This window comes from Pituophis catenifer, unplaced genomic scaffold (assembly GCF_029215685.1).
Source record: "Pituophis catenifer annectens isolate HBS135680 unplaced genomic scaffold, rPitCat1.0.hap2 SCAF_1, whole genome shotgun sequence".
In the NCBI taxonomy this organism is placed as follows: Eukaryota; Metazoa; Chordata; class Lepidosauria; order Squamata; family Colubridae; genus Pituophis; species Pituophis catenifer.
Genome location: NW_027256881.1, coordinates 209,005,746 through 209,077,834, shown reverse-complemented (window position 1 = coordinate 209,077,834; position 72,089 = coordinate 209,005,746).

Here is a 72,089-nt window from a genome sequence, read left to right as displayed (position 1 = left end):
TTCCCATTTTTATCCCTATACTAACCCTGTGAGTTGAATAATGGCACAGTCGGTGGTCCAAAGTCACCTAAGTATCTTTGGTAGTTGAGGGTAAGTTAGAAGCTTGATTTCTCCAGCCATAGTTCAATATCTTAACCATTAGAATCTCAGTGTTTTGGGGGCAATTAGTCTGAGAAGTCTAGGTAAGAAAAAAAATTCCTGGCAAAGTGTAAATTGATTACATATAAAAATGTGCTATGAAAATTATTCTATTTATGCATTTATTTAATTCAATGTATATAGTCATCAATCTCACATATGTAAAATGATCAATAAACGATATAAAAAATAAAACAGTTAAACCCCAGCTGTAAATAAGACCATAGGGGATGGCCTACACAAAACTATCCTTTCCAAATTAACATTATTTGCTAATGAACTGTCATATAGAAGGTCCCAAGATATGCGGAGAAGATCATATTGGGGAAAATCACTCTAAACCTAAAACAGCATACAACTTCTTTGAGAACAATACCTGATAATTTCCTCTTGTATTACATTATATTAACTACAATAGATTATTTATTATTATTTTGCTTGCAATAGTTATTGAAAAATGTGATTTATATCTTACTTTCCTCTAGGAGCAGAGGGCAATGTACTCCTCCCCCCCCCCTTTTTTCATTTTGTCCACCAATGAGGGGAAAAAAAGAGCTGGCTCATTGTTGATTAAGGACTTAAATCCAGATCTTCCCAGCTGTAATAAGCTCTACGACATAAGAGGTATCTACAGTGACTTCTTTATTAGTTTCTGGGGTTTAGTAGTAATCATTAGTTATTGGTTACAAGGCCTTTCTAAAACTATGGAGTTTTAAGAAGCTGGTCCCTGAGCATAGCAAACTCCTCATTTTCTCTTTCTAAAATGTCCAGACTGAAGCTTGAAATATAATTTTTGACTGATTACATTGCAGTTTTTCATCTTGGAAGCACACTGAAAAGCAGCTGGGCTGAGCGAGATCAGTAATGGCTACTAATCAGTCGTGCCTGAAGTTAAGCATTTTATTTGCAAGCATTCAAATTAATAAATACAGTGATTGCCGCAACAAAATGAAACAAGGTACCAAATACAAGTTTGCAAACTGCATGACACCACTTCCCTCCCTCCCTCTTTTTTTTTTTTTTGATGCAGATGCTTATGATGCAGGTGTTTATGAAGAAGTCCAGAGATATATTTTTTCACATATAGTTCCATGAAAATGTATCTTAAATTTCAAAGGAGAGTGATCAGGGTGACTGTCTTCCTCTTTAACCCTGGATTATAAAAGTGAATTCTCTCCAAATATTTGTCAAGCTCATGGGAAGCAAAGGAATCCATGTGTAGCACAAGTTAATTCAGGATGTTGCCAGTATAGGAAAGGTTGACATATGCACAACACTTTGAAAGTACATAAATGCACTCCTCAATTGTTTCTATTGGGCATAACTATGGACTGCACAGTATCAGAGACTAAATTGACTTTGAACTTAATATCAGCAGCTAGGCTGTTGGTAGCTCAATATTGGAAGAAGGACACTTTGCCTACTATTGAAGAGTGGACATTGAAAATAACAAACCTAGCAGAAATGGCGAAAATCTCAGCGTATTTGAAGGACCACACGCAAGAAAGATACGTATCGGAATGGAGAAGATGGATTGATTATATTCAAAATAAGTATCAGACAAGAAAATATCAAATAGCTTATGAATGAATGTTAGTATTAGAAGTATTAGGTTATCTATAGTGGAGTTAAGGTTTCAGGGGGGCAGTTAGTACTTTGAGGATAAGTAGATTAATCTAGTTTATGATTGATTAAATGAAATACCTTGTATTTTGCTCTGGGAAGTCTGAGGGGGAGGATGGGATGAGGGGGGGAAAGGGTGGAGGGAACATTGGGGGGAAGAAAATTTTTGTATTTTTTTGTAAAACTTTTCAATTAAAAAAAAAAGAAAGTACATAAATGCAATGGATGGAATTGGTCCTCCTCTCCTCTCCTCTCCTCTCCTCTCCTCTCCTCTCCTCTCCTCTCCTCTCCTCTCCTCTCCTCTCCTCTCCTCTCCCTCCCCCAGCTCTACTCCTCCTTAAGGATCCTTTCCTTATGTGTTATACACTCCTGTGGATAAACTGCCAACACACTGAATATTGGACCAATATTTGAACATGGCTGAAGTTGACATCTGCTCCAATGAGTTGTCTACTTAGCTACAATATTTTAGGAAGAGAGAACAAAGAGGATGCCAATGGCTGCTCATTCTGTATGAGGTTCCCCTCCTTTCCCACTGTCACAGTTGGGCAAGAAAAAGCAAAGCAAGCACAATGTGTTGTTTGTTTCCTTTTTTTTTGGTCACTTCTCTCCCTGTTTTGGAAAAAGAGGTGAACACATCGTGTGTAGGGAAAAGCAGATGGACAAAGGGCTGTGAGGATCAATAAGCATCCCCTTCAGGAATGTAGATCTCAGCATTTTCTTTACAATTGTGGCTTCTAACACCAATAAGGTAAGCATGTTCAGTTGACAAGATTTTGTGCATGTTTACATGCAAATATACTTTGAAATGGAATCAAAGATCTTTGGCTGTTCAGGTTGATTAACTGATTGATTGATTTTAATTCCTGGCAATTGCCTGGACATGTCCCTGCTGTTTTCATGGCAAGATTTCAAAAGTGGTTTGTGCTTGCTTTCGTCCTACAGCTGAGAGAGCATGACTGGCCCAAGGTCACCCAGATGGCTCTGTGCCAAAGACAGAACTAGAACTCTTGGTCTGGTTCAAATTACCTTGACTTTTATTTGCTTCACTCACTGCTCAAGGCACCCTATAAGGAATAAAAGCAGATGATTAGAATTTTATTTTTAATCCCTTTATACAAGACCAAGGATAACTAATTTTCACCACATGCTCATAAAATCACAGACCACTTTGGGAAGGTTATCCTTAATATAAAAGGTAAAGGTAAAGGTTCCCCTCACACATATGTGCTAGTTGTTCCCAACTCTAGGGGACGGTGCTCATCTCCGTTTCAAAGCTGAAGAGCCAGTGCTGTCCGAAGATGTCTATGTGGTCATGTGGCTGGCATGACTAAATGCCAAAGGCGCACGGAACGCTGTTACCTTCCCACCAAAGTGGTCCCTATTTTTCTACTTGCATTTTTTATGTGCTTTAGAACTGCTAGGTTGGCAGAAGCTGGGACAAGTAATGGGAGCTCACCCCATTATGCGGCACTAGGGATTCAAGCCGCTGAACTGCCGACTTTCGATCGACAAGCTCAACATCTTATCCACTGAGCCACTGCATCCCTAATATATTTATATTTATCCTTAATATAAATCACAATAAAGAAGACTTGAGTCTAATATCTGCTTATCATATATCATATCATATATCATGTCATAATTTTTTTTTTTTTTTAGAATTTCAGAAAACGATGTGATGAAGAAGTTACAGAGAAGAGAAGGTTTAACTCTCCCAAAGCCACAACAGTCATTCTGATTCAGGCAGAGAAATTTCATTGAAAGACATATGGGATCTGTAGTAGCTCTTTTCATGTTCTTTCTCATTCTTCCAACTCTTCTTTTACACTCTTTCATCCACTTGAAGGCTTACTAGGAAATAACATATTATCTGCCTGAAATTTATTAAAGGATTGTGAAATTAAGCCTAGTGTTGCAGGCTCTAGATCCTCAAGGTTTGCCACCCTTTTCTAGAATAGGTAAAAATCCAATGAATCAAGGCATGTTGTATAATGCTAGCTCAGAAATTCTGGGAGTTGAAGTCTGCAGATCATAAAGTGGCCATAGTTGCCCACTCCTGGCCTACTGGGTGCTGTGAATTTGTGTCTGTGTGCCACAAAAGCTTATGTGTTAGTTTGCTGTGTTGCACTGTGATAATTAACTAAACCACATTTTAATTATGTATAAATATATGCAATCAAAGAGAAGATAGGTCACATGAAGACATGGTTTTCTATAGTTTCAGCCAGACTGATTCTTATTGCCCAACCAAAAACATGGGAAATTCACATTATGGCCAGACCACCATGTTTTTATGTGTAGCTTTGTCACAGAGTATTTTAAAGCTATCCCTATGCCATAAATATTGTTCTATTGTCGAAGAACACTGGTAAAGAATGAATGACATGAGTCAAGTTAGCCAAGATTTGTTTCATGATTAGAAAAAAAAGATTTCAGCTCAATGCCCTACGTACAAGAGATAATTCTGATTCTTACAGAGGCATCTTGTTTTCTGTCACACTGGAAACAGCTACCAAAAGAGTCACTGCAATTTTGCAGTGAGTTGTGTGATCTAGAGTAGGGATGTGCATTTTCCCCATGTTGGAGAAGGCCTCTTGGACTAACTATGAAAGCAGACTAGAGTAGGGATGGAGTCTAATGAAATTAGTCTTACATAGACTATGTAATCTATGAAAGCAGTCTAGAATAGGGATGTAATGTACCAGCATATATGGGACTATTTTTCCATCTCAAGAGAAAAGTATCTCGGACAACTTATGGAAGCAACCTTCATTTTTAAGCATGTTCATAAAAACCATTCAGTCCATCCCCCTGGACTACTGTTTCTACCCATCAGTTATTACAATCTAATTATTGTATAAGCAATTAGTATGTATATCATTGGGTGCCCTCTAGATATAAATAAGATACTACAATAAATCAACAGAGATACTACACAAAATCAACAAGGCAGGTTTGAAATTTGTGGCTAATCCATCAAGAATAGGATACTCTTATACCTTTTGTATACACTGGACAAGGTATAGTGCTGAATTTACATTTATGTAATTTATTGGCAGCAGATATGCTCTTGGGCCAGATTGAAAATTTCAGTATTAACTTTAATTTTTTTTTAAAAAAAATTGGGTCCACTGTTGCTTATAGATCTGTCTAGCTTTTTGATGAGACATTTTATGTAAATACCATTTGATACCTTGTATACCCTTAGTAAAGGGACGCGGTGGCTCAATGGCTAAGATGCTGAGCTTGTTGATCGAAAGGTCAGTAGTTCAGCAGTTCAAACCCCTAGTGCCGCATAATGGGGTGAACTCCCATTATTTGTCTCAGCTTCTGCCAGCCTAGCAGTTCGAAAGTATGTAAAAAATGCAAGTAGAAAAAATAGGGACCATCTTTGGTGGGAAGGTAACAGCACTCCATGTACCTTTGGCGTTTGGTCATGGCCACATGACCACAGAGACTTCTTTGGACAGCACTGGCTCTTCGGCTTTGAAACGGAGAGGAGAGGAGAGGAGGAGATGTGAGGAGAACAACTAGCACATACGTGCGAGGGGAACCTTTACCTTTACCTTTTTTATACCCTTAGTAGACTTAGAACTCAATGTAACTTAATAAATTTAAATCACTTTGATTTCAGCTGGTCTGCTTTACATAGATCAAAATCTGGTCCCAACTCATCATTTTGAACTAATCTTATCTCTGCTTTGCTGCTGCCACTGTTCTTCTTGCAGAATTAATTCTCCTCATCTTGTCTTCTGAATGGCACATAATTTCTCCATTCTGTGGGGCCATTAAACACCTCTTCTACTAACAAGTACTGCACAGTTGGCTGTGTAATCATTCCTGACGAGAAATTAATGGAGGTGCTTCTGTAGAAAAAAAATCTCATGAAGGCATCTTACATACCATCCAGGAAGCCAACTGTATTAGACTTTATAATGAATGTCAGAGGAACATGCTCCTAGATTAAATATCTGGAGAAGAAGTATGTACTATTACTATATTGGGAGTTTTAAGATGGAGGAAACACCCATAATCAGTTTGTTAGATTGATGACCTATGGGAATACATAATGCATTTTTGTGTCACTTAAGTTTGATCTCCATTGCACACTGACTTGATCACCTATGTGAGGGAAAATATGTTATCTGTATCAGCTGTACACAGGATATGACAATTTTATGATTTAAAATTCTGGCTATTGAAAGCACTTTTCTAGATAAAGTAACAATTTTGCACTCGTCCAGTTTTGAACATAGAGTATTGCAATGTAACTAAAATCACCATCCCTTTAAAAATGTTTCTTTAACATTAATCAAGTTAGTAAATAGTAATTAAACTTGAATACATTTGGACATAAGGGTGAATATGAAGAGGTTAGCCTGTTTTACTTTCTACATGATGCATATAAGATGTTGCAACAAGAGTTATGTGGGAAGAGAGATCCTTATTTTGTATTTATTTGATTTGTTTCCCACTTGTCCTTCAGGAATTTAAGACAGTATACACAACAATCTTATCTTCCATTTGCCTCTGTACCATCAATCCTGTGAGGTAGATTGGGTTGAGACTGAGAGAGACTAAGACTGTCAGCCCAAAGTCACCCAGGGAATTCCTGTGGCTAAGAGTTGAACTAGAACTTGGCCCTACATCTTAATTACTATATCACTCTCGGTTTTTTTAGGAGAGCAAGGGGGAAAAATTAATGTTTTCTGATGGCATTTCCTATCTGCAAATTATTGTTGCACTTTAATATATAAGGTGGCCTTGATGTGGCATGTTTCCATGGGTATTTGAGGAAGCATCAGAAGAAAGATTCAGCTTCCCTAATTGACAATTATAGGAGTTGCAGTTCATTATACCTGAAAGGAACTAGTATTGAGACTATTTGTAAACTGTTTGTAAGCAAGTAAATGTTACATTACTGTTTTCCTTTTGGGAACAGTTATTATCCCTTGTTCTGTTGTAAATCTTTTCCTTGAGGGTCATTATGGAAGATGCTAACATTTGTGAGCTTCCTATTTGTGCCCACTAACAATTGAATCAGTGTTGGAAAAATCATGCAACTGTAGTTAAATTGCAATTTTCCTGATTAAATTATCATCTGAATTGACTCTTATTCTGCTTCTAATGGGGCATGGGTTGATGCAATGGTGAAATCCAATTTTTTTTACTACCGGTTCTGTGGGCATGGCTTGGTGGACGTGGTGTGGCTTGGTGGGCGTGGCAGGGGAAGGATATTGCAAAATCTCCATTCCCAACCCACTCTGGGGCCAGCCAGAGGTGGTATTTGCCGGTTCTCTGAACTACTCAAAATGTTCGCTACCAGTTCTCCAGAACCTGTCAGAATCTGCTGGATTTCATCCCTGGGTTGATGAAAAAAGAAGAAGAAGAAGAAGAAGAAGAAGAAGAAGAAGAAGAAGAAGAAGAAGAAGAAGAAGAAGTAAGATACCATTTTTTCCAGTTTTGTTGCAAGAATGGATAAAGATAAATAAGACATCTTATAATGATTAATAAAAAGTACAAGGGCCATCAAAACAGACAAACAACATAAACAACCACAAAGGGGCTGACTACCAGGTCTGATAAAACAAATATATAGTGGAAATGAAAATTTCATCATTCTGTCAAAAAAAAAAAAAAAAAGAACCTCAAGCATATGTGTGCTGGACTATACACATTTTATCAGTAAATCTCTGCATTTATTTTATCCTCACTTTTATTATTTGGATTACAAAATGCTCACAGTTGCAATATTATATACAATTTTGCATAAAGAATTCAAAGAAGAACAAAACTTTCCTATTCCTGATCTAGTCTGTTTATCCGACATAGCTCATTTCATCCAATGCTCCTGCAATCAATTCATCAGCTAGGCACATTGAGAAAACAAAGAACTCTTCAGACTTCTATTAGAACGGAGGTTCTGAAATGGATTCTCTCAGTGGTGGGATTTTTACTACTGGTTCTGTGGGCGTGGCTTGGTGGGCATGGTGCAGCTTGGTGGACATGGCTTGGTGGGCAGAGCAGGGGAAGGTTACTGCAAAATCCCCATTTCCCCCCAATTAGCTGGGACCCAGGAGGCAGAGAATAGATGGGGGCGGGGCCAGTCAGAGGTGTTATTTACTGGTTCTCTGAACTACTCAAAATTTCCGCTATTGGTTCTCCAGAACTGGTCAGAACCTGCTGAATACCACCTCTGGATTCTCTTTGTTAAGCCATGGTGGTGCAGTGGTTAGAATGCAGCATTGTAGGCTACTTCTGCTCACTGCCAAGAGTTTGATCCTGACCAGCTCAAGGCTGACTCAGCCTTCTATCCTTCTGAGGTTGGTAAAATGAGGATCCAGACTGTTGGGGGTAATATGCTAACTCTGAAAACCATTCAGAGAGGGCTGTAAAGCACTGTGAAGTGGTATATAAGTCTAAATGCTATTGCTATTAAGTGCAGCATATTCCTTACCTGTAGCTTCAAAGACCTCATCCAGGACATACACGCCATATAATCAGTCTCCCAAGAAATTCACAAGGTGTTAACGCATTGGATTTTTATCAGAAGACTAAAAGTACTAAATAAATGCCTGGAGAATAATAATAGCTATACAGTAGTATCTTGCTCTAATGGACAAATTGGGAGCCAGGGATCCATTATTAACAAATATCTGTTAAATTGGAAAGTACATCACCCAGGGTGATTTGCATCATTTGCATAATAACACCATCATGTGAATGACAGAGACTACCTCATTGGTGTCCATTTATATCATTTACATCATTTACTTTAATTTGCATAATTTATGTCATGACACTAAACCGTAGGGAATTAATTGATTCCATGCAAAGTCCATTTCAAGGTTTTACAGGATTTAATTATTTTAAATGCCATTGGAAGCAACTAATTTGATCTTCAACCTGGCCATTCCCACCACATTTTGAATTGGGATACAAATCCAAAACCGAGAGCAGCCCTTGCCCCCTCCTCCAAAAACTGGGCTCAAATGATATTTCCTATGAGAGAAGCTTCCAAATAATTTTAAATCCTCACTATTCTGATCAGGTAGCTACAGATGGTCTGTCAAACAGCTCTTGTACTTTTCCAGAACCTTTTGTTCTTCTATTGAATAATTTAAGAGTTGTTCATTGGAAGACATTTGGTCCTCATAGATTCGGGGCGTATTTCCTTGCCTCTCAATTTCATCTGCGGTGCTCTTTCGAGACCCCATCAACCATTATACACAGAAGTGAGCAAGAGGCAAACAACTTAGGGATGGAAGCACAACTGATTGAACATTCTGGTACTGATACAATCCTTGGCATTTTTGTGTGTGATTATGCAGCTCCAGTGGTTTGAAGCAATCAAGCAGAGAGCCATCAGGACATTGACAGATTAGCATCATCAGTCCCATGCTGGGATTGTCAATTTTCTGTAAATTAATCGGGAGGAAAAAAAATCTTGCTGATTACTATTTAAATTGCACAAAGATATATTGGTCTTTTGGTCATACCTGACATTTTGATGTGGTATGGAATCACAAACATTCTCAAAGTGTTAAATAAAGGATAACTGCTCGAGGAAGGAAGGATTAAAGTAATGATTTCCTTGTGCCTTAAAATGTCGAGAAACTGAATGTCCTTGAGGCTTACTCTTATATGTGACCTCCATGTGTGACCCCAGCTAGATATTCTGAACATTATCTCACATCCAATCAAGAGTCTATCTTAGATTGTTAAGTGTGTGTGTGTATCTGTGTGTCTATGTGAGGAAGAGAGAGAGGGGAGTGTGGGAGGGAGGAGGAGGAGGAGGAAGAGGAGGAAGGAAGCTTCAGAGAAATGCATGAATTCCACACAGAAATAGTTTCCATGTCTCATTACCTAAAAATATAAACTCCCACATTTGTCAGTTTTATGATAGTAGTACAGTACTAGGGGGAAAAAAAGGATGATAAAAAAGGATTACAGGTAGTCCTCGACTTACAACAGTTCGTTTATTGACCGTCCAAAGTTACAATGGCACGGAAAAAAGTGACATATGGCCATTTTCATACTTACGACCGTTGCAGCATCCCTATGGTCATGTGATCAAAATTCAAACTCTTGGCAACTGACTCCTTATTTTTATGACATTTGCAGGGTCCCTTGGTCATGTGATCCCCTTTTGTGACCTTCTGACAAGCAAAGTCAATGGGGAAACCAGATTCACTTAACAACCGTGTCACTAACTTAACAACTGCAGCGATTCGCTTGACAACTGTGGCAAGGAAGGTTGTAAAATGGGGCAAAACTCACTAAACAAATGTCTCACTTAACAACATAAATTTTTGGCTCAATTGTGGTCATAGGACTACAAGGACTACAAGGACTACCTGTGTAGCATGGTCTTTGGGAGTAAGATCCATCTCACAGATTAATTTCTGAAATAGAAATAGTACATTTCACAGTAACCTTACCAAAGGGGGCACGGGGGGGGGGGGTATGCTATTTGTTTAAAGGGCCTTTCTAGTTTGTCCCTCCCCCTGCCTGCCTGCAGACACGTCTGAAAACAAGTCCATTGTTGATCTTGGCTTACGTCATGCTGTAAATGCCCAGTGCTCATAACAGGCCTGATCTATCTCCACATTCCACCAGCTTTCTCAGTTTTGACCGGAAGGCCAATTTATTAACAGTTGTGGAATGTCTGATTCCATACAGCAATAGGAACTTTGAAAGAAATATATTTTCTACCCCTTCAACATTCCCTTAGGTATGTGCTATGCATCTTCAAGCAGAAGTCTGCATTATAAAACCCGGAGTTTATTTATTTATTTATATTTCATGCTTCTAAACCGTCCGTCTCCCGCAAAGAGTTATACGCAGTCCGAAAAAGATTTGCATTCTGATCCGCCTCTGAGTTCAAGAAATGGAAAATAAATCTCTCTGCTATCTGAACCAAATCCTCGTGCATCCAGAATGCTGCAATAAGACAGAATAAGCACATGGAAATACACACATGCACACCAGTGGTGAAATCCACATTTTTTTACTACCGGTTCTGTGGGCGTGGCTTGGTGGGCATGGTGTGGCTTGGTGGGAGTGGCTTGGTGGGCATGGCAGGGGAAGGATACTACAAAAACTCCATTCCCACCCCACTCCAGGGGAAAAATATTGCAAAATCTCCATTCCTATCCCACTCTGGGGCCAGCCAGAGGCGGTATTTGCCGGTTCTCCGAACTGCTCAAAATTTCTGCTACCAGTTCTCCAGAACCTGTCAGAACCTGCTGGATTTCACCCCTGATGCACCCGCACACGCACAAATATATATACACACACACACACACTGCCTCAAGGCATGTGCCATGGTTTGTGTTAATCACTTCTCAAGATTGCTATACAATTGCATGGTACTTAGGTGAGAAACCAATCAAACTTAGGCTGTACAATTTGAAATGCAGAGACAACAGTTTTCCCTGGGAAAATGCCTAGCGGTACTTTTCCTGTAGTACTTCCCCTGCGTCTGCCAAGAAGCAGATGGTCCTGAATGAGCTGTTAGTAACATTAGACCAGGGTCATTTTTATATACCGCATGCTAACATTAGTGGATTTATGTGTTGGGAATATGTTTTCAATCTTGGTTCCTCTCATTTTTAACTCTGTGAGAAAAGTGCGGAAAACCGTGCCATTGTTATGATGGAATGAAGGACACCAGGAATATTATAGTTAATCCTCAGCTGTCCACTTTTGTGGCTGTATTAATCCAGCAAATTTCATCATCTTTGATCTATGATTGTGCCAGCTCAATAAAGGAAATATCTAGTTGCTGAGCAGGGGACATACAGTATGAGAAAGATTTGATAGAGCGTGTCTGAAGTTCTGAACTGCACGACTAACTTAACTATTTAGAATTAATTTGAGTTTTAGGGGGCTCCCAGACTTGGATGATAAAGGGCAGATCTTTAAATCTAAAGCACCTATTTTCAAGCCAGTAGAGATGCTTAAAAAAACAAAAACAAATGTAAATGTAGAAGCACAAAACAAAACAAAAAATATTAGCTATTCTGGGCCACCTGAAAATCTCCTATGGTCAAGAATGATGTAATAGGTTGGCTTGCTCAAGTAGCAGCTTGCATATATTTTTTTTTTTTTATTTTTTTTATTTATTTTTTTTTTTTAATTTGATTTATATGCCGCCCTTCTCCGGAGACTCAGGGCGGCTTACAATGTGCTCAGCAATAGCCTTCATCCTTTTGTATATTTATACAAAGTCAGCTTATTGCCCCCACAAACTGGGTCCTCATTTCACCTACCTTAGAAAGGATGGAAGGCTGAGTCAACCTTGAGCCTTGGAGAGATTCGAACCAGCAGAAATTGCAGGCAGCTGTGTTAATAACAGGGTTCATTAACCACTGTACCATCAAGGCTCTTGATGGTATATATATCCATCAGTATCTGTAGGCAGAGACCTGCATGCATCTGTCAAGCGTATCTATAATAGAACAATCCTATGCTGAAACAACCCCATCTGTTAAATATTTTTGAAACATCAATGCCAAGTTCCCATGCATTACTGCAGTGGTTTGCATTGGTCATACTTCATTTTATTCTTAATGTCACATTACTGAATTATAAAAATGGTTTGGAACCCGGATGAGCCTGCTATTTATCACCCACCTTGTATTCTCCAGATGCAGTGACGTTGCAGATCTGCTAAATGCCCTGTTTGCAGGTTGTAACATGTAAGAAATTACACACCTTACATTTCAAGCCCATCCTAATGAAACCATTCATCGAAAGAATGCTTTGCCTGTAAGAGTTGCAAGTATCACCATACACTCTGCCTTTACATTATTCAAGAGGTGTCGCTGCAGTTATTAGATCAACTCAAGGATCACAAAATAGTGTTTTGGCTTCAGAGTTTCCAACAGCTGTAGCTGACAAAATGATGAAAACTGGGTCCTATCAAATTCGGAACTATTAGGTTGCTTCAAAGATTCCCCCAGATCTTGTGAACAGAAATGAAAATAATTATTCACCCCTCTATTTGGAATACCATTACAAATTGAATCAGGTTTGATTTTTCTCAACTGGAATCAGAGGTGGGTTTCACATAATTATACCACCAGTTTGCCGCACACTGAAAATATGAGCGTGTGCAGCTTTCTGCGCATGTGCTTTGCTCGCGCCATGGCTTGCACGCATGTGTGCGGCTTAGAAAACATAGCTAAATAGGACAGCATAGCGCCAGGGGAGGGGTGCGGGCCCACCTGCAGGGCCCATTCAGCTGGTTCGCCCAAACTGGTCCAAACCGGCTGAATTCCACCACTGCCTGGAATCCTAAAATCAGATTTGATCCCTCCTAGAGAAAGCTTACTTTTGGAAGAAAAGTTTCCCTTTTTCTCTTATCTTGCTCCTCCTAGGACCTAGGACCGTGATGGCGAACCTATGGCACGTGTGCCACAGGTGGCACACGGAGCCATATCGGTTGGCATGTGAGCTCAGCTCTGGCGCACATGCACACGCCTGCCAGCTGATTTTCGGGCCTTCTGGGCCCACTGGAAGTCGGGAAACAGATTGTTTCTGGCCTCCGGAGGGCCTCCGGAGGGGTGGGGAAGGCCCATTTTTTGCTCTTCCCAGGCTCCAGAGCCTTTCTAGGAGCCTGAGGAGGGCGGAAACAGCCTTCCCCACCCACCTGAGGCCCTCTGGAGGCCAGAAATGGCCCATTTGCTGACTTCCGGTGGGACTGGAAGTCCGCAAATGGGCCGTTTCTAGCCTCCGGAGGGCCTCCGGGGAGGGGTGGGGAAGGTTGTTTTTGCCCTCCCCAGACTTCTAGAAAGGCTCTGGAGCCTGGGGAGAGTGAAAAATGGGCCTACCAGGCCCACCGTGCCATTGCATGCCAAAAGTGGGGGGAGTGGGGGGGGGGTGTTGTGCGCGCATGTGCGGGGTGGGGCACATAGAATTATGGGTGTGAGCACGCACGCGCATGACCTTCCTGCACTCCTTCCGCTTTTGGCACACGATGGCAAAAAGGCTAGCCATCACTCACCTAGGAGGATTTCCAATCCCTAGTAGTAACTTTGTGGGATGTATAAAGAAAAAGTGACAGGAACTTTTTATTGGGCGCATTTCTTAAGACTCGTTTCTTGTAGGCTACAAACTATTATGCTTAAGGCACGATATTTGCCAAACCCCTCAATCCTCTGCAAGAATGTATTGCTCCATATAAGTGGCTCACCCACTTTTTTTCTGTCTTATTGCTTTCTGCCTGACACTTTGCTGTTAAAGATGAATCTCAACTACTTATTGGCCTCCAAGCCTCACTTTAAGACTGACATGGTAGTTGGGCTATCATAATGTCAACGACAAGCCCCTCCTAACACCTGGAATTGAAAAAACAAGTTAAATAAGAGAAGTCATTCTGGATTTGTCATGTCAGATGATCCAACTGTGCATTTTGGAATTTTTCATGATTGAATTTATTTTAAAGATGTTCCCAGCTGTTCGAATAAAATGGACATTAGAACTTCAGTGCAATGTTAGTCAATCTTGCCAAAATTAAATGCAACTTAAAAAATACTGAACTGAGGTGTGATTCCTTGGTGGCTAACATGCATAGTTGATAGATTAAATTTCTATCCCCCTAATTTTTAAGGCTGTATCCCAGATGGTGTCTATGTAGTTTCTATGTAGGAAGCAGAGATGTGATACATTAAATATATTATGCATACACAGACCTTAAGGTGATCATTTGCCACTAGGTAAAATGTAAGTCAGAAGGGATATGATCATGCTCCTAGGGAAGAAAGAGTAGACAAAATATAAATGATAGTACAATGCCCTATCAAGTTGTTTAATCCAGCTGGCAATTTCTCCTTTCTAGAAAGGCCCAGGAGTTGTTGGGCATCTTCATAACTGTGGACTTGGCCTAACTTTTTGAAGGCCTGACATATAGATCAGGTTTCAGTCTTGGGCAGTCACGATCTGAAACTTGGAGCACAGAACTTCTTTCCTTGTCATGGACATATCACTCTCTGATTGCCATGGAGCTCGGCAGTGCAACCCCCTTCTACAATGGGGAAAAACATATTAGATTGGTCTGCCTTATATGCCTGATGGATCTTGTCAATCTTCATATAGGTCTCCCCTAGTCACAGATTCATCGCAGTCCCATGGTTTACCGAAGAAATGAAGTGACAGGAAATGCCTAGATTCATTCTAGAGGAAGGCTAGTAGTGGTATTCACTTACCTTCACTACTGGTTCAGAAATGTGAGCGTGCGCGTGCGCTTGCTTCGCTCTCATGCACCACCTCTGCACATGTGTAGAGCCTTCTGCACATACGCATAGCATCTGTGATGACGTCCGGATGGGTGGGCGGAGTCTCCCACCGCCACCACTACCGGTTCACCCGAACCGGGTAGAACTGGTAGAATCCCACCACTGAGGAAGGCCCATGTCAAATCTGAGCAGACACTTTACAAGCTCAACTTTAAGCCTACAAAGTGGTGATTTGAGTAGCAAAAAAAAAAGAAATATTTTGCTGCCCTTATTGCATCTCCCAAATGCTGCTCAATGGCCCTTTTTGAAATCACTCAGGGAAGGTTGTCCTCTAAGTCCATCTGACAGGCCACGGTTAAAAACATTCACAGAATTTGACAGATGAAGCTTCTGAGATCTGAGTTGAAGTAGACTCTAGACTCTACAAAGACCCAGTGGAGATGGTTGGAATCTTTTCTGATGAAGTGATTTGGGATCATTTTGAGTCTATGCGTGTCTGGCTTCAGGTTTTAGTTACATACACTCCAACACAGTTGCTATGGAGATAAACAATTTTACTTCAAGGCTGAAGAGATAACAAAAGAATACAAACCAGAATAGAGTCTCTAACAGCTGCTTGCCTGAATAATAATAATAATAATAATAATAATAATAATAATAATAATAACAACAACAACAACAACAACAACAACAACAACTGGAGCTCACTGAAAGAATAGTCCAAATGCAATCCAGGGTGCTGAGAGCCAGGTCAGGGTTATCATCCAGTCCATAGATCAGAGGTTCAGACATGAACAAAATTCATAAAAAGCACCACACAAGAACTAGAGATCAGATGTAATTTCCAGCAAAGAAAACATGGGTCAGAGCTACTTCTTAAAACAAGCTCAGCCAGCCATTAGTATTTAAGAGGTTTATTCTCTTGCTTGCCGAGAAGCCTCAGACACTGACATTACTACACTCTTTCAGTTCAATTCAGAATAGAGCTGGAAGGGACATTGGAGGTCTTCTAGTCCAACCCTCTGCTCAAGCAGGAGACCCTATACCATTTCAGACAAGTGGCTGTCCAATCTCTTCTTAAAAACCTTCAGTGATGAAGCACCCACAACTTCTGAAGGCAAGCTAGGTAATTGTTCTCACAGATGTTCCTCCTTAATTCCAGGTTGCATCTCTCCTTGATTAGTTTCCATCCGTTGTTTCTTTTCCTGCCCTCTGATGCTTTGGAAAATAAGTTGACCCCCCCCCTTCTTTGTGGCTGCCCCTCAATTACTGGAATACTGCTATCATATCCCCCCTAGTCCTTCTTTTCTCTAGACTAGCCAAACCCAAATCCTGCAACCATTCTTCATATGTTTTAGTTTCAGGGCCTTTATTTGTCTTAGTTGCTCTTTTCTGTACTTTTTTCTGAAAAAAGTTTTTCTTCACTCTATTACTGGATGCAGGGACTGGGTAATGTCCTCAACCTCATCTGACTGCTTCCAGTTCAGGTGGTGCCAGTGTTTGATCAACCTCATGTGATTGATGGCTTGGTGTGTCCTGAAGCTGACATTCCCAGAGGTTCATCTACAGCAGGGGTGTCAAACTCGCGTTGTCACCGCAGTGTCACATGATGTATCTTGACTCCCCCCCTTCGCTAAACTGGGTGTGGGCATGGCAAGCACATGACACATCCGTCCCGTGGGCCATGAGTTTGACACCCCTGATCTACAGCAACATCTTTAGACTGAATCTGAATCCTGAGCTTGGGTCATGACACTGATCCTGAGGAAGTAGAGAGGCCCCATTGCACCAGTTCTCAGTTGGATTAGTTAAGACTCAATAAATACTGAAAACTAAAAAAAGAGTGTGGCGGTGAAAGAGTTACAGGCCTGACAGCTAGGTATCCCCCCTTTCCCTTAGTGCCCTAAACACATGCTTATTTTGCTTAATGGTTAATCCAAGACTGACCTCACAGGAAGCAGATTATTTGACCCCAGCCTGTCAGTTCTGCTCATTTCTAGTTATAATTCATAATTTATCAACTAGCCTGTTACGAGGATTGATGGATCAGGCCCAATGAAGAGACTTGAGTCATCGGGTTAAATATCTCTCTTTTATTTACAGGTTATGCACATCATCACTAGTTACATCAGGATCTGAACTACATGGAGGAGTGTGCCCACCTTTTATACCTGTGGGCGGGGATTCAGGTAAGGAGGGGTCTATGGGAGGAGCTGACCAGGTGGATGTCTGGGTTAACCCCTGCACTACTGAGCTATAGCTGATCCTTGGCACGGGTAGGGCATTTATACCTGACAAATCCCCCTCTAAATGCCTGACCTGTATTTGTAAGCCTGACTGACTGTGTGGTACCTTGAGGCGAATGTTGAGCTTGGAAACTAAGTGTGAGTGTTGTTTGCCTTGTAGAGGTTTTGTGAGTATGTCTGCAGTCTGTTCTTCTGTATCGCAGTGTATGGCCTTTATGAAACCGATTCTGGAGAGCTGTCTCACGTGTTTATACTTTATGTCTATGTGCCTTGACCTTTGCCCTACAGCGTCGGACATGGATATTTCTATGGCGGCCTTGTTATCCTCGTAGATATTTATTGGGTAAGCTGGTTCTCTCCACACGCTGGCGAGTAGGTCGTCGAACCAGATGAGATTGTTGGCGGCTTTGGAGAGGCATATGTACTCAGCTTCAGTGGTCGAGGTTGCCACCAAGATTTGTTTACCTGTGTACCAATGCACCGGACTGTTATTTAAGTAGAATATGTACCCAGACGTGCTTTTCCGGCCTTTGGCATCTCCGGCCCAGTCAGCATCAGCGTAGCAGGAGAGGATGGGTTCGTTGGATTTTTCAGGCTCTAGGGTTAAGCATGCATTGGCACTTTGTTTCAGGTATCTTAGCACCCTTTTCACCGCGTCCCAGTGGTATGTGGTGGGTTTGCTCATGTGCCTGGACAATAAATTAACAGATAGAGCAATGTCTGGTCTTGTCCAGTTAGCGATATACAGGAGGGAGCCTATGACTGACCTGTACAGCGTGTTGTCTCCAAATTCGGGTGATTCATCATGCATGTTTTTTAGGAAGTCCGTCTGCATGGGTGAATCACACCCCTTGGCGTCTGCCATGTTGCACTTATGGAGTAACTCTTCTATTTTCTCTTTCTGTGACAGTTGGAAACCTTTTGGTGTTTGGTTGACTTGTACCCCCAGGTACCGGTTTATCCTTCCAAGGTATTTTAGGGTGAAATGCTCGCTCAGTCTGCTGGCGAAGGTGTTGCGGTTCCCTTCGTGCTTGCTGATGTATAGAATGTCATCCACATAAACTAGGATGTATTCTGGCGAGTCCCCCTCTTTCCTGGTGAAGAAACAGTTGTCAGCTATGGTCGCCGTGAATCCCATAGACTTCAGGGCCTCTACCAGGCATTCGTACCAGCGTTTGCCTGATTGCTTTAATCCGTACAGGCTCTTGTGGAGTAACCAGGTGTCCCCTCTGTTGGTTTCTTTGCTGTGGGGCGCTCTGATGTATATTTCTTTGTCTAGTTTGGCGTGCAAGTAGGCGGTCTGCACGTCGAACTGGTGCACCTCCAGCCCTAGCAGGGATGCGATGACCAAGGCGCTTTTGACGCTCTCTGTTCTTATGGTGGGCGAATAGGTGTCTGTGTAGTCCTCCGGAAACCTTTGAGCAAACCCCTGGGCAACTAATCTTGCTTTGTATAGGCTTTGGCCACCCTCTAAGTTCTTGACCTTGAAGATCCATCGGGTGCCTATTGTGTTCTTGCCCTCTGGGACTTTGGTGGGGGTGTAGACTTCTAGCTTCCTCAGGCTGTCCAGTTCTTTGGCCATGGCTAGCTCCCACTTTGCCCTCTCCCCCTGGGGTAGTCTCAGTACCTCTTCATAGGAGTTTGGCGTAATGTGATTCGTGTGCACGTGCATCACGTAATCATTTAGCCTTCTTGGCAGTTGGTTTCTGGTTGACCTGACCGGTCTGATTACTGTCTGCTCAGTGTCATGCAGGTATCTGGCCTCTCTTTGTGTCAGTGAGTCGACACTTATCTTGGGATGATTCTCTTTCCATCCCTCAACCTTGATGCCTTGGAGGTTGGGCTTGGGCCTGCTCCCTTCCTGTCTATCCACTGTCTCGTTTTTGTTTTGAGCTTGCTCGATTAGACTATCCTCTCGCTTGGTGGGTACCTCGTTTAAGTGTATTCTGGACCAGTTGGCTTGCTCATGGAATGCCGCCATTCTAGATACCACAAATCTATTATTGCTGTCCACAAACCTGAAGCCCTTGGTTCCTGGCTCGTATCCCATAAACCTCAGTCTTCTGGATACCTTATCCCCTTTCTTGTGCAACTGCTTGGGTATGTGTACATCAGCAGTTACGCCGAATACATGTAAGTGTGCTATCTGGGGCTTCCTGTTATACATGAGCTCGTATGGTGTTTTGTCTATCACACTGGACCATGTTCTGTTAAGTGTGTAGTTGGAGTAGACCAGGGCTTCAGACCAGAAGTGTTGGCCAATGCCCGCATCCTCTAAGGCGCACCTGACCATTGTTTGGAGCGTGGAGTTCCGTCGTTCTGCGACCCCCGTTCTGAAAGGCAAAAAACGGGGACGACGTAAAGTGAATCACGCCTTTGGACCTGAGCCAATGGGAGAAGTCCTTAGATAGAAACTCAGATCCTCTGTCGGTCATGATTTGTTTGATCCGGGTGTTGTTTTGAGTCTCTACTCTTTTGTAAAACTCCTTGAATTTTTGGAAGGCCTCGTCCTTTTTTCTTAAGGTATAGACGAAGCCATATCGGCTATAGTCATCCACTATAGTGAGGAAGTACCTTTTCTTATAATTTACGGATGGCCTTAGGGGCCCTACCAGGTCCATGTGTACTAAGTTGAATATTTGTTTGGCGGCACGTAACGACTTCTTGGGTCTGGGTTTTACCTTTAATTTAGAACACTTGCACACCGAGCACTCGAGGTAGTTTTCACAGTTTTTTATTTTGATACCCTCGGTACAATTGGCCATTTTCTGGACCACGGGAAAACTGGCGTGCCCTAGCTTCCGGTGTAGCAGGTGAGCACAGTCGTCATGTATGGGTTTGCCTATTGAGAGGCCCCTTTGGGTGTGTCTGTTGTGTTGTGTTCCTTGCGTCGTGTTACTATCATTATCTATCTCTCTCCCATCTACCCGTTCCCCCTCAGTCCTGCTCTGGTCAGTGTCCTCTGTGTTCTCTGAGCTGGTGTACACGCTGTGGGTGTCATTCTCGTAGAAAGTTATATAAGGTAACCCTTGGTTGACGGTTACTCTCCCTATATCTTCCCCTTCCTTGCTAACTTTGACATTACCTTTGGTAAAAGTCACCTCAACCCCTGATTCCTTGCTAAGCTTTACTGCGGCTAGGATGTTGTGGGGTATCTCCGGGACTAGCAGTACCCCCTCTATTTTCCCTACGCCTGGCAAAGTAACTGTCCCCTTGCCCGTCACTCTAACCTGGTTTTGGTCCGCAACTTTGATCGAAAAGTCCTCCCTCTTAAATGATGAGAGTAGTTTCTGATTGTAGGTGGTGTGGTTGGAGGCTCCCGAGTCTAGGAGCCATGAGCTGGTGCCTTTGTCTTGATGTGTGGTGTGTGTGTGCTCCCCTATCCCGTATAAGGATCCTGTCCTGCTGTCGCGCGAGCTATCTCTGTTCCCTCTCCTGTCCCTGGGATTGGGTGAGTCCCTGCGCCTATACCTTTCTTCAGATGTGTGTCTTTCCGTTTGTCTGTACCTATGCTCTGGCCTGCCCCTCTCCCTATAGTTCTTGGGGCAGTCCCTTTTGATGTGTCCCCTCGACCCACAGATGTAGCACTCTGGCGTGTTGTGCTGTTTCTCTTGGAAGGCTACTCTCTTCTCACTCCTATGTTCTCTGGGAGGGCCGGGGCGGCTGCTTCTCAGATTATCTTCCGCGATTAGCTTGTTGGATAGCTTCTCCACGGATAGCATTCCTAGACTAACGGTGTCTAAGTGTGTTAAGAAGTTATTCCATGAGTGATCTAAAGAGTTAATTATCACGCTCTTCATGATCTGGTCAGAAATAACTTCTCCCCTAAGGTGTAGCTCTGCTCTGGTACCGCTTAAGGACACTAGGTGCTCACTCATGGGGGTCCCTGGCTTAAGTCTGGCGGAAAAGAAGTCTTTGGAAATTTGTGTGGTGGTGGACACACTCTCACTATAAAATAACCCAAACATTTTCCCTATAATTTCTGATACTGTGAGGTTATGGCCAATACAGTGTTAAATTGTGGGGGATATGCTGGCAATTAAAAGATAGAATGCCCTATGGTGCATGCAATCCAGCTCTAAAGTCCATGGCCTATCAGGGGGGTCATTAATAAAATGAGACATGTTTTCTTTTAGGAACACCACCTGGAGCTGCTGTGACCACTCTAGGATATTGCCCCCATCCATTCTCAACTTGGGAAAGTCTATTGGTAAGTTCCCAGCACTATTTGTAAAGTTACTTACTGCTGGCTGCTGTCCATGGTTCCTTATGTGCCTATAGCAGCAGTAAGGCATGGGAACGCTTGCCGGTAGTTTAAAAGTCCCGCTTTGTAATTTTTTTCTTTTTTCTTCTTCTAGGGGGAAGAGCGCATGCGCGAAGTCCATTTCAGCTCCGCCGTCGCCGTGGAAGGACCTATTCATCGCGGCTCCGGTGTAGAGGCCTCTATAGGTCGGGTAGGCCTCGGCTTCGGTCTTGGGGGTCCAGGTGTGCTCCGGAAGACGTCGTCCAGCAGCTGCTTCTGCGAGGTGGAGATCCTGGTGGCGCTGAGGCTCTGGCGATGGCTGTAAGTAGCTGCCCCAGTCCATGCGGTCCGGGGTGTGCGGCCTGGGCGATCGGAGGCGCGGTGTCCCTGGGGTGCGTAGGTGGGCTGGCGAGCTGACACGGGCGTCGGTGGCTCTCGGGTGGGTGCTTCGTTGCCCCTCTCCTCGCCTTCCTTTCTGTTTTGGCCTCTCCGGTTTCTCTTTTGTAATTTTGAGGCCTGGGCCAAAGGCGGCGGCAAGGGTCTTCATGGCCCTATCTACTTGCCGCTCGCTGGGGGTGTACCAGGGGTCTGAGTCGGATTCTGTCCCCTCTCCCCGGTCACTTCCTTCATGGCTCATGGTCCGGCATTTTTCGCGCGCCGGCCATTTTGAATTCTGGCTGCCGATTGGTTGGGGGTCGGCCATCTTGTCCGACCACGTGGACAAAGATGGCCGCTATTTCAAATTTTGAGCGGGGCTTCGGGGCTCGGTGGCCGTTGGGGGTGCCCTTTTGGGCGATCCACTCACCGAGTCCAGCTCCTCGAGTTCGGAGTCCGAGCCTCCTTCGCTCCTTGCCACCTCGCGGTCGATTATGAAGCTCCGCAGGTCGGCAAGGAGGTTCTTGTCGCTGGCTCGCTCTTTCAGCAGCTGCAGGACGTCGAGTCGCAGCTTTTCTTCTTCTTGGTCGTTGTGGTGAGTCCTTTTCTCTTTCTGGATCTCCCCCTTTTCTTCCATCGCGGTGGTTTTGGGGGTGGTCGGGGTTCCTACCTTCCCAGGTGAGTCCGATGGGTTGCCTTCCCGTTGCTTCGGAGATGTCGCCATTCCGTAGGTAGGTATGAGTCCTTGTCTTGTGGTTTGGTGTCACTGGGCCTTACCAACCATCCTCTGCTACCATTTTGTTACGAGGATTGATGGATCAGGCCCAATGAAGAGACTTGAGTCATCGGGTTAAATATCTCTCTTTTATTTACAGGTTATGCACATCATCACTAGTTACATCAGGATCTGAACTACATGGAGGAGTGTGCCCACCTTTTATACCTGTGGGCGGGGATTCAGGTAAGGAGGGGTCTATGGGAGGAGCTGACCAGGTGGATGTCTGGGTTAACCCCTGCACTACTGAGCTATAGCTGATCCTTGGCACGGGTAGGGCATTTATACCTGACATAGCCTCAATGAGATATTACTAGATGAGAAAAAAAAATTGTCCAAACTGAGGTGATTACTTGGGGAAAATTCCAGGAAAATCAATATATAACATGCAAACGTGTTTAAAAGGGATATGAAAATAGTATTATTGAAGGGTGTGGCTACACTTCTTATTTTATACCTTGAAAATAATTTTGAGGAAAGATTGCAGGCTAAAGCATGTGTCAAGCTTGCTTTGGAATGCTAATCTAGCATCATGTAGTACTTCGTCTGTATAAACTATATTTTAAAAAATAGATATTCCAGGATAATTCCCCATACATATAAATGCATTTGTTATTCCACAGGAAGAGTAGTCACATTTTCCATCCACTACAGAAATTCTCTAAATTAATTCTATTAAATATTTTTCAGAGAGCCTGAAATGCTTCTTACTTAGTTAGAATTTGCTGGTAGACAAGGAAACACACTCTAGATGGAGAAAAGTTTTATTCTTAATATAGAAAATTAGTAGTTAGGAGTCAGCCTGAAAAGAAAAAAAGTAACACAAAATGTTTGTGCAGTCAATTCTAATTCTCACCCACAATTTTCCTGTAGCTCAATAATTTCATTAATTCTTAGCATAGAGCAGAATGGTATGCATCCCAATTTAGGTTACTGAGAGTTTGAATCACTGTATAATATTTCTGCCCCATACTTCTTTAGCTGAAAAGCAACATTATCTATTCATCTTTAGTACTCTTAGAACGTCAAATTCACTTACTTTAATATGTGTTTTCCTCCTAACATTTTCAAAATTAAGAATGTTTTGATAAAAATAAAATTACCAAGGAGGTGTTGGAAGATGATGCTGAACTGCATATTTCTGCACTTTAAATATATTGGGCGATGTCATTTATTTTTGTGCCAGAGAAGAATAACTTAAAGAATATAAAGGATATAAACATACTTATAACCGGATAGAATGCTGATGTGACTAGCAGGAAAAGAATCTTCTCGTGGAAGAACAGGCAGAGCTGGGGTGGGTGGGTGGAGTTAAACATATCACCAGCTTAGAGTTGTTGCATTCTCACACACAGTTCAAGTCCAACCCCTCTTGAATTCCATCGACCCTTATCTGATGCCAATTTAGTGTTGAACTAGATTCTTGTGTATAGACTTGGGTAAATCTATGTTGCAACCTAGTGGATGGTTCTGATTCTTGACAATTCTAGATATAATACCTGACAATTCTAAATATAATACATCAGAGTCAAGGCTTGAATGAATTTTGCAATGGAATTTCAGTCATGTGTTTTCTTTGACCCTTTGTGAACTGTACATGTTTGCTGAAAATTGCAGGGTTTCGGAATCAGGTTTCTTGGTCATGAGAATATTACATGTAAAAAAGAAACAAGCAATGAATTAGTTCTCAAAATGTATTTTGAGTATCAGAACTGAACTAAGCTAATAACCCATTTGGCTTTCCAAAGAAAGAGCCATTTGCAGTGTAATTTACTTATTAATTTAGAATAAGCAGGTGGGAAGTGACTTCATGGAGGCTATTGTTAAATATTGGAGAATTAGAAACCAGCTTTGTTAATTTGAATATTTGTATGTCACCAACTCATTTAAACGTGTCTTAGACTATATCAGTGTTGGCGAACCTTTTCAGCACCGAGTACCGAAATGGAAGCGTGCCGTATGCGCATGTACATGCTGGATGCCAGAAGCCGGAAGATCAGCTGTCCCGGTACACATGCGCTCACCAGGAAGATGATGTTCTGGTTTCTGACATGTGCATGTACACCAGCCACCTGGTCTTCCAGTTTCTAGTCTGCATGCATGTGTGAAGACCAGCTGGCCAGTGTGCATGTGCGCACTGGAAACCAGAAGAGCATCTTCTATTTGATTTCAGTTATTAAGAAGAGTTAAAATTCAAGAAGTCCAAATGTTTGATGCATTCAGCCTTGAGTGTCAACAAATGCTATAGGAGGCATTAATGCTGGCCCAGATCTTGGTCCAAGATGCCATTCTTTTCTTGGTACCACCTCTAGCAGAAATTGCTCATTAATTGATCTGTGGGTGCAGCACACACAAACTGCCATGCAAATATATTTCCACCAACAGCACAAGGAAATCTAGTTTACTGCTGCACTAATTGATTTTTGCTCATTAGGCATGCTTTTGCCCTAATTTGATAAGGATGTGTGAAAGTATTTTCCCAATCAACCTCGGGCTTGATCGGCATTAGAAGGGGAACTGTTAATTAGGCACAATTCGACTGTTATCCTAACGGAGTTTCTCTCCATACTATGACAAAGGAGGATCTGAGATTGTGCCTAGCTCTTGTATGAGTAGATGTCATTTGACCAAAGCATCTATCTTTTAGCTGAAGAAAAATGTAGAATATTTGTTGTGACATGCAACACTTAAACTTTTTTCCTTGGTCAGATGTCTAAATTCTGGATTATGATTTTTCTTATTTGCTTTCTTTCTGGATAATGGGTGATGGAAATAGTGGCACAACCAAATGACTTATCCTGGGGTCAAAAATTGAGCCCCCACTACTCAAGAGAACTTTCAGATAAATCTAAGATTGCTGAACCTATGACAGGGCTCAAATCGTTCAGATAAACATGCTATCTGTGATGGCTGCTTCCCATATGTAATATTCCTTTCCGTGTACTTCATATAAAATCTTGAAATAAGTCAATTGTACTAGAATTTTATACTGAAGAACACGTTTATTTGGTGACTAATAGTCTGCATGCAACTCTAAAACATTTGAATTTGTTAGTAAATTGTGAACTAAAACTTTACCATAAGAGTTTTGGGCTTCTTTCAAATACAAATTTGAACAGCACTTCCTGTAGGTTTCCAAAAGGGATTAGGATGAAGTCATACATGGAATGTAGTTTCTTTGACACAAAACATTGTATTTTTCTCCTTCAGTTCTTTTGCTCTGCTACATAACAAGCATTAAAGGTGCACCCACAATCCCATATTAACTTGATATAAATTTAAATCTTTGGTCTGATGTTACATGGACAGTGAATGTAACTTTCAAAACACATTGGGCCTAATTTAGCACGACAACTTTCTAAGGGAACTGCAAACAACCTCTAAAGTGAATGTATTGTTCAAAGACTTGATCTGTAAAGTTCTAGCTTCTAACTCTGTTTGTAAAAGGTTCTTGCATACTTTAATTCTTGTTTTTCCAGGAGGCAGAGGTCCCTATTGGTTGGGTAGCTATATTATTGCATTATGAATTTACAGCCTATTTATTTTTCTTCTTCTTGAGCATTATGTTTGGCTCTACCCGCTTTTCTCTAGCCATTTTTTCATTGTGGCCCTTCATGTGCTATGCAGAACAAAACATAGACTTTGGACCTCAAACAGCTGTTTTTCTGTGGCCTATAAAGTCCTGGGCAGTGTGATGACTAAGCAGTTAAGATGCTGGGCTCGTGGGCTGGAAAGCCGATAGCCGAGGTTCAAGACCTGAGTGCCACATGATGGGGTGAGCTCTTCTCTTTGCCTCAGCTCCCGCCAATCTAGCAGTTTGAAAGCATGCAAATGCAAGTAGATAAATACCACATTTCATTGGGAAGGCAACAGCACCTCGGTGACATCATGCTGGCCACATGACAATGAAAATGTCTTTAGACCAGTGGTGACATTCAGCTGCCTCTATCCAGATTGCACGATCCGGTAGCGCTGGCAGCAGGCAGCTCCACCCATCCACCCAGATGTCATCACATCCCGTTTTTGACCCTTTGCGCATGCGTAGAAGGCTCTGTGCATGCCCGGAGGAGGCACGGATGCTCACATTTGCAAACCGGTAGCAAAGGTAAGTGATATCACCCCTGCTTTGGATAGCGTTGACTCAATGGCCTTGAAATGGAGATGAGCACCAACCCCTATAGTCGGCAATGACTAGCAGTGTAAAATCTGCAAGGACTCCTTTTTATAAAACCTTGAGAAGGATTCTGTCTACCTTTCAGCTTTTTGACTGTGTCACGAGTAAATGCCTTATTCTCAAATGGGAAAAATGTATATTCATAGGGTATCAGGGGTTAATTTATTCTTCTTTCTTAATGTATTCATATGTAACCACTCCCATCCATTACTCCGCCTCATTGATATAAAAGGGGATGTACGCACCTCCTACTTGCTTCTATCTACGATCATTCAGTGAATATAGAATGCCTACTGTAAATAAATAGTACTTTGTTTGAATACTTCGTTCCTGAATCATTTATTGAGTCTGATCCTCAAATTTATGCAACAATCTGGTAGCAGAGGATGGTTAAACTGACTCAATAAAAATAGACATGCCTAAGAAAGAAAACTCCAAAAACAAAAGAGAAAGACCCAACACCAGGGCACACAATAAAGAGATGGAAACAGATCAAGAAATGATCGATGAATCTACAACTATAATAACAAAAGAATCTGAAGACTGCACTACAGACAACGAAGAGTTAATCGATGAAACTGATGACCAAGAAGAGAACGAGATAGAAAACAACGATCTCAGATCAGAGATACTGAGACTACTGAAAAGCCAAAAAGATGACAAAAATCTCATCGCGAACCTCCAAGACATCATAAAAGACAGCGGAGCAGCGAGAGAAAACCACATCGTAACAACTGAACCTAAAGACCTAAAAATGGTGGGCGAATTGCCTATAGATAAGAATATAACAAAAAGAAAGACTAACGGTCCCGCACAAAATTTCGAATGGCAGCCATCTTGGTTTCAACAGACCACTAAGATGAGCGAAGCAGAGCCAATCAGAAAACAGAATTCAAAATGTCTGGCGCGAAAAGCTCTACATAGTGTGAAAGGTAAAAAAAAAAAATCTACTCTTCAGAAGAATCTGATACAGACATCGAAGAAACTTCAATCGAACTACAAATAGAGTCAGCCATGAAAACGCTCTTTGCAACATTTGGTCCAAATTTAAAAATTACAAAAAAATCAATGAAAGCTGCCGATCAAAGAATAAAGAAAAGACAGGCAAGCAAGCAAACGTCTCAGAATCTACCTGCTTCTATCCGGACGGCAAGAACACCAACACCTGAGCCCAGAGAACCTTGCAAATACTCCCCCACGCCGCAGACGCTTCCAGGAGCCAGAGACCTCAACCAGGACAACTTCAGCGAAAGGAAGCAAGCGCCAGTCGTCACCTGGACACCCAAGATCGAACCGGAGACCGAGTCATTGGAGGAAGAATACTACGAGGGAGCTACAGCAACGAGAACCTCTCCCGACAGCTTCAGAAGCGAAATGAGCAACGCGCATGCGCAAACACACGCAGACAACTACGGAGGACATGAAGAACAGAGAGAGCCATTCAGACTCATTGCGAGCATACCTACACCATTCTGCAACTATCAACATTTACAAGATCATGGACAACCTCCAGTTGTAAGTAATGGAACAAATAATATTGGGAACTTGCCCAATGATTTCCCAAAACTGAGAATAGATGGTATTAATTTACAAGAATGGTGTCAACAACTTCAGGTTGTTTTTCTAAAAGAGAATTTATTATTTTTCATAACTAACCCTCCCAAAAAGCCTTGGACTCTAAAATTGGACTGCCTGCACCACAGAGCATTCTACTTATTAATAACTAGTATATCTCCTGCTATGTATCATAGTATTAAGCATAATCTGACTGTCTCAGAAATTATTCATTGCATGTTTAAATTGTTTCATAGTGAAAGCGTAGCAACCACAACAAGAATGTCTAAAGATTTCTTCTCAGCCAGGATAAAACCTGGGACTAGTATAAGTGAACATTTAATATCACTAAACAAAATCAGAGCAGAACTACATTTAAGGGGAGAAATAATATCAGACCAAACAATGAAAAGTGTTATCATTAATTCATTAGACTCATCATGGGATAACTACATATCACATTTAGACACAATTAATTTGGGATACCTATCCATAGAAAACTTATCAAATAAGCTAATAGCTGAAGATAATCTAAGAAGAAGCTGCTGCAATACACACATAGAACATAGACAAACTAAGAGAGTAGTATTTCAAGAAAAACATCGAGAATCAATTGAATGTTATAATTGTGGATCCAAAGAACATTGTAGAAGAGATTGTCCTAAATTTCTTAGAGAAAGACAAAAACATGACTATAGGAGCAGATATCATAACAGACAATCATCTATTGATAGATATAGGTATAGAAACTCACCTAATTTTAGAGAACGTAGAGGGGGCAGAGATAATTCAAGAGATAGAAAGTCTGGATCATTAAATGGATTAGATAAACATAATATAACTAACATACAAAATTCAAGGGATAATGCTTGGCTCATTGATTCTGGGGCAACTAATCACACAACACATGACAAAAAAATACTATCTTCCTTTATAGAAGATAAATTTGTAATTAAGGTAGCCAATCAAGAAAAAGTCCAAGTTATTGGAAGAGGAAATGTAAATTTACCCGGTCTAGGGAAAATAGAGGGGGTATTATTAATACCAGAAATACCTCATAACATACTTAGTGTAATAAAACTAAGCAGAGATTCTGACATAAATATAGTATTCTCAAAAGGAAAAGCAATCCTAGAGAAAAACAAAACAAATTTGGGTAGTGTGGTTATCAAAGGGGGCCTACCATATTTAATCACAGAAGAAAAGTGGCTACACAATATTCAAACATGGAAGATGACACTAACATAGAGAATGAAGACAACAGCAATAGTGATAATGAGGAACATGAAACAAACCATAATCACAAAAACACATCTATTGCTGATACACTCAATAACAAAAAACCTACGATTGGAAAACCAATTCATGATGAATGTGCACATATATTACATAGAAAGTTAGGACATGCTAGTTTTCCTGTAGTACAAAAAATGATTGAACATGCTGAAGGTGTTAAAATAAAAAATTGTAAAAATTATTTGGAATGTTCAGTATGTAAGTCATCGAAACTCAGAACTAATCCCAAGCCAAAAAGGGCAACAAGATCATCTAATCACATCTTTGATCTGGTACATATGGATCTAGTTGGTCCATTAACCCCATCAATCACATATAAAAAACAATATTTTCTAACTATTGTAGACGACTATAGTTGTTATGGGTTTGTCTATGCTTTAAAACACAAAGATGAAACATTTCAAAAATTTAAAGAGTTTTATAAACATGTAGAAACACAACACAATATTAAAATAAAACAAATCATGACAGACAGGGGATCTGAATTCATGTCAAAAGAATTCTCCCAATGGCTAAAAGACAAAGGAATGTTACACTTCACATCTAGCCCTTTCTCTGCATTCCAAAATGGAGTGGTAGAACGAAAGAACTCAACACTACAAACCATGATTAGATGCACATTAGAAGATGCTGGCTTAGGAAAACAATTCTGGTCAGAAGCCTTATTATATTCCAATTATACTCAAAACAGAACTTGGTCCAGCGTCATAAATAAAACACCATATGAACTAATGTATAATAGAAAACCTAAGATAACACACATGCACATATTTGGAGTCACAGCGGATGTACACATACCAAAACAATTGAGACGTAAAGGAGAGAACGTATCCAGAAGACTTAGATTCATGGGATACGAAACAGGCACAAAAGGGTACAGATTTATTGATAATAACAACAAATTCATAATTTCTAGAACAGCTGTATTTCATGAACAGGCCAATTGGTCTAAGATACATCTTAATGAGATATTCCCAATTACAAAGACAGACATTAAATATCAAGACAAAATAGAAAGAGAAGAACACAATCACAACATACATGAAAACAAAAATAAAACATGGACGAATAGTCACCCCAGAATAAAAACAGATTCATTAACCAAAAAGGAAGCAAGATACCTACACGATAACGATAGCAAACCAGAAAAAACAATCAGATGTAACAGAAATCAAGTGCCAAGTAAATATAAGGATTACATAATGTACATGAATAATGAAACATCAACACCCAACATATACGAGGAAGTATTAAAGCTCCCCATTGAAGAAAGAAAAAAATGGGAATTAGCCATGGCCAAAGAAATGGACAATTTGCGAGAATTAAATGTATTCACACCAACTCCTGCACCTAAGGGCAAAACAATTATAGGCACCAGATGGATATTCAAAATTAAAAATCTGGAAGAAGGCAACACATTATATAAAGCTAGATTAGTTGCACAAGGTTACGCTCAAAAGTATCCTGAGGATTACACAGACACATACTCTCCCACTGTAAGGACTGAGAGTGTTAAGACAGCTTTAGTTATAGCTTCTGCACTTAATCTTGATGTCTTTCAATATGATATACAAACTGCATATTTACGTGCAAAGCTTGATAAAGAGATATATGTAAGAGCACCTCATAGCCAATACACAAACAAAAATGAAACTTGGTTATTGAACAAAAGTTTGTACGGACTAAAGCAATCCGGCAAACGTTGGTATGAATGTTTGGTCAATGTACTCAAAACTATGAATTTCAATGCCACAACTGCAGACAATTGTTTCTTTGTTAAAAAAGAAGATGACTCATTAGAATTTGTGTTAATTTATGTGGATGACATTTTATATATTGGTAAACACAAAGAGAAAAGAGATACATTTGTAACAAAACTAAATGAACATTTTTCTTTAAAATCACTGGGAAAAGTAAATAAATATCTTGGAGTTCAAATCAGTAAGACAAAAAAAGGATTTAAATTATCTCAAAAAGATAAAATTATAGAACTCCTGAATAAATGTAATTTGAATGATGCTAAACCTTGTGATACTCCAATGCAAGCCGATTTTCTAAGAAACATGGATGAATCATCCCCTGAATTTAAAGATAATACACTTTACAGATCAGTTATTGGTTCCCTTTTGTATATATCTAATTGGACTAGACCTGATATTGCCTTACCCCTTAATCTGTTATCCAGATATGTTAGTAAACCCTTAATGTATCATTGGGAAGCCATTAAACGACTATTAAGGTATTTAAAGCACAGCTTAGACTTCTGCCTACTATTGGAACCCAATAATGTCAAAGAACCCATTCTTACTTGTTACGCTGATGCAGATTGGGCAGGTGACACTAAGTGCAGAAAAAGCACCTCAGGTTATATATTCTTTCTTAACAATTGTCCAGTCTACTGGTATACTGGGAAACAAGATTTAGTAGCCACATCAACAACTGAGGCAGAATATGTTTGTTTGTCTAAAGCCTCCAATAATCTTGTATGGTTTAATGATTTATTATCAGATGTTTGGAAAAATCCTTCATTACCATTTATCATACATGAAGATAACAAAGCTGCTATAGAGATATCTAGATCTGATGCTATTGGTCAAAGATCCAGGCATATAGATATCAAATTCAAACACGTAAGACAATTATCTCAAGATGGATTCATTAAAGCCATTCACTGCGAAACCTCAGAACAAATAGCTGACATATTGACTAAGCCTTTGCAATCTAAACAACACAAATATTTAACTTCTAAACTACAAGTTTTATATTGTTCTGAATCTGAATGTAATTATTGTTGTATGTCGAATCGGCATTTAGAGGGGGATTTGTCACAAGTAAATGCCTTATTCTCAAATGGGGAAAATGTATATTCACAGGGTATCAGGGGTTAATTTATTCTTCTTTCTTAATGTATTCATATGTAACCACTCCCATCCATTACTCCGCCTCATTGATATAAAAGGGGATGTACGCACCTCCTACTTGCTTCTATCTACGATCATTCAGTGAATATAGAATGCCTACTGTAAATAAATAGTACTTTGTTTGAATACTTCGTTCCTGAATCATTTATTGAGTCTGATCCTCAAATTTATGCAACAGACTGTCATTTAATCTATCCTCCTAAAGAGTGCAGGGCTAGACTGAATGGGTGGGGCATCCTTAATACTGCTAGAGCAACTCGGGAGGAACTAGAAGTAAATCTATGGATGTGGATCACATCAATTAATCATTAGTAAGCCTATCCATAATTTTAAATAATTATAAATGTAATTACATATTTGACAATGCATTTATTCACCTCTTTCCAATTAATCGCACACTTCAGCAAAAATAGGTTACAATAATATATGTATTCCACAACAGGCTACTTTCCTTTACAGTCCACCCCAAAGATCCTCATTAAATAACTGATGGGTGCAATAATAAGAATTAATGATCATCATTATTATTTTCCCCAGTACTGAGAGATTCAATCTACTTTGCTTTCCCATTCCTTTTTTAATTGCCACAAACCTCCTTGTAAATAACAATATAAGAGGCTTCTATGATTGCAACTTGTACTTTGTATCTGCAACAGCTCCGTTTCTAGAAACAACGACAACAACAAAACCACACTACAAGAAGCAAGCAAGAGGAAATGTATACAATGAATTGTTGCTGGTATCTACTGCAGATCTGGAGTTTTGCATCCCAGATCTGCTATGTCTAGAATGAGCAGTTGAAAATGTCAATAGCAATAACAATAGCAATAGCAATAGCAATAGCACTTAGGCTTATATACCGCTTCACAGTTATACCGCTTCACAGTGCTTTACAGCCCTCTCTGAATGGGTTACAGAATCAGCATATTGCCCCCAACAATCTGGGTGCTTATTTTACCCACCTCGAAAGAATGGAAGGCTGAGTCAAACCTGAATCGATGAGACTTGAACCTGCAGTACTGCAGTACTGCATTCTAACCACTGCACCACCATGGTGAGAAGGCAGGGACATAGGCTTTACGGATCAAGGAATTAAAACAATTGTTAGGCAAGGTGAAGCACTTTTGTTGTAGCTGAATTTTGCAATAAATTAACCTGCAATTGATTAAGTCTAAACTAGCTGGAAGTGGCCAGTGCTTTTAGGAAGGGAAATTCTGGGGGCCACTTTAAAGTTTTTGGAAACACATGAAACCTACACAATGCTTACCTCTAAAACAGTGAAGATTAATCAGGGGGAAAAAAAGATTTTTGCTGAAAAAAAATTGTAAACCATAAGGATTCTCCTATATAAAGATTGCAGTTGTTGTTGCGAAGTTGTGTCTGACTCATCGTGACTCCATGGAAAACATTCCTCCAGGCCTTCCTGTCCTCTACCATCCTCTGGAGTCCATTTAAGCTCATGCCGACTGCTTCAGTGACTCTACCCAGCCACCTCGTTCTCTGCCATCCCTTTCTTCTTTTGCCCTCAATTGTTCCCAGCATTAGGCTCTTCTCCAGTGAGTCCTTCCTTCTCATTAGGTGGCCAAAGTATTTGAGTTTCATCTTCAGGATCTGGCCTAAAGAGCAGTCAGGGTTGATCTCCTCTACGACTGACCAGTTTGATCACCTTGCAGTCCAAGGGACTCGCAGGAGTCTTCTCCAGCACCATAGTTCAAAGGCCTCAATTCTTTGGCGCTCAACCTTTCTTATGGTCCAACTTTCACAGCCATACATTGTAACTGGAAAAACCATAGATTTCATAGATTGCAGTGGTGAACCTTAATTATAGGTAGCAGCAAAATACTAATAGGATTGTAACAATATTTGAAGTTCAGCTTTGTTGAAAACTACTTGTGGAGAAGAGGTGGCTGAAGGGTCCCTAGCGATTTTCCCTGTTATCAAACATAAGGAAGGAAGAGGCTATTATTTTCATCTGCGGCCTCCCACACACCAGTTCTGTTGGGACCTTAACACAATGCGTTTCTAAATGTGCTAATGTATTCCAGAAGTCCAGAAATGAAACTGTAATTAATAACCAATTATTTCATAATGCATTGAATAATATTTAAAATTAATGGCACTCAGGGCAATCAAACAATAAGCAACTGGCAATTTATGGGTAATTTAGCACAAAGATGATTTGAGGTTGGCAGACAAAAAAAGAACCCGTTAATAATCGATGAGAATTTAGGACAGTATTCAGCTCAGTGACAGAAAGATGACGCAGGCATCCAGAGACGGCAAAAAGAAATGTCAGAAGTTTCAAGAAGCAATTCCTTTTGTACAATGTTCAACTATGGATGGTGTTATGTCCTTATAAGGACATCCAACCGGATTGGCTGCCAGCCATCGGGCGGGAAAGTTTGAATCACTGTCAGGGGTGGTGCGACTGCCGGAGCGAATATAAGGAGACCTCCGGCAGCGCGCAGCCAGTCTTGCTACTGTTTCTAAATAAAGTTATTAATGTAACGAGCTGGTCGCGTCTTCCATTCCTACTCTTCACACACACACACACACACACACACACACACACACACACACACACACAATTTTTTTTATGGCTTATTGCCATATCACAAGGAGAGATAGGCACAAGAAATAGCATTCATATGCATATATGCAGAGATGGAACATCTTTATTTCAGGACAAAGGATAAAATAGAGAGTTTGTTTGTGGAATGAAGAGAAAGAGAGAGAGAGAAGGCAGGGAAAAAAATAAGTATCTTTCCTTTTCATTGGTGGATTACTTGTACACACAGTTCTGGTCTTCAAAGGTCAGGATGAGATGGATCCTCCAGTAGTTGGAGGGGAAGGATAATAGCAGCTTGTCAATGCAGGGGGTCCTTGGCTTCTTGAAGTTATGGAATTGCTGAAGCTGTGGATTGAGACCACTTCAAAGGATGGATATTGGCATCCTGCTTCTTATTCTCAAGAGAAACAACCTAGTTCTTCCAGGCTGCTTTGAGGACCGAAAAAGCTTTGAGGATCCCAAAAGATGTTGCTTCCAAAGTCTAAGAAGACAATGGACTGGAAGGGTTTAGTTGAGCTCCTCAAGCTCCAAGATCAACACAGTGGAAGATCCTGAGAGGTCTCTGCCTATTTGAGAGTCATTTGGGTTGGATTCAAGCCCAACCCATAATGTGGTTCCAATTTGAAATGGCTCAAAATGTTCCTTTCTAGGATTATTAAAAAAGCTTGCAAAGGAAGGGTAGGAAAACTCAGTGTGTGCTTTTTTTTTATTGAAAAGTTTTACAGAAGAAAAAAAAATCCCCCCCTTTCCCTCTCCTCATCCCACCCTCCCCCCCCTGACTTCCCAGAGCAAAATACAAGGTATTTCAATTAACAATCATAAGCTAAATTAACCTATCTATCCTTAGACTACTAAATGAGTGACATCAACTCTTGATGTTGAGAAAACAAAGACTGAGTATAATTTTCTTTCTTCCTTTAAAGGACAGTTTTGTCCTCCTCAGGCAAAAATGTATGGTAGTTGTCAGAAAAATGGAGGAAAGCAGATATGGTCAAGTCAAGACCAGGGGTCTCCAAACTTGACAGCTTTAAGAATTGTGGACTTCAACTCTCAGAATTCCTCAGCTAAAATTCTGAGAGTCAAAGTCCACAAGTCTTAAAGTGGCCAAGTTTGGAGACCCCTGGCCAAGATTAAAAAAAGGAATCAAAAAGGGGAAATGGCTGGGCCAGATGGGTGGGCTGAGTTCATTTATTTTTCTTGGGGAAAGAGATCCATTGGAAAGGGGGTAAGGGTGGAAGCACATGTCTTTCCTTAAGTGCAAACTGGTTACACCTACCAAATAGATCCAGAAATGATAATCAAATTTATATTAGTTTATTTTATATGAAGCATGTTTCAAATCAGCATCAGGAAAAACTTGCCCATCATTAGCCCAAACCATTGTGCTGTTTAAACAACAAGACTCACCAAGAATGAAATAGCTAGATAATATCTCTCTTTGTAGCAATAGACCCCTACATAAATAAAAAGAAAGATGTGATTCAGAAGAGATTTGAAAATGTTCTACCCATCCTCACTAGGGACAAACTTTCCAAACAAGTGATGCTGTAAGGAAATCAGGATAATGATGATGATAATAGTTGCTGGCCTTCTCCTTGCCTATGCAAAATAACTAATTCTGGCTGAATCCATTATCATTGGTATATTACTGTGTAGAGTTATACTTCCTAAAGTAGGTAAGGACAGATCTTCTGAGCCTAACTGGGGATAGTATATTGAGCTCAGCTCATTATTCTCCAAGGAAGTTGCAGTGGAGAAGCCGTTTTTTGCATGGATGAATTCTGGATGTATGAACCGAATCTGCCTGTCATTTTCTGACTAACTACTGAATTGGGGGAAATTACCCAATGGGATCCCATTCTGGTTAAGCATACAGAACAGGCTATATCTCCGTAGCCTTTCCCCATGAACCTCCCCAACAATCAGGGTAATGTCTGAAGGGGTCATTCTGTCTGAAAATATGGGGTGAAATTCAGACTTATTCATACATTAATTCGATTTGCATTAATCCTCATGGATTTATGCATGAGTGCATTTGAATTCAACCTATAATAAAGGGGGCGACTGGGAAAAACTAGCCCATCACAACTTCAGGCATGTGATTTATATACAATCTTTTCCTTAGACCTTGAAAAGTTCCATGCTGAGACACATGGTGAATGCTCATTATTTCTTTTCAAACTTTTGGTTAAAAAGATGGCGCTAAAGATGGACAAAAAGATTTATTTTCCCATAAAACATGCTGCAGATGTTTTTTCCCCCCATCTTTTGTCTCTAGTTCTGATGTTGTGAAAATCATACCACTTTAGATTTCGCAAAGAAGTACCGTGTTTTCCCCGAAAATAAGACCCTGTCTTATATTTTTTTGAACCCTGAAATAAGTGCTTGGCCTTATTGCCATGTAATAATAAGCTGATGGGGTTTATTATCAGGGGATGTCTTATTTTGGGGGAAACAGGGTATTTACAGAACATTGTTGGAGCATAATAACATTGTTGCTTTAAAAAAAAAACCACACATTTGATAAAGAATGCAATTGCTATGCATCTGATTTGGTCCTGCGGCATTATTCAGGTGCCTCACCTTTCTTGCTGGAAGTTCCAAGGATTTTTGTGGCTGGGAAAAACTTTTCTTTTCAGCCCAGCCAAGTTTTTCCTCAGATAATAAAATAATGGCTCTTCAAGTTCTGTGAAAGTTTACCAGAAAGCCAAGGTGACTTTTCAACAGTAGGGAAGGAAGGGAGAAGAGCAACTTGACCCTCACTCTCATGTGAGCTGCTGCTAATGACCCTGAAGGCCTCATCCAGTGCCATGGGATATAGGAGACCTCTGGGAGCCAATCAAACAGCAACAAAGTGATGAATTAAATGGGGCAGAATGGGAAAAAAAATAGATAGTCCCTATGCTCGGATCAAAAGATTTACATCCGTGTAAAAGTGGAATGGTTGGCCAGGAAGACAAGCCATTGGTAAGTGGTCACGTCATTGTGTCTTGTCAATGGAAATATTACAAGGGAGTTCAATTTTTAAAACATTAGTTGCAGCATTTTAATGGTATTTTTCATCCAAATCCCATCAAAGCAGATCCAATAATGACACTGTAGTACAAGCTCATCATTGAAACAATAGTTTAATAATGTAAGGTAAATATATATAATGTGAATACCATGAAGTATAAAATAAAAATGGGAAAAACTGACACCATTTAAAATTCAATTAACAGTAATTAGGGCAGTTAGTGCAAACAAGAAGAGGTCTGGTTGAATAAATATGTTTTAGATTTCTAGCAACAACATTCCATCAGGTAATCTCTATCAGAATTTTATTTTATTCCACAGGGAACTGCTTTTGTGGAAAAATCCTGGGTTTTTTTCTCACTGGTCTATGTGGACGTAGGGTTTTTTTCCCCCGTTCAGGTTTATACTCTTTGGAAGACAGGTATTTTGTACCACAATTGAGTCCCAAATTTCTGGGCCTAAGTGAGACAGTTGTTAATTTTACCCTGTTTTATGATCTTTCTTGCCACAGTTGCTAAGTGAATCACTGCAGTTGTTAAGTGAGTAACACAGATGTTAAGTGAATCTGGCTTCCTATTGATTTTGCTGGTCAAAAGGTCTCAAAAGGTGATCACATGACCCTGGGAAACTGCAACTGTCATAAATGAATGTCAGTTGTCAAGTGTCTGAATTTTGATTACGTGACCAAGGGTCATAAGTGTGAAAAATGATCATAAGTCACTTTTTTCAGTGCTGTTGTAACTGTAGGAAGTTAGCACCCACCCCTTTCCTGGAAGAGTGAAATATTTTAGGAAATATGAAAAAGGCAGAATATTATATTTCCCTGGGTGAGAAATATGAGAAGCATATTTTACAGACAAAGCAGCTCCCACCTTCCTGCCCCCCACCCTTTGTCAATGGGCCATTAAGGCCTGGGCCAGTCTATTCTACATAACAAAGATCTACCTCCTTCAGGCAGAGCCATAGTAGGAATTGCCAAAGATAGGATTAGCCCTCTACACAATAGCAGCAGAAACTCACCACATATGACCTGGGAAGCACATGTGACCATCAGCCAGCAAGGCCCCCACCCCCTGGGAGTCTGACAACCAATCAGGATACTCTTTCGGGGCCCCAAGAAATGCAGAGCCAGAGAGAGAGCATAAAAACCCGAGGATTTACTGTATCTGCCCTTTTTCTGTTCAGGAACTCAAGCCATGTGATCCTGTCCACCATTAAACCATCTTTCCAAGCAGTCTCCATGTTTCCAGTGTCTGTTTCCCCACTTGGAGCAGAACCCAGAAGAATGTTTCTTCCAACAATTGGCGACCCAGATGGGACTCCAAGCTAACCTAACCAATGGACCAGGCCCAGGTAAGCCTCCCTTGCTAGCAGCAGACCCATTGAGTCTGTGGGTATGTTTTCCTGGACCTTGGCCATTTGGAACTAGGTTTTAAAGGGGTTTTGAGTTTGAGCTCAAAGGCTGCTTGGAAAGAAGGTGAGTACCTCTAAATTTTAATTTTAAAGTATGGAAAAGCATGGGAAATTTGTGTATGCCTGCATGTGTGTGAGTGAAGGCCCTTCTCCCAATCACAGTTGGATCTTGCTTCCTCTGCATTTCCTAACCGCAGAAAGACTAATAGTCTGGAGAGCATGGGGGTTTTGCCAGAGCACAGGACCATCTGTTAGGGAAGGAGGAAGTGTGTGTGTGGGATTCCACCTGGAAAACAGTCTGATTTCACCTCTTTGAGTGACCTCTAGCCGCACCTCTGCCTACTGCTAGCTCCACCGAGCCATGACCGGTAGGATAGAGAAAGCAAGGGGGGGTTGCCAAATGTGGAACTTTGTGTTTAAAAGGAATGGAAGCCAAGCGAAAGCCAAGCGTGTGAAAAAGGGGGGGATTAATAAATTGTGAAAAGGAAACCCGGTTTTGTCCAGCCCAGACACGGGGCGAGCGTGTGTGTGTGTGTAAGAGGAGGTGCCCACACCTGGCTGCAGGGGTCAGCAGGTCCTCGCGGATCCCCTTTTTGGATCCGAAAAGTTGTGGTGATTCCCTAGAGGAAGGGGCCCATACTTCGCAAGGGAATCGAAGTCCTTCCCAGAGCTTTTTCCTCTGAAAACTGAGAGCGTGCCACCCGGCTAAGTCGAAGTGATCCTTCCGGAGAAAAGGAAAGGGTCATGGGTAGCGATAGTTTGCGGGTGGCGGGGACCCCAGTAGATGAAGTGCTCGCGGCCTGGGACGCCAGGCGGGTGCCCATATTGAGGGGCATGGATAAAAGGAAATTAGGAAAATTGTGTCAAAAATGGGCTTTGCTAAGAGATAACACCGGGAGACAAATTTGGCTAAATAAAGGTACTTAAAAGAAAAGGGAAATATATAAATAGGAATGTTGGGGTTTGTTTGTTTTGTTTGTTTGTCTCTTTCTCTGTCTTCTATGCAACCACGTGGTATGTTTAAGATTTGTGCCTTCCCTAATTTAACTGAGATTTATGGTGGGAATGATCAGTATGTGTGAAATCTCAGAGTTCTGCTTTCTTCTCTTTGTCCTTCTTCTTTTTATGTGTGTGTGTCTAAGTCTTTGGGCGCCTTCGAGGTAATTGTAACTGTAAAATGTATCTGATCTCTAGAGACAAGAATTTTAAATTGTTAGAAAAGAAAAAAAAAAGGTTGAAGCAATGAAAATGGGGGAGAGAGAGAAAAAAGAAAGAAAGAGCCTTTGCCCTGTGTTTGTCTGGCCAACAAACACAGATTAAAGAGAGCATTTCATTTCATTTCTGTTTTTTTTTTCTCCTCCTCTCTCTGTATCTTAAAGTAACAACTCAAGTTTATGAGGAAACGTTTTAAGCTTGTTTACAAGGAAAAAAAATCAGTCTTGCATTTACTGTATGTGTTTAAATGGGTTTACCTGTTCATCTCTTTCCTGAAGCATGTGAATCCAGTTTTTTTTCTTATCTGTTGTGTCTCCATTTTGTTGAAACTGCATTATCTGTTTAGTAACTGCAATACTGTTGTGTTGTTTCTTTTCAAACTCTGCCTGCAAGCTATCTAACCCCCCCCATCTCTAATCCTGTTACAATGCCTTTCCTGTGAAGACTACCCACAAAAAAAAGGGGGAGGAGACCCTGTTCTCATGTCTTTCAGCCCTGCACAAAGGACTCTGCAAACTGTGGAAGCAGAGCACATGGATCCAGATGCTGCCTCCATAGGAGACCTTCCATCTGATTGAACCAGGAATTGGGTTTGAATCCAGTCTCCACTGAAAGTCAGCACAGCAACCAGAGTGGAGCAGACCTTTCCAAGCCTGACTGACCAGCCTTACCACCAAGCATTTTACCAGCAGACATGAAAGAAAAGACCCTGAGATGTACAAGTAAAGACCAAAAGACTCTTTTCAATCCTCAGAAGACAGCTGGAAAGACTATGGGTGGAGGGTGGAAATTCATTGTAAAGTTTTCTTTCTTGTCTCATTTATATTGTAATCAGTTTATTGTAAGAATTGTATTTGGGAGTGATTGCCACAGCAAGTTATGTACACTCTAGATTTCTGTCTGGTGGAGAGGAGAAATATGTCCAAAATGTTTGTATTGTCTGTATTGTAAAAGTAGCTGCATACACATGCACACACAGAGAGACACACACTATTCAGAATTAGATTGAAACTATTTCCTTCCCTTACCTCCACACAAAGTTTCTCCTAGATTGATTTTTGCTCTGTAGCACTAAAAGTCCAAGTAGTCTTATCTCCCTGCTAATTCCATGGGGAAGGAAGCAATACCCCTCAGGCAATTCCCTCACTTGAAGAGATAGCAGAAAAGTGATCTCCAAAACCCAAGCCCTGACTGTGACTTACAAATGATGCTGCCCAGTTGCCCAGTAAAGGAAGATATATTGCACTGGTGGTCTCATGAGTAGAATTCCCAGGGCTCATTATGTGTAACACCAAAAAAAAAAAAAAAGAATGGATATTGTACACTGACTAACCTCAATTTGGACTCACAAATCCTGGATGCACTAAACTAAGAGCTAGGACAGGTTCAGTAACCAACCCTTGGAAATGGGCAGCCTGCAATTTAAAGGAAAATCATGGCTGTGAAAAATTTTGGGACATGTGTTTGCTTGAAACCTGACTGGAAGCTCACAGAAAGTAATATCTGAAGTCTGAAATTAATTGGCATGGAAAATTGGATACTGTAAAATTCTTACCAGAAATTTTTTCCTGGCTGCTAGACCTTCATGGTTGAAAGCTGTTGGAAGCCACTGAAGGAATCCTTTTCTATTGCCTCTATCAATGCCTCCCCTTTGCATTAGAAAATTAAAAGCACCCATTAAGCCTCCCTGATGTGATCAATTTTAATCTTTTGCCAAGAACTTGTTTCAAAACTCACGTTTTGAAAAAAAAAGAGTAGGGATTGTAGGAAGTTAGCACCCACCCCTTTCCTGGAAGAGTGAAATATTTTAGGAAATATGAAAAAGGCAGAATATTATATTTCCCTGGGTGAGAAATATGAGAAGCATATTTTACAGACAAAGCAGCTCCCACCTTCCTGCCCCCCACCCTTTGTCAATGGGCCATTAAGGCCTGGGCCAGTCTATTCTACATAACAAAGATCTACCTCCTTCAGGCAGAGCCATAGTAGGAATTGCCAAAGATAGGATTAGCCCTCTACACAATAGCAGCAGAAACTCACCACATATGACCTGGGAAGCACATGTGACCATCAGCCAGCAAGGCCCCCACCCCCTGGGAGTCTGACAACCAATCAGGATACTCTTTCGGGGCCCCAAGAAATGCAGAGCCAGAGAGAGAGCATAAAAACCCGAGGATTTACTGTATCTGCCCTTTTTCTGTTCAGGAACTCAAGCCATGTGATCCTGTCCACCATTAAACCATCTTTCCAAGCAGTCTCCATGTTTCCAGTGTCTGTTTCCCCACTTGGAGCAGAACCCAGAAGAATGTTTCTTCCAACAGTAACTTTAAACGGTCCCTAAGCAAAGTGTTGTAAGTCAAGGACTACCTGTATCTACTACCAATTCACATTCTTCCAGTTTCTTTACTGTTATCAGACATATATAAGTATCAGTTGAACTGAATATTCCACCGCATACTACAGGATACAGATTTGAGACAGATAGGTATAGAATGTCAGTGAAAAACTTCAAATATGTTCTGAATGTTCTACAGTTTTATCACACCGAGGAGTGGAATGACCTGATCTCTTTCTCCAGGGCAAGCTCTGGAGCACCGAGTGTCAGCTTTGGAAGTCATATTCCACGCTGCCACCTTCTTGTGTGTGGGAAAGTAGGAGGGGGGGATTTAGCAGAGGGAATGCAGTTAGACAAAATAGCATTCTTCTTTCCGGTCAAGGTCAGGACAGTTCTGCATCTGGAGAAGGAGTGGTTGGAGTAATGTCTCGAGATGGGACGGATGGTGATTGGACCATGTGATGGACTGATGAGTGAGAGGATGGTTTTGGGAGTTTTGATTTACTGAGGGAAAACCCAGAACTCTCAGATTTGGGTTTTCCCAGATGTGCCAGTATACCTACTCTAGTAAATGGAACTTTGAGAAAATGCTTGCTTTGAGTTTTTAATTAGAGTTGGGTTTTTCTGGAACGCTGACACTGAGATCTTCTAAAAATAAGTGCATGATCAGCAATAGGGGATGAGGAGAGGAGTGGAACCCAGTGGTATGGGAAGCAGAGACCTGGTGGAGAGGGGAAGCAGGCTCTGCTTGATGATTGCTTCATGACCACATCGGGGAGAGCAGGGGAGGAGATTGTTAAGCGAGATGATCATGTGGTTGCCTCACTTAATGACTGCCACAACTTGCAACCATAATGGGCAGGCTCCATTATGGTCATGAGTTGAGGTCTACTTGTATTAAAGAGACACGCTAACCAATTTCAAGGAAAAGTCATCATCGTCCAAACTCTTTCATAAATGATTTTGTTTCTAGATATTCATCCTTTATCTTTCCTTGTCCCTTCGTCTCCACCGAAAAGATCAGATCCAAAATGGAAACCGGAGCCTCTATCAATAGCAGCACACGGTTGATGATGAAATGCCAGCAGGGGAAATGGAAGCATCTGAAACTCATCATTAACCCAATAAACCAAATTCCTTGTCGCCTTTGTCCTCCTTGTTTCAAAAGCAGCATAGTCATAAAAATCTGCTTTCAGGTCACTCAAGGCCTGTCATCACAACAATGAACGAGCTAACCCAATTTTCAGAAACACCCAGAATCTTATGTCAAAAGACCATTTATATCAGCCAGTTACCTTTTCTTTTCTGGAGTGATTTTTATGGTCAACTCTCTCTGGTCTTAAATATGAACCAATAAATGGATACTCAGAGACATTAACTTGTCCTAGCATCTATTATAATTTGAAGCCTTCATCAGGAATACCTCTGTAATATTAATAGGCACCAGTGGGAGTTCTCATTCTTTTTTTTTTTAAGTTCCATATTTTATTGGGGAGTAAAAAGAAAAAAGCATTTAACTTCTTTCCAAATCAATATTTAGCAGATTGGTACTTATGGAAGCCCAATGCAAAGGGAGAGAAAGAGATAACAAAATGACACACTCAATCATAAAAAAAAAGAGCTGCTTCTCTAACACCAACCTTGAGTTTCTAAAACTATTACATTGTCAATACAGAGCAGTGTTTTAGATTTTATTTCTATTAGACTCTTAAAAAATATTTAGTTGTCAAAGTCCAGAGAAATTAATTGTATTCATCTTCAGGTTACAGGACCGGTGCCAGGAGTTGAGGCCCACCAAGCCATGCCATGCCCACCAAGCCACACCCACAGAACCGGTAGTAAAAAAATTTGAAACCCACCACTGATTATAACAGCTGCAGAACTAAAAGACTTGGTTCACTCCATGGGAAGACTTTGTAAGGCCGTAATTCATGCTAAAGGTTACCCAACTAAGTATTAACTGACATGGTGATAATTTTTGTATATCTCATTTTTTTTCTAGCATTTTACTTTTCTTCTTTATACTGTAACTGCTATTCTAATAACAAATCCTTCATAAAAGTTATTGCATAACATTCTTGATTAAATTATCTTTCCATTGATATATAATTTTAGGGTATTACTAAAAAAAAAGTGGTGTTATTAGCTAGCTTTAGAAAACACACTTTTCCAAAAAAATTTCCCTGAAGGAAATTTTGACCACTACTGTATACAAGTCCAGTTGTAGGAATTTTGTTCTTTGAAGAATTCCACAGTTCCTTCTATCATAGAAACCTATTTATATGCTTTGACTTATTTAAAAAAAAAAACCCACAAAAATTAGAATGGCTAATAAGAATTAAAGCACCTTTGAGACATCAAAAGCACCTTTGAGACAACTATGACCTGGATGATTGAGAATTTCCATAGACATTTAGACACAAAAGTAAGATTTAAAAAGCAGTACGGTTAACGTTAGGGAGCCATGGAGGTGATCTTACAGAAGCTATCCAGATACTTTTAAGACAAAATCACATGCAGAAGTGTGTGTTAAGCCTAGGGAGTGGGGAAGTATTAACAGGAGACTAGACTGTCTCTCCCTTGACACTCTGGGGTGAAAGAGGCAGGAAAGAGAAAACACAGGGAGATCTCTAAGATGCTGTTTCTCCAGTTTTCTCAATAAATGATATTTTTTAGTCTTTCTGGAGTCAGTGTCCTGATCTGGTCTACCCTGCGGGACTGACAGTGATATAAGAAAAGTAGGCAGATTCAGCCTCTGAAATAATTAGATGTGTATTCCTAGTGGCATTGTGGCCTTCCAAAATAAAACAGTCTCCACCGATCAGTGGAAAAACATCACCAAGAGAGGCAACCATGCCTCCCGAGGGAGGGAATTGCACAGTATACATTGCAATTGCAGCTGCCCAGGGAAGAGCCCAGATCTGTTTTTCACATCAACCTGGTCTTCACCACTGTTGGAATCTTAGGAGAGAATGTCTCAATCAGATATTAATGAATGAGGAGCCTGAAATACAGAGAAATAATTCTTCAAGCATCCTTGATCTCAGCAGAGGTGGGCTATGTGCAATTTTTGGCACCATATGGAGCGTAGCTGTAATGTTGATTTGTCTACTGCTTGACTTTGGATTTTGACATGATACTCATTTAAAACCCAAGAAGAAAACCCTCCCTGGATTTTTTTTTAAGCAATATATATATATATGAATAAATGGTAATAAGGCCATAGACAGGCTGGCACTAGAATATGAGAGATTTTGTGTCTAGTCCTACTTGTTACACTGAATGAAAGACATAAAAATAGGCAGCACATTTCAAGAGGTTAATGTAGCCAGATCAGTGGTGGGTTGCTACCGGTTCGGCCCGGATCAGGCAAATTGGTAGCGGTGGTGGTGGGAGGCTCCGCCCACCCGCCTGGATGCTTCTGTGCATGTGCAGAAGCATTGTGCACACACGCAGAAGCATTGGGCACATGCACGAGCGGGCCCACAAACGAATCGGTAGCGACGGGTTTTGAAACCTGCCCCTGAGCCAGATACTGTATGAAATTAGTTCTACCAGAATGTAAAGTAATTAAATGAAGAGAAATACATACAGGAACATCTATAAGCAGTCCAAATGCTAAATTAGTGATAAGGAAGAATTAATAATCAACTGTTTCCTTCCCTTTCCCTTTCCCTCCTCTCCCCTCTCCTCTCCTCCCTCACATCTAGAATAAGCTTCTGTTTTCCCACTTAGTGGTGTACAACTGCTGGCAGAGCAGCCAAACATTCCATGTTTCTCATGTATGTACAGCAGCAAAGTATATTGAATTCCTGCTCCTCCCTTCCCCGATATTTTAAATGCATCCAAAAGCACTTTGGGTTCCAGAGAAAAGATGCTTTGCATTTCTTCCAGGAGAAATGGAGGCAGGAGAAACAGGCCAGTGTCTTCCCTGAGTTGTAAAGCAAGATCCTGCTAGAATTTTGCAGATGCTCTTCCTTCTTTGTAGAACTATATAAATCTTGTTGATAGGTGAGTATTGACCGTTGTAAAACCTTCCAGCTTCATGAGCAGACATGCTGTCCTATGCCTCTCCCCCCACCCCCACCTCACCCGTTCCCCCGCCTGCTTCCTCTGTTGTTGCTTAATACTGGCAGGCTGAAGGAAAAAAACCAAAACCAATACCAGAAGAGGCTCTGTTCTTCTAAGGTGACAATCACTTTGAGATTGCAACCCTGAATTACTTCCCTAGAAGATAAGCACAGTTGAATTTGATAGCCGCTACTTCTGAGCAGGCATGTACAGGCATGCATGCAGAGAAAAAAATCAATCAAGGTTTCTCTCAGGGATTGGGGGGGAGGGGGCAGAATTCTGTGGTCTGGATTCTATCCATTGACCCTTTCAGAAATTCCTCCACATATAAAATCAGATGATCATTCCTTGATAACACTGCTCCCCTCCTGGTTCCTCCGGCAATACAATACAAATTTTGTGGGGCATCTGCAAGAGAGTTTTATACTTAATGTGATCTAGCTAAGTACTGTAGGAAGTTAGCACCCATCCCTTTCCTGGAAGAATGAAATATTTTAGGAAATATTAAAAAGGCAGAATATTATATTTCCCTGGATGAGAAATGGAGAAACATGTTTTAAAGACAAAGCAGCTACCTGCCTCCCCCCCCCACACCTTTGTTAATGGGCCATAATCTGCAACACAATAGCAACAGAAACTAACACAATGGGACCCATCTAGGACAGAAAGTCACCACATGGCACCTGGGAAGATTACATCAGCCAGCAAGGCTAGCTAAGACCCCCACCCCCTGGTAGTCTGACAACCAATCAGGATACTCTTTCTGGGCCCCAGGAAGTTCAAAGCCAGAGAAAGCATAAAACCTGGGGACTCGCTGTACCTCGGCCCCTTTTTCTGTTCAGCAACTCAAGCTACAGTATGTGATCCTGTCCACCATTAAACCATGTTTCCAAGCAGTCTCCATGTTTCCAGTGTCTTTTTCCCCACTTGGAGCTGAACCTAGAAGGATATTTCTTCTAACAGTACAAAATGGCATTTTTTAAAAAAGCAGAATATTAAAAATTCCTACCAAATCAAGTGACTCAATTCAACACACATGCACACATCCCACTTTACAAAAAAACCCATCTTATTAAAATGCATAGTAAGATAAACTCTCTTCTATTTTGCCCCTCCAAAACTAAGATGAAAGATAGATGCATTGTAGATCTTAGCTGACACTTTCTCCATTAACCTAAAGAACTTGCCAGTCAAGTTATTTAGAACATTATGGCAGAATATTATGTTTGCCAGATGAGTGATATAATCTTAAAGAGAATGATGCATCCTATCATTGAAGCTATTGTGTCTCCTTGTAATCTATTTTAAATCTTGATGCATACGTGAAGTATTTATTTATTTACAGTAGTTAGTTAGTTATTTGATACAGATTCACTCCAACTCTAAATCCACTCTCAGGTGCTCATATTGTAACAAACTGGGTAAATATAACTTAAAAGCATGACAAATAAAAAACAGATGATAAATTCACCCAATAGCATCACTCTCCCCCCCCCATAAAGGCTCCAGCTCCGTGTGGAGGAGGGTGAGCCAGAAGATAATTAGAGATGTCCATGATAACAACCTGATATTGATGTCTTCCAGTATCAGATCACATCACAACTATCCCAAGACAGTTAAATAGATAATAATAAATAAATAGATAATCCCCACCCCATAGATGTCTATGGAGATTCTCAGTCATCCAGGCCATGGTTCTTCCAAAGGTGGTTTCTCAAGAGGCAACTGGACTTTCTTTGTTTTTTCCTTGAAGACATTTCACTTCTCATCCAAGAAGCTTCTTCTGTTCTGTAGAACTAAAGAAGCTTCTTGGATGAGAAGCGAAACGTCTTCAAGCAAAAACCAAGAAAGTCCAGTTGCCTCTTGAAAAAGCTCCTTTGACACTCACCCTGTAGGGAACTCAACCAACCCCTCAGCCACACCTATCCAAGCACTTGCTGGCTTCAAGGAGAACCATTCCCTACATAATGAACTTAATCTTCTATTTCGGAAATAGCTAAATTGTAGGTCTAATCATAATATTTTGGAAGGAAATTCTATTCTCCTCGGATGGAGAACCTGATTGGCAAAATAAAGAGTTGAACACTCATTTCACAATCAAACAACTATCCTGAGACATTGTTACAGTGCTTATGCATTTAATTAGGCACCAGTTGTCTAATTAGACAGAACCACCTTGCCTTTCTCTTGACTGTGCCTTTCTTTGACTCTGGATGTGGCGGTCCCTGGAGAAAGATAAAGCAAACCTAATTATTTGAGTGATCTGCAGAGAGGACTCTTCGAGGAATTCGTTGATAAGATGCATGTCTAATTTTAGGTTAGAGGGATGGCATCTCGGGTGGGGAGAGAGTCCTTTCCAGGGGAAGGAATATAACTGTAATTCTCACATTACAATGAAGAGATGATCAGTTAGAGAAGAGTATTTGCATTTTTATTCAAAGTGTCATTTATTTTAATGGTTTGCTACCCCATCCCCCACAAAAATCCAGATAAGCACAACACTAATAATTATAGTAATAAAGCTAGATTATCTGACGGCTCTTTCTATCATAAGCTCATTTCTTAATACGCAATAGAGCTAAGATGGTTAAGATCAGTATATTAGGGATTGTGCTGATTTTGATGTAGGCTTGATCAAAGCAGCGGTCTGCCAAAAAGCAATAGTACCCCTTCACTTCCCTGCTCTGAAGTCTCTTCCGCTGCCTCTTAGCGCTTGGCAGTAGCTGAAAATGTCTGGAAGGCAATTTGAAGCATTTTGTCAAGCCAAATTGCAGAGCTCGTCTCTTAGATAAGCCTCTACAGCAGCCAAAGGAATCAAAGCCACCTGATCCAAGCTGAGAAGATATGCAAAGAATGTTACGTTTCAAAAACGTTTTGCATTAGAAAAGGCTCATGGAATGTTTTTTTTTTTTTAAATGTTCAAAAAGTCTGGGAAAAGATATAACTACTTAATGTTTTGTCTAGTATGCATGTTCAGGTGTTTAAATTGCTTCATCCAATTGTAAACATCCTGTATGCACCTTGTATTTGTAATAATTATTGTCATCTTGTAGCGTAATTAAACATTAGAAAGTCAACACTGCAAGCGATGAAGTATTGGTGGAATGGTTAAGATACCAGGCTGGAAACTTGAATTCTAGTTCTTAGAGCTTAGGCATGGAGCCAGCTGGGTGACCTTTTTTTTTTTTTTTTTTTGGGATTTGATTTATATGCCGCCCTTCTCCGAAGACTCAGGACGGCTTACAATGTGTTAAGCAATAGCCTTCATACTTTTGTATATTTATACAAAGTCAGCTTATTGCCCCCACAATCTGGGTCCTCATTTTACCTACCTTAGAAAGGATGGAAGGCTGAGTCAACCTTGAGCCTGGTGAGATTCGAACTTACAGTAATTGCAGGCAGCTGATGTTAATAACAGTGCTTTAGTCTACTGCGCTACCAGGGCTCCTTGGGCCAGTCTCTCTCTCTCAACCCTAGGAAGCAGGCAATGGCAATAAAATAATTTGCTTATGATTTTTCTCTTTTCATGAAAAACAGGTGCAGTGCAATGGGCTGGGAGGTGGGGGGAGAATTCAGTACAATACCATGTTTGAGCAAGTTTACTCTTCCTAGAATGTCACGGTTTCAAACAGGCTATAGTCCCTAATCTTATTATGTATTAATAATAGAAATCAAATATGCTAAGACAAAATACATGCAAAATCCCATATTACTCCCCCCCCCCCATTCAGTTATAAAAATAGTTTCCTGGAGGCTTTACAGTACTGACAGAATTATTTTATTTGTATTTACACGACTTATCCCTGCTTCAGTCTAGTGGGGCTTTAAGGCTGGCACTCAACAGTAGTATTTATTTCTTTTGCTTTATTGATATTCTGTTCATCTTTCTGAGGATCTTATTACATGAGTAATCAGTCACTGACTTGGTGACCATGGAGGACCTTTTAGTGTCAGATGTAAATGCCTTATTCTCTAATATGTAAATAATGTATATATGGAACATCAGGGGTTAACTTATTCTTTAGACTTTAATGTATTCATAATTTACCACTCCCATTCCTGGCTCCACCCCTTGTATATATAAGGAGCCATCCTCCCCATTTTCCTTGCTTCTATCTTGAATATTCAACGAATATAGAATGCCTATTATGATTAAAGAGAATTATATTTAAATCTCTAACTTCTATTATCTTTATTGAGTCTGATCCTAAAAATATTGCAACAAGCTGGTAGCAGAGGATGGTTAATTGACTCAATAAGTAATTAAAAATGTCCAAGAAAGATAGGCCCAACACCAGGGCCTACAGCAAAGAAATAGAAACTGATCAAGAGATGATCAACGAATCCACTAATGCGATTTCGAGAGAATCCGAAGAATACACCACTGAAGAAGAAGAACTGATGAGTGAAAATAACGACCAGGAAGAAATTGAGATAGAAAATAACGAACTCAGGTCAGAGATATTAAAGATACTAAAAAGCCAAAAGAATGATGAAAGCCTCATCGCGGACCTCCAAGAGATGCTGAGGAACAGCGGAGCAGCGAGAGAGAAAAACGTCATTAAAGAAAAACCCAAAGATCAAAAAACTGTGAGTGAAATGACTACTGAGAAAATAGTTGTAAAAAAGAAAAGATGTGACCTCGCGCGAAATTTTGAATGGCAGCCATCTTGGTTTCAACGAACTTCAAAAGAGAGTGAAGCAGAGCCAATCAAAACGCTCAGTTCAAAATTTCTGGCGCGAAAAACGCTAACAGACGAAGAAAGTGAAAAAGAAGTCTCAAACTCTTCAGATGAATCAAAATCAGAAAGTGAAGACGATTTAACAAAGTCTCAAGTAAAGTCAGCAATGAAAACGCTTTTTGCTGCTTTTGGGCCAAGATTGAAAATTTCCAAGACATCAACGAAGAAGCAAGAAATCAAACCGACAACTCAAGACCTGCACGCTCCCATCCTGACTTCAAAAACGACGACACCCGAGCCCAGAGAGCCATGCCGATTCCGTCCTACACCGCAGACAGAATCGAGTGCCAGCGCACACAAGAGAAAGAGAAGAACCGTCGCCATCACCAAAGCCCCAAAAACCGAGCCAGAGACCGACTCATCTGAAGAGGAGCGGATCGAGAGAGCTGAAATGGAGAGAACCTTCCACAACGGCGCCAAAGAAGAAATGAGCAACGCGCATGTGCAAAACTACGTAGACGGCCCCGAAAGACTTGAACTGGCCAGAGAACCGCGCAGACTCGTTACAAGCATCCCAATGCCGTTCTGTAATTTCCTGCACTTGAGAGACCACGGACTGCCTCAGGTTGTAAGTAATGGACAAAATAATGTGGGGAACTTACCCAGTGACTTCCCAAAACTTAGAGTTGATGGCATTAATTTACAAGAGTGGTACCAACAGCTTCAGGTTATTTTCATGAAAGAAAATTTACTATTCTTTATAACTAGTCCTCCAAGAAGACCTTGGACTTTAAAAATAGATTGTTTACATCATAGAGCATTTTTCATAATAATTTCTAGCGTGTCTCCTGCAATGTATCATAGCATCAAACCAAACCTAACTGTATCAGAAATAATTCAATGCATGTTTAATCTATTTCACAGCGATAGCGTAGCCACAACCACAAGAATGTCTAAGGATTTCTTTTCTTCTAGAGTGAAACCAGGGGTTTCTATAAGTGAGCATTTGATAAATCTAAACAAAATAAGAGCTGAGCTGCAATTGAGGGGGGAAGTGATTTCAGATCAAACAATGAAAAGTGTTATTATCAATTCACTTGATCCATCATGGGATAGCTTTATGTCACACTTAGATACCATTAATTTGGGATATTTATCAATAGAAAGTCTATCTAACAAATTGATAGCAGAAGACAATTCAAGAAAAAATCGTTCCAGTAACCAAACAGAACACAAATCTTTTAGGAAAGTAGTCTTTCAAGATAAATATAATGAGGCCTTTAGATGCCACAATTGTGGATCCAGGGAACACAGTAGAAGAGACTGTCCCAAAGTCCCAAGGGAGAGACATAGGCCAGAATATAGGAGCAAATACAATTACAGACAATCTTCCACAGATAGACACAAATATAGAAGTCCACCAAATTACAGAGAAAGTAGAGGGGGTAGAGAAAATTCAAAAGAGAGAAAATCTGGGTCACTAAATGGGCTAAATAAACAAGACAGCACCAGAACACAACAAGATGAGAACAATAATTGGCTTATTGATTCTGGTGCAACAAATCACACCACTAACAACAAAAGTATATTATCTTCATTTACAGAAGATAAGTTTGTGATAAAGGTAGCTAATCAAGAAAAGGTTCAAGTATTAGGCAGAGGAAATGTGACCTTGCCTGGTTTAGGGAAAATAGAGGGGGTATTATTAATCCCAGAAATACCTCACAACATACTGAGTGCCATAAAACTAAGCAGAGAATCTGGCATCAATATAGTTTTCTCAAAGGGGAAAGCAACTATAGAAAAGAACAAAACAAATGTAGGTACTGTGATGATAAAAGGGGGTCTACCCTATCTGATAACCAAAGAAAGATGGTTACATAACATTGATTCAAATATGGAAGATTGTATTGAAGCAGATGATGAAAATGTCAGTAACAGTGACAATGATGAATGTAAAATAACTCATGATAACAAAAATACACACAATGAAAAGAAACCAAAAATAGGTAAACCAATTCATGATGAGTGTGCTCACATCTTACATAGGAAGTTAGGACATGCAAGCTTTCCCGTAGTACAAAAAATGACTGAACACGCAGAAGGTGTCAAAATAAAAAATTGTGAAAATTATTTGGAATGCTCAGTATGTAAATCCACCAAACTAAAAACCAGTCCCAGACCAAAAAAATCTAACAGATCAACTAACAATATTTTTGATTTGGTACATATGGACTTAGTTGGTCCATTAACTCCATCAATTACCTATAGAAAACGTTACTTCCTAACAATAGTGGATGATTACAGTCGCTATGGTTTTGTTTACACATTAAAGCACAAGGATGAAACCTTTCAGAAATTTAAGGAATTCTACAAACGCATAGAAACACAGCATAATATCAGAATAAAACAAATTATGACAGATAGGGGATGTGAATTCATGTCTAAAGAATTCTCCCAATGGTTAAAGGATAGAGGGATGCTACATTTCACGTCCAATCCATTTTCTGCATTTCAAAATGGGATTGCAGAGAGAAAGAATTCCACACTACAAACCATGATTAGATGCACATTAGAGGATGCTGGTTTAGGCAAACAATTTTGGTCAGAAGCCTTACATTATTCAAATTACACTCAAAATAGAACATGGTCCAGTATTGTGAATAAGACACCATATGAGGTGATGTACAATAGAAAACCCAAATTAGCACACATGCACATATTTGGAGTTACTGCAGACGTACACATACCTAAACAATTGAGGAGAAAGGGAGAAAACGTATCCAGGAGATTAAGATTCATGGGATACGAAACTGGAACCAAAGGGTACAGATTCATTGATAATAATAACAAATTTATAGTATCCAGAACAGCTGTGTTCCATGAGCAGGCCAATTGGTCTAAATTGCACCTTAATGAAATATTTCCTAATAAAAGCAAAGATAATATATCTTGCGAGGAAGGAACAACAGAAAATCAAAATATTAACAAAAGTAAGAACAAAACCAAAACTTGGACAAATAGCCAGCATAAAATAAAGACAGACACATTAACAAAAAAGGAAGCCAGATATTTGCATGACAACCATAGCAAACCTGAAAGAAATATTAGAAACAATAGAAACCAAATACCAAATAAATACAAAGATTACATAATGCATATGGATGGAGAACAAATAACACCTAATACATATGAGGAAGTATTGAAACTTCCCCGTGAAGAAAGAGAAAAATGGGAACTAGCTATGGAAAAAGAGATGGAAAGTTTACAAGGATTAAATGTATTCACACCTGCGATCGCACCTAAGGATAAAACAATTATAGGTACCAGGTGGATTTATAAAATTAAGAATTTAGAAGGAGGTAATACCTTATACAAGGCCAGACTAGTTGCACAAGGTTATGCACAAAAATATCCAGAAGACTATACTGACACTTATTCACCAACAGTGAGAACAGAGAGTGTCAAAACAGCTCTTGTAGTAGCATCTGCACTCAATCTGGACGTGTTTCAATATGACATACAGACTGCATACTTACACGCAAAATTAGATAAAGAAATATATGTAAGAGCACCACACAGTCAATACACTAATAAGAACGAAATTTGGTTATTAAATAAGAGTCTGTACGGATTGAAGCAATCTGGCAAAAGATGGTACGATTGTTTGGTAAAGGTACTTAAGACCATGGATTTCAACGCCACCACTGCTGATAACTGTTTCTTTGTAAAAAAGAGTAATGATCATATTGAATTTGTATTAATTTATGTGGATGATATTTTATATATTGGAAAGCATAAAGAGAGCAGGGAAATCTTTGTAAATAAGTTAAACGAACATTTCTCATTGAAATCACTAGGTAGAGTGAATAAATACCTTGGTGTACAAATTAACAAAACTAAAAGGGGATTCAAACTTACTCAGAAAGATAAAATCATTGAACTCCTAAACAAATGTAACTTAAATAATGCCAAAACATGTGACACACCTATGCAAACTGATTTTCTTAGAAACACTGATGAATCTTCCCCTGAGTTTAAAGACAACACATTTTACAGATCAGTTATAGGTTCACTCCTTTATATATCTAATTGGACTAGGCCAGATATTGCATTACCTCTCAATTTATTGTCAAGATATGTTAGCAAACCAACCTTGTATCATTGGGAAGCTGTCAAAAGAATTTTAAGATATCTGAAAAGTACATTAGATTTTTGTTTAATATTGGAACCAAATAATGACAAAGAACCAAAAATTACTTGTTATGCTGATGCAGATTGGGCTGGTGATACATCATGCAGAAAGAGTACCTCTGGTTATGTTTTTCTTTTGAACGATTGTCCAGTTTACTGGTATACTGGTAAACAAGAACTGGTAGCCACTTCTACCACAGAAGCGGAATATGTTTGCTTGTCTAAAGCTGCAAATAACCTTGTATGGTTCAATGATTTGATCACAGATGTTTGGAAGAAACCTACTTTACCATTTATTATGCATGAAGACAATAAAGCGGCCATTGAAATATCTAGATCCGATGCAATTGGACAAAGGTCCAGGCATATTGATATAAAATTTAAGCACGTGAGACAACTATCTCAAGACGGATTCATCAAAGCAATACATTGTGATACTTCTGAACAATTAGCTGATATATTAACAAAACCCTTACCTTCTAAACAACACAAATATTTAACTTCTAAATTATATGTATTATATTGTCCTGAATCTGAATGTAACTGGTGTTGTATAACGAACCGGCATTTAGAGGGGGATTTGTCAGATGTAAATGCCTTATTCTCTAATATGTAAATAATGTATATATGGAACATCAGGGGTTAACTTATTCTTTAGACTTTAATGTATTCATAATTTACCACTCCCATTCCTGGCTCCACCCCTTGTATATATAAGGAGCCATCCTCCCCATTTTCCTTGCTTCTATCTTGAATATTCAACGAATATAGAATGCCTATTATGATTAAAGAGAATTATATTTAAATCTCTAACTTCTATTATCTTTATTGAGTCTGATCCTAAAAATATTGCAACATTTAGTTTTACCTGTTTCATTGGTTTGTATCTCACCTTTATTATTTTTGTAAACAGCTCAAGATGGCGAACATATCTAATGCTCCTTCCTCCTCCTATTTTCCTCACAACCACCACCCTGTGAGGTGAATTAGACAGAGACTGACTGGTCCAAGGTCATCCATCCGGTTTTCATGGCTAAGGCAGGACTGGAACTCATGGCCTGCTGGTTTCTAGCCTGGTGCCTTAACCTCTTCATATCTCAAATCCTGAAGTCAAGTCTTATTTAGGCCACTATTTGGGCTCACAGAGTGGCCAGGCAGATGCATTCAGATGTTTCACAGGCACAGGTGGGGAAGCCATAGCTCTTGTGTACTGCTACTCCCAAGTGACCAGTGTTTGCTGTGTGGCTACAATAGCTTGCTGAGGTGCTACCTGAATCCCTCCTGGTGTCCAGTATTTTATGAATTCATGTACACCCCTTTTAAAAACATCTAAATTGGCGGGATTCACATCTTCTAGTGGTACTTAGCTACCATTTAAGGTCTTGACTTTTCTCATGTTTATTTTTAAAGAACAATCTGAATTCCAATGTTGTGGAAGGGTGAAACATATTGTACATTTAGTCACATTTTGGGGATGATTCTTGATGTTATGTAACCCAGTGGTGGGTTTCAAAATTTTTTACTACCGGTTCTGTGGGTGTGTGGCTTGGTGGGCGTGGCTTGGTGGGCGTTGCATTTCCACTCCACTCCAGGGGAAGGTTACTGCAAAATCCCCATTTCCTCCCGATCAGCTGGGACTCAGGAGGCAGAGAATAGATGGGGGTGGGACCAGTCAGAGGTGGTGTTTACAGGTTCTCTAAACTACTCAAAAATTCTGCTACCGGTTCTCCAGAACTGGTCAGAACCTGCTGAATACCACCTCTGATGTAACCTTATCATAGCCTTTCCCCTGCCCGTTTCTTCCCCTGTAATGTAGTTTTCCCTTGTAGGGGAAATTTGCTAGCCTTCTCCTCATCTTCGCCTTCCTTTTTCTGCACTTTTTCCAACTTTAATTTCACCTACCGGTGAGAGAAAATCTCTCTGTCATTTCAAAGGCAGTGTTGGTTGTTTGAAGGTATCTTGATACAAGAAATTCTACACTCTGAGGAAATGATCACAACAGGGAAGTAATTAGAAATCTTTTAACACTAGCCCCAACTAACAAATTTGATTACCAGGCATCAGCCTTTGTGAGCGGAACCTCCTTCATCAGCTGAATGAGAACATTTGTCCCTGATGTTCTAAATTCCTAATTTCAGGAAGTTTTAATTCACAATATCGAATTCCAAACTTCCCTCTGAAAACTGAAGTAGCTCAGTCACAACCTGTCCAAGCCACATCGTCTTAGTGGCGATTAGGAGCAGCCCGAGAAAATGCTGTATTTGGGATTAATTTAGTTTAATTTATATTCATCTCCAATCTCTTCAGAATAACAGAATCTCTGAGAATAAATAAGTACCTGAGATCCTAATTTATCATTTAGCATGCTTGCAGCATCCCTTATTAATTTGCATCTAGGAAGAAGACAGAGAGGAACTGAAACAGATAATGGACAGGTTGTTCTCATTAGTTACCATTTCCTATTGTCAGGCAATCATTATTTTTAAAACAACCGTCAGTCTCTGCTTTTCTTCTCCTAGCCTCCTTCATGCTGACTGGCCCACTTGCTTTTTCCTCTCTTTGAATAATGGAATCGGGCAACACAGTCCCAGGTTTTCTTTTTATGCTAAACCGGCTGTGTGGAAAGTAAACAAAGCAGACACCTTGGCGAAAATAAAGGCAGGTTATCTTTCCCTGCACATAGGCACAGCGTTACTCCAGCTGCATGCATCTAATGTTTTGAAGCTGCTCCTTTCCACAGGTGTGTGGAAAGGTGGAATCTGTGGGTCAGGGGGATCTTCTAGATATGCTTGGATAGTGGAGTTGGGCTCTGTTTTGGCCTTAACTGTATTTCATTCGGAGTCTGCTGCTTATTCATGGATTTGAGTCCATGACTCAAAAAGTAAAAAAAAAGCGCCTGTCAAAGCAAGTGGTTGGATGGCATTGCATCCCTCCACCCCATGCCAAGGATTAAAAAAAAAAATGTGCAAGCAACAACAGTTTATTGTTATATACAGGGGAAAAAAACAACAAGAGAGAAAGAGAAAGAGAGAGAGGGAAGAGGGAGGGAGGAAGAGAGAGAGAGAGAGAGAGGGAGGGATGGAGAGAGAGAGAGGGATGGAGAGAGAGAGAGGGAGGGAGGGAGGGAGGGAGGGAGAGAGAGAGATGAAGGCCAAATTTCTTCTTGCTCACATTTGGAGTTCTCAGATCAGCCCCATACTGAATATTTCAAATAAAAGAGGGTCACTACAGAGGTAGCAATTTGACTGCAGGACCAAAACTCATTGCCCCACTTTTCTGCATTTTATTCAGTCTGAAGGAGTGGAAAGATTCAGAGGTTGCCCTCTCTGACTGACCTTAACGGAACCCAGTTCTTACATCTCCTCCAGTGATATATCTGACGAGCCATCCAATGAAGAGTATTTTATTTATTTATTTATTTTTATTTGATTTGATTTTTATACCGCCCTTCTCCAGCAGGACTCAGGGCGGTGAACAGCCGAGATAAAACAGAGCATACAAAATTTAAAAAACAGTTAAAAAAGTAATTAAATAATTTTGGCCCACAATTTAAAACAATTTCAAATTAAAACTGAACGGATGGGATCAAGCCAGCCCGGCTAGATGAAATAAATGAGTTTTCAGGGCCCGACAAAAAGTCCGGAGGTCTGGTATCGTGCGTATCTCTGGGGGTAGGTCGTTCCAGAGGGCGGGTGCCGCCACAGAGAAGACTCTCCCCCTGGGGGTCACCAGCCGACATTGTCTGGCGGACGGCACCCTGAGGAGGCCCTCTCTGTGCGAGCATACTGGCCGGTGGGAGGCTATTGGCGGCAGAAGGCGGTCTCGTAGATACCCCGGCCCTAAGCCATGGAGCACTTTAAAGGTAGTCACCAACACCTTGAAGCGCACCCGGAAGACCACCGGGAGCCAGTGCAGCTCGCGCAGGAGAGGTGTCACATGGGAGCGCCCCATCGCTCCCATAATCCCCCGCGCGGCCGCATTCTGGACCAGCTGGAGCCTCCGGGTGCACCCCAAGGGGAGCCCCATGTAGAGAGCATTGCAGTAGTCCAGGTGGGAAGTGACGAGTGCCTGAGTGACCGTACGTAGGGAGTCCCAACCTGCCTTCCTTTTAATAGAGGCACTTCTCTTGAATTTATGTCATTGGTACCCAGGAAAACAAATAAAAAATCAACACTGGGGCGCTTAAATAAACACACCTTCTTCCAAAGGTGCAGGAGTTACTAATGTTGTTTTTCTACTAAAGAATTATGACAAGACAGTGGTGAGGTAAGGGAGAAAAGTCACTTTTTCTGTGGCATTGCATTGCAGTCCAATAACTCTGTTTCAGTCATAGTGTTTTGGGGAGACAAGATCCGTGTCATGTGAGAGAAAAGCCTGCTTTGAACTGAGCTCACTTCCTGCTGTCTTCTTAGATAGGGCTTTGCAGGAACAAGGAAATTGTTTGGTTTTGCCTTCTTCCTGTATGGAAGAATATTTTCAACTTCCTAGTTTATCCTTCTGCCCTTGAATCTTCAGGCTCTATCCAGGAGGAGTCTGCTTACTCTTCTGCTCTCACAGAAAGCACCTATGCAAAGGTAGGATTTGATCATAGAGAAACCAATAAGAGGCAAACCAAAAACCTTCCATTCTTGTCGATGGAACAAAATACATCAAAGCCTCACAGCCTTTTCATATTAACGCAAGCACATGATGAGGTATATAGATTGATTCCATATGGGTTGGAAGTATCTTGTTCCTTTTCCCAGATTCTAGCTTGAAGACATTCACTCCCATTTTCCCATTAAAAAAATTAGCACCTCCTGAATGAAGAAAGACACCTGCATGCTCTGTCTGTAGCAAACTGTACAGTCTGTTTCCTCAGTACTTTTAGAGGGTAAATAAGAGTTCAGTCTCTGCACGTAAGTATATTTTAAACAGTTGTGTTCTATAATTAGATGTGTGCAAGGTTGTTTTCCCTTGGTAAATAGTATTTTGGGATTTACCTAATGCATTAAACATCCTTTATCTGTGCAGGAGACAGATGGTTCCGATAGATAGATAGATAGATAGATAGATAGATAGATAGATAGATGATAGATAGATAGATAGATAGATGATAGATAGATAGATAGATAGATAGATAGATAGATAGATAATAGGTAGATAGATAGATAGATAGATAGATAGATAGATAGATAGATAGATAGATAGATAGAATGTTGTTTCCTTGGTTGGACATAGTACAATGTGTGAATCAGGCATTGTTGTTTGTAATTGTGGTTTATGATGGTCTTAATGAATGAATTTACCCATTATGACTTTTTCAACAAGTGTTGGCTTATACAATGTTGATTCATGAACAATGGCATTCACAGGAGTGGGCAATAGGGTTTACACTCACAAAGGAAGCATTGTGCTATTGTCTCTACAGGACAACTGCCATGACTTTGTATGTACGCTCAGAGCCTATGATATAATAGGGCAGAGCTTGTGTTATAATGACACAACTATGCTATTGTCACTCTGACAAAAGAAGCAAGATCCCCCTAGATCCCTGTGTTCACAAACACAAAATAGTAACAAAGGGCATCATAGAAGGTTGTCAATTACTCGTGAATGTCTTCCTTCCTCTTATTAACCTTGTCTTGTACCAGGTTATTCTAATTTTAGCCTGGCTCATATAGAGCTTCAGTGAATTCAGTAGATTTGCCTTTCTACATCAGCTCAATAGATAGTAGATTTTATTGCTTCTACATAAAGCATATTCAAGAAAACTCCTGGAAGGAAAGCTGATAATGCTCCATTAATCCCATCACTGTATTTCTCTTTCTCCCTTTTTTCAAAAATCTGCTTTGCTACCTTATGAATGGTGTAGCCAACATTTGCTTGTCTAAATAATCAGAAATATTGGGATGAAGTGTAAACCACCTGGCTGCCCTAGCATCTTTCTCTTCTTTGTTTTTAGACAAGAACTGTTGTATGGGAGTAAAAGGCTGCTGAAGATATTCGCAAGAACCAATATATAATCTCTGCATTTTGTTGGCAAGGGTTCCAGGCAAGGAGATGGTGGTGATGAGATGTTTGGCAGATGAGCCGTCTGAGCTGCCTTGTCATCTCCAGACACAATTTTCCTGTCTATTTGTACTTGAACAGTGAAAAAGGATTGTATCCTTGAGGAATGTGGAGTCTTTTAGCAAGATAATTGCAGGAGGAAATTTGCACTGAAGAAAAAAATAGTTAAATAATATGAAATAATAGGAACTCCCTCCCCCTCCTCCATTCTTCGCAGTCATGCAGAAAATTGTTGGAAGAACTAATGTGATGATAAAGAAATGATGCTGTATTTCAAATTCATGATGTTGAGCCTGCTATTAAACAGACAGGAAGCTGCTTTGAAATTCTCCAGAAATGTAATAAGAATCATACTTTGCCGAAGAAAAATGGATATTTCACTCTTTACTAAGAGTGTTAGGGTTGCAACTAAATGGTCTTTGTGGATGTTAGTGCTTTAAAGAGAATCTGTTCTGTTTCATTGACATTGAACAGTAGCATATCAATTTATTACTTCTGGCAAATTTAGTATTTCCCTGGGATTGCTCTCCATCCTGATTTCATGTGGTGAGACAGCTGGTTTGGACCTCTAAATCTGATGAAAACAAAATCAAGCTAAGCGAAAATTCTGTCAATGTTTAATGTTATAATTGGCTAGGAAATACATAATCTCAAGAAAAAAAGAGGGGGCAAACAATAGCTGTTTGCCAAAGTCCAAAAAGGGAGACTTCTGGATCTCTAGATACTGCTAAATTCTAGTTTGGAGCAACCTTCCCTACCATGCTTATTAGATATTGGGGTCTTAATTTTAGCCATGATTGGAAGATATGTCTCCTGTTTTAAACCTTAAACAAAAGACAACAACATCTGTATTAGAAGTAAATACTAGCAAACATTACCAGATGTTTGCTAGTGACTCAGAGCAACTGCCAACACAATATGATGCATTCTACTAATTGGATGCTATTTCAAAACAAATTATAAACCATAATCTCATAAGGGGCAGCATGATGGCTCAGCGGTTAAGACACTTGGCTTGTCAACTGGGAAGCCGACAGCCCAGGTTCAAGACCCGAGCACCACATGACAGGGTAAGCTCCCACTACTTGTTCCAGCTCCTACCCAACAAGCAGTTCAAAAGCATGCAAAATGCGAGCAGTTAAATACAGTAGTGGCCAAAATTGTGGAAACCTTTTGGGAAAAGTGTATTTTCTAAAACTAGCTAATAACACCACTTTTTTCGGGGGGGGGGGGGGGTGAGTAGTACCATAAAATTATATATCAATGGAAAAATAATTTAATCAAGAATGTAATGCAATAACTTTTATGAAGGACTTGCTATTAGAATAGCAGTTACAGTATAAAGAGGAAAAGTGAAACACGTAGAAAAAACGAGATATACAAAAATTATCACCATGTCAGTTAATACTTAGTTGGGTAACCTTTAGTATGAATTATGGCCTTACAACATCTTCCCATGGAGTGAACCAAGTGTTAGTTCTGCAGCTGTTATAATGTGAAACCAAGATTGAATGATTGCTTCTATTAACTGGGTTTTATTGCTGGGTTGCTTCTGACTAACAAGTTTCTTTAGTCGGCTCCATAGATTTTCAATTGGGTTAAGATCTGGCCTATTCCAAGGCCATTCCAGCAGTGGAATATGATTATCTTGAAACTCCAAAAAAAAAATAAAAAAAAATTGGTGTTATTAGCCATCAAACCTCAAAAATACACTTTCCCCAAAAGGTTTCTACAATTTTGGCCACTACTGTAGGCACTGCTTTGGGTGGAAAAGTTACTGTGTACTGTATTTTCATGATGGCTGCATGACAATGGAAGTGTCTCTCAGACAATGTGGGCTCCCTCGCCTGAGAATGGGAGATGGGCACTGTATCCTTGAATCAGTCACAACTGGATAGGGAAAACTTTTAATCTTTTTCTTTAAATCGTAATCTCATAAAATTTTAAAAAATAAAGGAAATGCTTTTTCAACTGCCATTCATTTCTGGGAGGAAGAAAACGTTGCATTTCTCTAAAAAGTACAACGTGGCTGATTGCAATGGTGGTTCTATTACCTGACATCAGAGATGTGTATCCTGTTTGAAAGATTTTGGGGATCAGATCAGGAGGGATAGCACTACAAAAAATGAGTGGAACCTGGAAATCCATGTCTGGGGCTTTTGATTATTTAATTAAGTATCATTTAATTTAGTCTAACCATAATTAACTAGAATTTAATTATAATCAACATCAAATTAAATGGATTGAATGCTGTCCGCATGATCACGTTCATGCATTTAATACATTATTTTAGTTTCACAGAATCGTTGTACGATGGGGAAGCAACTTTTGGTGAGACTCCTCCAACCAGGTGACTAGCAATAGCACTTAGACTTATATACCACTTCACAGTGTTTACAGCAGTGGTGGGTTTCAAAATTTTTTACTACCGGTTCTGTGGGTGTGGCTTGGTGGGCGTGGCTTGGTGGGCATGGCAGGGGAAGGATACTGTAAAATCTCCCTTCCCTCTCCACTCCAGGGGAAGGATACTGCAAAATCCCCATTTCCTCCCAATCAGCTGGGACTCGGGAGGCAGGGAATAGATGGGGGTGGGGCCAATCAGAATTTTTACTACCAGTTTTCTGAACTACTCAAAATTTCTGCTACTGGTTCTCCAGAACTGGTCAGAACCTGCTGAAACCCACCTCTGGTTTACAGCCCTCTCTAAGTGGTTTACAAACATCGGCACATTGCCCCCAACAATCTGGGTCCTCATTTTACTGACCTCGGAAAGATGGAAGGCTGAGTCAACCTTGAGCCCATCAGGATCGAACTGCTGGCAGTCAGTAGAATTAGCCTGCAATGCTGCATTCTGTTGTGGCCCGTCAGTTGCCTGTGCAGCTAGTAGCTGATTCCAACAGCGAGGAGACTGGTGTGGTTCTGCGCCAGCAGCCTGTGCAGCTGGCACTTGAGTCGGACAATGAGGAGGCTAGAGAAGATGTGGTGCCAGAGGCGGGGATTCAGCCAGGGCCTTCAGAACCTCCAGAAGCTCCCCATAAGTGAAGAGGAAGAAGAGGAGGAGCCTCTTCTCAATGCACGGGCGCGCAGAGCTGCCAAAAGGCAGGAGTGGCTCCTCAGGAGGAGGTCTCCTCGAGAGTAAGGCTTGGGGCTAATTGGCCACTCCCTTAGCCTATTTAAGGAAGGATGATGACTGAGGCAGTTTGCAGGGAACAACTTTGTTCACTCTTTTTTGCATCTTGATCTTAGTTCTCTTATCTGTTTCCTGCAAATTGCTTCTGGGCTTTCTGTTAACCATAGTAAGATTACGATTATTTATTCTTTGGATTCTTGTAGGCTGTTAAGAAAGTTAATTAACAGCCTTTGTTTGAAAAAGACTGATTTAATTTAGTAAACAGGATTGTACAGACTTTGTGTGTGCTGCGTTCTTTGGGGTCTGTAGCTGGGGCAGAACACGTTCTAATCACTGTGCCACCACCAAAATTGCTATCAAATTGTAATTTTAATTGAGAAAAGAAAACATAGTTTTAATATGTGGCTAGTTAGAAGTCACAGTAATTTTATATAAATGAAATTCCATCAAATTTATTTTTTTCTGGCTCTGCACATGGTTTTCAGGGATATGGCTTCCTTGGAGCCCTGGTGACACAATGGTTAGAATGCAGTATTTCAGGCAAACTCTGCCCACAATACTGCATTCTAACCACTAGAGTTCAATCCTGACGGGGCTCAAGGTTGACTCATTCTTTCATCCTTGCGAGGTCAGTAAAATGAGGACCCAGGTTGTTGAGGGCAATATGCTGACATTGTAAACTGCCCAGAGAGTGTTATACAGTGTCATGGAGTGATATATAAGCCTAAGTGCTATGAATGTATTAATTGAATATATAATCTAACTTTTCAACTGACATCTGACCCACATGGAGATTTCCCTCATATATCTAGTCAACAATCTTGTGATTAAGTGTTCCAAAGTGTTCCACAGTATGTTCTGTGTTGAGAAAGCCCTTGAATCTGAATCGTCCAAATCCAACATGTTACCCCCAAAATGTTCTGCTTGCATAATACAGGTCATCCTCAACTCACAACCATTCATTTAGTGACCATTTGAATTTACAATGGCACTGAGGAAAGTGATTTATGACTGATTTTCACACTTACAACCATTGCAGCATCCCCATGGTTACATCATCAGAATTTGGGTACTTGGCAACTGACATGTATTTGTTGCACTATCCTAGGGTCATGTGATCTCAATTTGCAATCATTTCTCAGCCGGCTTCTGACAAGCAAAGTCAATGGGGGAAGCCAGATTCCCTTAATGGCCGCATGATTCACTTAACCACTGCAGTGATTCGCTTAGCAACTGTGGCAAAAAGGTCATAAAACGGGGCAAAACTCACTCAACAACTGCTTTGCTTAGCAATAGAAATTTGGGGCCCAATTGTGGTCCTAAGTCAAGAACTACCGAGATTGACCTTTCACCTGGCAAAGCTTGAGCATCCTAATCTAAATTTTTAGAATAAACCATCGTTTTCCAGTCCTGAGTCATTAAATGAAAATGCTAACAAGCCTCAAGAATGTTCAGCAATCAGAGGTGATTTGAAACGCTGCTTTAGATGGTGGGAACCAGGCAAAAAAAAATCCAGTTCCACCTGCAGGAGGATCTATATGGGCAAATAAACTATCAAATGTCACCCATTAGGAAGGTAAGATTGTAGTGTAGCTTTGAAAAAGCCCTGTAAAAGAGAGAGACATTAGAGTTATGACACTCAGCTTGATTGCACCTCTGTTGTAGTTTCAACATGTGAGTTATTGTGGCACAACAATCTGAATTTAGTCAGCCGACTGACCCATGTGATGGAGTCATGTGAAAACTCCTGTGGTTGGGTTATCTTGAGTTGGACAATTGTCCTCATTGAGTCAGGCTTCTTGAAATGAGCACAAAATGCATGGGGTCAGAGGAAGTATGAAAATTCTGCATCTCATGAAATACGGTGGATGGAAGAGTGGTGATGATGTCAGATTCCATGTTTATGAAATCAAGGAAACAAACAATGTCCCAGTGAATGTCAGAGAAAGAGCTATAAATCAGCCGGCACACAATCTTACTGTCTAAAGGTTAACTGCCAATGGGAGTTTTCACAAAATGCCATTATTCATCATTCTTAGAGCAAATGATGGGCTATTAGCTCAAAGGCCAGTTCACAGAAGTACCTCATGTTTCATTTCAGGCAGCCAATCTCCCTGCTTACTGTTTAGAATCTACAAGGTAAACATATAAGCAACTCTCTTGTGAAAAATCTTTTTTTTATTATTATTATTAAAAGTCAATACTTTCCCATGACACCAAGTATCTTATTGAAGGATGGAAGCTGAAAGGATGGATGAAAGAAGATTTATTTATTTAATTTTATTTTGTTTTTATGCTGCTTAGTTATTGCAGATGCTGAAGAAGTAGTCCTCCATGGTTTCTAGGAGAGTTTCCTGAAAGTTATATAGAGATGTTTATATGGATTGACAACCTGAGTCATCAATGTTAGGATTCTCAAGTGTCCCTGATCTAGAATTGAAAGACTCCCATGATGATCTCAGATGCTGACTATAAAGAAAGAATTCCTATGGGAAATACAATCATATATAGTTGAACACCGACTCTGTGGATACTTCCATAGTATGGGTGGCAGGGAGGGTTACCATTATTTTGCACCTTTTTTTGCAGAAGGAGAAAGTTCAATGGTTAAGTTTCCTTAGTACTCAAAATTCCATTAAAAAAGTTCAATATTTTAATTGTTGTAAAGGTTAAAGTTTTGTTTTAGGACTAGAAGTTGAACCCATACATCTCAAGCCCGCCTGCTGGCCCCCACCCTTCGGCCATTTTCAGCCTCTGCATGCTCCATTTTAGACTTGTTCCAGGCTGCGGGGATTGCCACAGCACATTGCCGCCAAACGCTGCCTCCATGTGTCACGTTTTCGGGCTCTGCATGTCCCAATTTTGGCCTCCATGCATTGCATTTTAAGCCAGTTCCAGGCGGCGGGGATCACCAGCAACAGCAGCAATTCCCACCATCTGGAACTGGCTGAAAATGTGATGCACGGAGATCAAAAATGGGGCATGCAGAGGCAGAAAACACAACGCACAGAGGCCAAATACACAATGCGCAGAGGTGGTGATGGGCTGTGGCGATCCCCACAGCCTGGAACAGCTGATTGGCAGTATTCTGGGAGGCCGACTCAACCGCCAATCAGCTGCTCATGCTGAATCAGGCTGCAATAACATGCTGAAGCTGACTAGGCTGTTTGCTGGAGTTTGCTAGAGCAAACTCCAAGGATGCTAGCCAGATGAATATTGATGGATGCTGGTAGGCAGAGACAGATTTTTTTTTCTTGTTTTCCTTCCCAAAAACTAATGTGTGTCTTATACTCCAGAGTGTAAATAAATTAAATTATAAACTTTCCTTGTGGCAGTCCACACATTTTGGAACACTTTACCTCCCATGGTAAACTTCCTCGCTCTATAAACTCATCTATTCTACAAGGTGTGGGGATGCTAATGGTATGTGTTATTGTATGGTATGGTATGGTAACTATTAGTTAGCTTGTTAATGAATAGATTTGTTTTACTGGTGTTTTGTGAACTTATGTACAACATTTTGAGCTGTCTAGAAACTGCCTCAAAATTATGGAAATAGGTAGTAAATCAAACTCTGCCATAAGCTAATAAATAAACAGTAGTCATGCTATATTTTAATTAAGTTTAAATTAAATGAAATGTAAATTAAATTTGTCCTTGATTACCCTTTCTTTTATCTAGACCTGGTCTTTGAGGTGTCCATGGAATATCCTTAAAGGCCAAGTTGGCTTTTAAAGGCTGGGGAAAAAAGTATACATCTGGGTACAGAAAGAGTGGGGAGATGAGAAAGATAACAAAAACATTGTTCTTCACACAACACGTCCCTTAGAATTTGTTGAAAGAAGTTCAAGAGTAACACAACCTCCTTTGTATGAAAATATACCATAGCCTTTCCAGTAAAGCAGAGATGGAGAAAATATTATCCTTTGGATATTGATCAATTACAACTCCAATAATCTGCCCCGTTCAGCCCCAATGGGTTATAGTTCAGCAGTGCTGGAAAAGCCACAAGTTTCTGAGGGCTACTATAAGTGGTAGGGATCTCAGAAGTCCTATTGATACACCAGGTATGTAGTTGGTTGCCAGGAAGTACTGAAGCTCTTCTGAATCTTATCAGTAGGTCTTCTCGGTTAGATGATCGGTAATAAGGCACACAAGCTCCCACCATATGGAACTTTTCTGCCCCTGCAAAGCTTGATTCTCGAAAACTAAAGATATTTCTCAGATCATGTTCAGTGCCTGGTGACTAAATCCAGAACATTTTCTTGACAGTGTTATGAGCATGATTTGCCATTTCCTCCTTTTGAGATCCCCACCCCCAGTTCCCTAGGTTATACATGAGTCCTCATCTAAAAAAAGGAATTCTAGGACAGGGGTCTCCAACCTTGGCAACTTTAAGACTTGTGGACTTCAACTCCCAGAATTCCTCAGCCATCTTTGCTGAGAATTCTGGGAGTTGAAATCCACAAGTCTTAAAGTTGCCAAGGTTGAAGACCCCTGTTCTAGGATATTCTTCACCTAAAAAGTAACCAGGGCTAATCCTGCTTAGATCTCAACATCAGCCAAGGTGGCCTAGGAAGTGTCCTCCTAGTGTGGTCCTTGATTTCTGTTTATCAGCAACAATGAGAAACGGACTGAAGAGAGAGACAGGCCAGTGTGTTACAATCTTCCCCACTGTGATGAAGAGAATTCAATTCCTCTTCAGATTAGAATAATTGCTTCCGAGTTTGCATCTACACAGATAAATTAGTATATGTTAATTTTATGCAAATCTGTATCCTTTCCTCTTTATCGTATTTTGGTGAAGCACTTCTATATAAATGCCACTATTTAAGGCACACTCTCAGTTAGGAAAATATGAATTAGTCTCAGTCTATTCCATGCCATGACTGCAACATTTTATTCAAAAGTGTTTTAAAATTAATTAATTTGAAAATGCTTAAATAATAATAGTAATTCTGCATCTGTCACTGTTTACCTGCCTCCCCTCTATGTATGTATATGTATATGTATATGTATATGTATATGTATATGTATATGTATATGATGTGTATGTGTATGTATATACTTATATATATCAAATTTATATTTGCAAATATAAATTTGATACAAAATAGTTTGTCATGAAAGCCACTGCCTGATGGCTCCTGGATTGGAGCTGAAAGGCAAAAGGGAAGTAGTACTCTCTCCCATATTGGGGTAGACCAGGTCTTCAACAGAAAAAAACATTTATGTTTATGTATATACTTATGTATGTGGGTAAAGGATATGCATATGTATGCCATATAAATGGTTTATGGCTTTCTTCCTTAATGTTGGTCTTGTTAACTACAATTATCACTATTATAAACTTTTATGTAAAGTTCCAAGCAGACAATAATTACAATATATGTCACAATAAAATCTGATTTGGTTGACCATAACAGTTGACACCACCCAAAAAATGATCATAAGTCATTTTTTCCAGTGCCGTTGTAACTTCAAACAGTCACTAAATGAACTAAAGGACTATCTATGCTTATATTTCTTTGCTGCAACTTCATGTTTTGTTCTTGTTGTTCATTTCATTCATGCAAAATTGTTTTCCAAACAAAGTCTTCTTGCTTCTAATTGTTTTCTTGATTGTGCTCATCTACTACACTGATATCTTCTTGATTTTGGTGACACTTTGTGGAATTGTTCCTTTGAATGTGTCATTCACTGACCTTCATCTCTGTGCTGAGGAGAACAGGGCCAAAAACATGATCAGACAATATCAGTTGTGATATTCCACCCTCACTCTTGAGTCACTCCAGGAATCTTTGTTATAGAAATATAAGCCTTTATAGTTGATAAAGAGTGCTGGCCACAAGCTTGGTCTTGCAGAAAAATAATCAAATATATTCTTGATGTGCTCTGAACCTTTCACAGAATTGATAATAGCGTATATCTCTTTTTTTCTGATATCAAATGTTTTGAGAGAAGATATGAACTAACCTTCAGGTTCTTCAGCCACATTAAAACACCAGATAATCTCAAACAAATCCCCAGGCTTCTAATTTTTTTTTAATATATATATATATAAAAGCTTTGATATAATTTTGAAGGAAAAGATCTTCATTTTCATATTTTGCCTGAATAATAAAAGATCTGTAATCTCCTGCGGCGCATGAACACAGAAAGAAAGTTGTGTGTTTGAACAGATGTGAATGTTTATAGCTGATAAATAGTTTTAACCTCCTTGAAAGGTCTTCTTCTCATCCGCTTTATCTCTTACATTCTCTCATTGTTGCATTACTTATCTCACTGTCTTTCATATTAATTCAAATTAAGCAGTGGTGGTCCCTGCCATTCATTTTTTTAAAAAATTCAACAGTCAAGGACTGGCATTTTAAGTAGACATGTGTAGAAAATGTGGTTTTGACTGATCATCTTACACCCGGGCAGAAGGCTATTCCAGATTTCTTTATCTGTACTTCTCTACTATGACCTTCTACAAGACTGTATACTTTACAAACTAGTCAAATTTGTGGCCATGTGTGTGTTTTTTTAATTAACTCATTCATTTATCTTACAGACCACCCCATGGACAAACATGCTCAAAATTATTTCCAAGTAAGCTTAAGATTCAAGGATAAAATTAAGCTGAGACAATAATAATGCCAATGTAAATGATTTTATTAGAGAGCCCTGTGGGTAGGTCAAGGATTAAAGATTAAATGCCTTGCAAACAGGAATGCTTTAGCTTGGCTTCTAAACATATGCAGAATAGATGTATGATTTTTAGGGAGGGCACTACTACATATGTTTTAATTCTGTTCTCCCTTACTCATATAAAGGCTAACT